The 60,019-nt window shown below is 38.8% G+C and overlaps 3 protein-coding genes and 1 pseudogene across 4 annotated transcripts; 1 reads left to right on the top strand and 3 right to left on the bottom strand.

The window, feature by feature from the left end:
- Window positions 1-16,342: 16,342 nt before the first annotated feature.
- Window positions 16,343-17,176, bottom strand: LOC149398187 (uncharacterized). The gene has a single exon (XM_089614506.1). It carries the CDS (start codon window positions 17,174-17,176, stop codon window positions 16,343-16,345), a length of 834 nt encoding a protein of 277 aa, XP_089470632.1.
- A 4,321-nt stretch (window positions 17,177-21,497) lies between these two features.
- On the top strand, window positions 21,498-26,689 carry LOC149398188 (cytochrome P450 76T24-like). The gene is made up of 2 exons (XM_089615810.1): window positions 21,498-22,502; window positions 25,875-26,689. Exons 1-2 carry the CDS (start codon window positions 22,215-22,217, stop codon window positions 26,484-26,486), a joined length of 900 nt encoding a protein of 299 aa, XP_089471936.1. The 5' UTR covers window positions 21,498-22,214; the 3' UTR covers window positions 26,487-26,689.
- Window positions 26,690-33,966: 7,277 nt separating this feature from the next.
- Window positions 33,967-36,155, bottom strand: LOC149398189 (protein DETOXIFICATION 16-like). The gene is made up of 7 exons (XM_089615005.1): window positions 35,753-36,155; window positions 35,203-35,289; window positions 35,072-35,128; window positions 34,719-34,957; window positions 34,522-34,640; window positions 34,330-34,416; window positions 33,967-34,218 (listed from the first exon to the last, which is right to left on the bottom strand). Exons 1-7 carry the CDS (start codon window positions 36,082-36,084, stop codon window positions 34,159-34,161), a joined length of 981 nt encoding a protein of 326 aa, XP_089471131.1. The 5' UTR covers window positions 36,085-36,155; the 3' UTR covers window positions 33,967-34,158.
- A 142-nt stretch (window positions 36,156-36,297) lies between these two features.
- LOC149398190 (protein DETOXIFICATION 16 pseudogene) lies at window positions 36,298-37,673 on the bottom strand (annotated as a pseudogene). Its single transcript, XR_016296976.1, has 2 exons — window positions 37,368-37,673; window positions 36,298-36,348 (listed from the first exon to the last, which is right to left on the bottom strand). The product of XR_016296976.1 is annotated as a protein DETOXIFICATION 16 pseudogene (transcript).
- Between the last annotated feature and the right edge of the window lie 22,346 nt (window positions 37,674-60,019).

Consider the following 60,019-nt stretch of genomic DNA (forward strand, 5'->3'; position numbering starts at 1 on the left):
AGACCAAGGTTTGTGAGTTGCTTAAATCCATTTATGGACTAAAGCAAGCATCTAGGTCATGGAATATTAGATTCGATGAAACTGTAAAGAGCTTCGGCTTTGAACAGTCAATAGATGAGCCTTGTGTTTACAAGTTAATACACGAAGGCAAAGTTGTGTTTCTGGTACTATATGTCGATGATATACTACTCATTGGTAATGACGTGGGTAAGTTATCTGAGGTTAAGGTCTGGCTAGCAAAGCAATTCGATATGAAGGATCTAGGAGAAGCCGCGTACATTCTGGGGATCCAAATCTTTCGAGATAGGAAAAACCGGACCCTGTCGCTCTCTCAAGCATCTTATATTGATAAGGTGATGGATCGCTTCTCGATGCAAGACTGGAAGAGGGGTCAAACACCCTTTAGGCATGGAGTTTCACTCTCTAAAGACCAGTCTCCCAAGACTGCACAAGAGATTGAAGACATGAGGAAAATTCCTTACGCCTCTGCCGTAGGAAGCCTTATGTATGCTATGCTTTGCACTAGACCTGACATCTGTTTCACCGTTGGCGTAGTTAGTCGTTTCCAATCCAACCCTGGACCCGAGCACTGGATTGCTGTTAAGCATGTTCTTAAGTATCTTCGAAGAACTAGGAACTTGATGCTTACATACTCAGGTACTGACCTGACTATGACGGGATATACCGACTCCGATTTTCAAGCGGATAAGGATTCCAGGAAATCCACTTCGGGATCTGTGTTCATCCTTAATGGTGGAGCTGTTGTGTGGAGAAGTATTAAGCAATCTTGCATTGCTGACTCCACAATGGAAGCAGAATATGTGGCTGCTTGTGAAGCATCCAAAGAGGCTGTATGGCTTAGAAAGTTCCTTAAGTATTTGGAAGTTGTTCCAAACGTCGACGAGCCCATGACCCTTTATTGTGATAATAGTGGGGCTGTCGCTAACTCAAAGGAACCTAGAAGCCATAAGCGCTCTAAAGCATATTGAGAGGAAATACCATTTGATTCGAGAGATCGCGCAACGCGGAGACGTGGAGGTGAAGTAGATCTCTGGCAGATCCATTCACCAAGGCCCTAGCGAACATGGTCTTCGACCAACATCGAGAGGGATTAGGCATAAAGGACTACTCACATCTTCTTTGAGTCAAGTGGGAGTTTGTTGTCAATGGTGCCCACAAGAAGAGTAGTAGTGTCTATTTATGTACATTTGATGTAATATAGTCTTACGAAGACTCTTGCTTGTAATTGCTTATTCATTAATAAAGTTGAAACGCTCATTCATTCTCTCTTTGTTTGAAGCTTTATGATAAAACCTTAGTCTTTTAGTCCATAAACAAACTTAACAACTTACGAAGAGACAAATGTAGATTTGCATGAACAAACTCTTCGTAGTTTGCTTAAAACGATATATTCGCAATCTAAGGGTCAAAGGACTATTGACCTCAGTATGATTGTTAGAAGAATCTATGATGTCTGGTTATGAGGCATTGAGAGTTGGGGACTCTATAGTTCTTCTAGGTATCTTCCGAAGGTACTGAATTGACCAGTGCACTTCTAGAGACAATATAAGAACAAACCATTTAACCTCTTATGTCTCGAAGTCACTATGTATGAATTGCATCATGCTTACCTTAATCCTGAAATGAGACATGCCATTTCACACCTTAGTATTCTCATTTGAGAAAGTCAGAGTTCGGACTCACTATGTCATTCCGAACAGGGCCTATTGGTGAAATACTAAGTTGTGAGTATGTCATGAGTAACTTTGTGAAGTTCTCATAGATATGGAATTCATGTACAAGATTGCTGAAATGCAATGTATGTCACCTCATGCTTTGTTCCTTGGAGTGTGAATAAACGAGCTGGCCAGTGTCCAAATTGAGTCCTGACTCTTTTGGATGAAACAATGTGACTTGTTAGCTCCTCGTCAATACATTGTTTCTAACTTATTCACAAGCGACAAATGAGTTGAGGAAATAACAGCTAGAAGGGTAAAATGGTAATTTAGTAAATCCCGACTAGCTGATGACATTCATGAAGGGTAGCATAGATAATATTCAGTGGATCCGCTCATTATAATTAGGTGAATTCTTGAGTAGAAAATAAATTCATTTGAACCGAGAGATTTTCAGTGTCAGCTCTTTAGTGGAGTCAGTTGGCATTAAGCTAAACTTGGAAAAGGTTTGTGAACTTTTGAGTCCAAGTGTTTAGCTAAAGCTTTGTTCATTTGGGTCCATGAGGTCACTGTCACGAATCACATCGATAGGAATAGTTAAACTGGAAGCTAAGTCAAAACAAGAACGAAAATAGTCAAAAGGGTATTTTTGTCTTTTGAGACAAAGGATGAAATGAATGTCAATAAATTTTTTGACAAGTTCATTTGATGACTTAATGTCACTCGGCCATGACTTGATCATTGGGCCTTGTGAATTAATTTCATTTCATAAGAATTTTATTGAAAATTCTTAATGGGCCTTTTCTTATGTTGTCATGAACAAGTGAAGAAAATTATAAAAGCCTTTTCTAGTGAATAAAGGCGCCCAAATACCCTAGAGATAGAGAGAATATTTTGTGCATAAATGTATGAAGATACTTGCCAAAAGAAAAAGAGGAAACAAATTTCCTCTAAAGGAAAGAAGAGGTAGGCGCCCAAGTAGAGAAAGAAGCAAGGCAAGGAACAAAAAAGGAAACAAATCCAAGCCTTCTAGAAGGCTGCCTTGGCCGAGTGTCTCATAGAGGAAAAGAGGAAATTGGCTCATGAATATGTGATATTCTATAGAAGAGGAAACTACCTTATTGAAGGTGAGACCTCTCCTATAAATAGGAGCCTCATTCTTCTCATTTTTCTCATCCCACACAAGTTAGAGATTGAGAGACTCTCTCTCTAGACATTGTGGCCGAAATCCTCTCTCTCTCTCTTTCTATTTTATTTTCGATTTTTCTTGTTTTGGCACCTAGGTCCTCACTCGACCTAGTGTTTAGCTCTGCGACTTTGAGACTCGTTCTTAAGTCGTAGTGTTTAAAAGTGCCCACTCACTGATTCCTTCTTTTCGAGTGATTTAGTGATAGAAACTTTCGTGGTTGCTCGAGGTGCCGAGGAAAGAAAGAGAGACGTGCTGCGAGGGGAGACGAGCGTTGCAAACTTTCCACAAGCTTCTTCAAAGTTCAAGCTTCAAGAAAGGTTAGTAAACTTCTAGCTCATATTGGTTTTTAATTACATGTGCTTGCTCTTGTCTAGGTTAGTAAAAACTGTTTTACTTGTAAAAGAAATTTTTTAAAATTCCGCCGCTTACCGAAGCGTTAATTATTTTCTCAAATCCTAGATCGATTCCAACAAATGGTATCAGAGCTATGGTCAAAGATATGCATGTACATGTTTTTAAAATTATGAGCTTGAAAATCGTTTTCGAAAGTTTACTAATTTTGTGACAAGTTAGAATTGTAATCTTAGATTTTTTTAATTTAATGCTCTTGTCTTTAAATTAAAAAGCATGTTGATTTTCTATGAGTTTGGGATGTTTTTAAAACACATTAGAATCAGTTCTAAAAGTTTTTAATTTTTTATATTGAAAAACGTGTTTTAAAGGTTTGAGAAATTTCGAGTAAAATTTTGTGACTAGTTTTGATATCTTGCTAGTTTCTTATTTTTACTTGAATCGTTTTATGCTTGTTGTTGTTTCTTTTATTCTATGTTATTACCCTGCTAATAAAACACAAATAAAAGCTTTAAACAACATCTTAAAACGTTCCGTTACACTTGATTCTCTTTCGCACCTAAGTAGGACCAAGCTTTAATTTATTTCTTTTTCTTCGAGCTGGAGTAAACCCGCATTAAAAGTGGCATAACTCTCTGCTCAGAAATCGAAATTTAATGATTCTTGAATCAAATTAAAGCTCTTTCTGTCCTCTGTCCAATGCCACTGGTTTTGGCTCAAAAGGACATCGGAGCCGCCAGATATGGCGATTTTACTCCGAGGTGCGCGGCTGTCTGAAACTCCAGTTTTTTAGAAATCCGGATTTTCAAACCCCACTACCATGAGTTATAGAACTCTAATGAGAAAATTTTCTTGAGCAAAAATGTTTTTCATATGATTATAAACATGATGTGTAAGATTAAAATGTTTTGATTTTTGAAAGTTTAATTGAAATTGAATTTTACAAAACTAGTTTGAATTTTGAAAAACCGTTTTCACTTTCAAACTTGAAAATATTTTGTCATCCAAATCAAATAAATTTTCAAAATGTTTTCAAAACTATATCTATATCACATATGTTCAAAATCTATATGCTCTTGAAAATTTGAGTGGGAGGTCTCCTTGTAGACAAGCCGAAAAATAAAAGGATGTGTAATCTCAAACTTTCAAGTGTTCGAGTGAGTTGAAATTCACACTTCCCTCACGCACTTTCCCGAAATAGAAAATAGGAAAAGATCGAGTATGTACCTTGTGCCTTTATGCACTAATACTGCTCTGAACATGTCGATCTAGGATTCTCTTCTAGTTGTCCGCTCTGTCGCTCTCTAACTAGGAAATTTGTTTCCGAACTTATAAGAGTCGATGAACCAACTCCAAAAACTAAGTGGGAGGGTTATATTCGTTGTTTGTAACCCGCGATCCCCAACACTAGTGAAAGATGCAATAACGTGGGACTAAGAGCCGCTCTTGCGACCCTCACTTAAATGTGAGTACTCCAAGGCGTTATTGCTTCGATCATTGCTCAATGAGCTACGTCCGAGAGTGATGCAATGATGGCAAGGCCTCCCCTTGGGGGATTGTTTTTCAAAGCTGATCTTTTGGACTAAGTGGTTGGTTGCACGCTTAGGCTCAATCCCTAGTATCCTCCCTTGAGGCTCTGCGAAAGGATGTGAGTGATCAAACCAATTTAAAAGGTGGCTAGTCAAAATAGATGTATTGACATCTTGGCTTAGCATTAATGATGTGTCATTTACTTATAAATGGAGATTTTTTGCGGCCTTCTCTTGAGGGAGTAAATTATCGTTTGGTTTATAACACCTTTGGATTTTACAAAAGTCTTAATGAAACTTAAATCCTAAACCAAAGACTAATCATAAACCTGTTTCAACTTTTATAGGCAATAAGTCTCTCAACCATCTCTCAATCTTTCTTTCCTCGATCAAACTCGAAAAACGAAAACTACGTAGATTCGAAACGTAACCTCGACATAATACCTACCGTTAACAAGCACAAATGGGTACTCACCACCCCGTGTCCTCCTCTGACGAATGATGATTCAATTCAAGAGGACAATGACGCCTTAGCGGCCTGGCTTCGATCCGATGAGATTGTGAGGTGCTATATCTTGGCATCTATGAACAATATGCTGAAAGAGCAACATCGTGACATCGAGACTGCCGCTGACATGCTCTACAATCTCCTTGAGATGTTTGGAGGACAAAGGCGTCAAACAAGGCAACAAGCAGTCCGACAGTTTATGAACTGTCATATGAAGGCTAGGACTCCTGTTAGAGACTTTATGATACTGATCATTAGTTTTCTGAATAGAATGGAAATCCTAGGATCTGAGATTGATGGGAAGAATGTCATAGATATGATCTTAGAAACTCTCCCCGCGTCTCTTGATACCTCCAAGATGAACTACTCCATTAACAAGCTAGAGTACACTGTTACCAAGCTTATGGAGGAACTTCACACTGCTGTAGGTCTCACAAAGAAAAAGAGGAATCAAGGAGAGGCACATGCTACTGAGCAAAAAGCCTCCGCCTCTGGAACTAAGAAGAGACTTTACAAGGCCGATAAAAAGAACTGTCCTGCCTGTCTCAAAGCAAAGGAGCATAGTATTGTACTAGTTACCGAAGCATGCTTAGTAGCTGATAATGTATCAACGTGGATTCTTGACTCCGCTGCTACTAACCATATTTGTTGTTCCTTGAATGGTTTCAAGAAAACCAAAAGCTTAGAGGAAGGCGAGTTCTGTTTCAAATGGGGTGATGGGAGCCTGGTGTCTGCGAAGGCTGTGGGATCCGTGACGCTGTCTTTTGAAGACCGGACTTTAAACTTGAATAATGTTTATTTTGTTCCTACCTTTGGGAAGAACTTAATATCCGTTGATCGTCTTCGTGAGCAAGATTATTGTTTAAAGTTCATTAAGAATGAAATTCGTATTTCGTTTCCTGATAATTCTTTTGTCACTGATGCATGTATGAAGAATGCTCTTTTTTACATCTATCCCACTCAACCTTCTCTTTTAGACACCGAAATAGATAACGATCTAATTAGGGAGCCAAAGAGGATAAAACTTTCTGAATCCTCCGATCTAACAAAATCAACATACCTCTGGCACTTAAGACTTGGTCATATCAGTCTAGATAGGATTAAGAGACTTGTGAGGGATGGTCCACTCCAAGCCTCTGCAATAGGTTCACTACCTACTTGTGAATCCTGCATAGAAGGAAAAATGACTAAGCGACCTTTCTCCGATAAGGGTCGAAGAGCCACTGAGTTGCTGGAACTAATACATTCTGATGTATGTGGTCCGCTCAACCAACAGGCACGTGGAGGATACGAATACTTCGTTACCTTCACCGATGATTACTCAAGATATGGGTTTGTCTATTTGCTTAAACGCAAATCCGAGACCTTTAACGTATTTAAGGTCTTTAGGGCTTTAGTGGAAAAGCAAACTGGCAAAGTGATCAAAACCCTTCGATCTGATCGAGGTGGTGAGTATATGTCTCACTAGTACAAAAAACAGCATTGGGTGCGACTTTTTTCGCACCTAAAGGTCGAAAGTCGCACCCAATGATACCTTTAGGTGCGACAAAGTCGCACCCGAAAGTTCGCACCTAAAGGTCATGGGTGCGACTAGTCGCACCCGATGGTTATGACTTTTAGGTGCGACTTTTAGGTGCGGATTTTCGCACCCATATTCGCACCCATAAGTCAGAAAAGATGTGCGAAAAAGTCCGCGGGAAGGCCATTAGGTGCGACTAGTCGCACCCGTTGGTCTACCCGCCAAGTTTTTGGGTGCGACTAGTCGCACCCAATGGCCTTCGCGCCAAGTCTTTGGGTGCGACTAGTCGCACCCAATGGCCTTCGCGCCAGGTCTTTGGGTGCGACTAGTCGCACCCAATAATTTTTTTAAGACTTTTTTTTTATTTTTTTTTATTCATATGAATTCTATAATTGTAAACAAATAACTAAATAGTTTATTTTTTAAGACTTTTTTTTTATTCATATGAATTCTATGATTGGAAACCGACTCTCGGTTTATCTCTAACCAACAACTCGAAGCTAACCCTAGACACTCGACGTGAATCCCGAAACTACACAACTTGTTTAACTTTGTACAATTACATTTTTTTTTCAACTAATTATACATGATTATAGTTAGACTCTAGCTAACGGTCCTAGCCTCGAGGACTCGCTGCCTCAAGTCTACGCCACGCCGAGGCTTCGCAGCTCTAAATCTCGTCGTTGCTGCACACTTTCGCAGCCTCTCGGTGCCTTCTTGAAGGAGTCCACTCCTTTGTCCTCGAGTTGAGTCCCGACGGCGGTCCAGTCGATCCCCAGCTTCTCGAGAGCACTGTAAATGCCCTCGGCCTCCGACACGTTCGAGTCTATCGTCCTCGAAACCGCTCCGTGGTCCATGAACGCCTGCAGAGCTTGGTCCGGCATCGTGGACACCTGTACGCACACCCAGCTTGCCACATTAACATCGTGTCGTGTGTTATGCTATGGAACAACGCAAAGAGACGACAATTATCGAACTCACGGTATCGGGACAATTCTTCGCGCCCTTCTTCACCAGAGCCTCCCATCTCGGCCCAGAAAACTTCTTCTGGTAAAGCTTGTACGCCAACGCCGCTTGTGCCACCGCTGCCTAATTCCATTGCAAACCAAACCAATCAGCTTCCATCCCACTAGTTTCATTATATAAAAAAGAAAAGAAAAGCATATAGTACACTACCTTTCCTCGGAGGTTGAGGGCCTCCGGGGTTCCGATCTTCTCGAGCAGGCTGTCGATGAGAGTGTCTACGCGGCTCACAAAGAAGGAAGCCACGCTGGTGACTCTCGAGAGGTCGTCGAGGCCGGAAGCCTCGAGGCCGTCCAAGTACGCGTCTATCACCTCTTCGTGGTTAAACACACACACACACACATACATACATACATACATATATTTGACGTTCAAGTATGAGGTTGTAGCTTACAGTGACGTTGACGCTTATTCCGAGGGAAATGACTCTCTGAATGGAGGGGATGCACGGAGCCGTGGCCGGAATCTTGATGTAGACGTTGGGGCGGTCCACCACTTTGTGAAGCCATTTGGCAGCCTCGACAGTGCCGTCCGTCTCATCCGCCATACACATAAACACACATACACCGGTCAGGCATACACATAAACACACATACACGGACACACACACGCAGAAATTCCAAAAGCCCCAAAACCAACCCTAGTTCATGAGATTTTCGGCCAAAACACTACCAAACCAAGGAAATTCGAGTTCAATCCACAAATTCGAGCTATAAACATCAACAATCGAGTCCAAACAACATATAATACTAACCAATTTCACTGAATTCAACTAGGATTCAAAACCCCCAAAAATTAAAACCAAGAACCCTAGATCTCAAAATCCATTTCGGGTTTGATTTTCTTACCGAGATTCTCGTGAATTTTGGACTCCTCGGCGTGTTATCTCTCCTTCCCGGCGTCTCTTTCTCGGGCGGTGGTCACGGCGAGCTCGCGGAGGTGTTGCTTCCTCGACTGGAGCGCACGCGATGGTGGAGGGGTTCGGCCAACAGCTCGCGAGGTAGAAGAGAGGAAGAAGGAGGAGATAAGAGTGTGGCGGTCGGAGTGGTGGCGGCGACGGGGGTGGGAGCAAATGCAGGAGAGAAATCGGAGAGAGAAATCGCAGGAGTTTTTTTTTTGGTCTTTGGCGAGAGAATGAAGCTGCTGCTTAATTTATACAGATTTTTGAATTTGGGTGCGACTTTGTCGCACCCAATGACACCTTTGGGTGCGACTTTGTCGCACCCAATGACATTTGTAAAAAAAAGGGGGAAGTTTTGGCCGCTGAAATTTTTTGGGCATTTAGGTGCGACTAAGTCGCACCTATTACTCTGGAGAAAGTATTGGGTGCGACTAGTCGCACCCAATAGTCTTAACACACTTTTGGGTGCGACTAGTCGCACCCAAATTCAAAAAAATTCGCGAAAATTTTCCAGCGCTTAATTGAGTTTTGGGTCCGACTAGTCGCACCTAAAAGTCTTTTTGGTGCGACTTTTAGGTGCGAATAGTCGCACCCAAAAGTGATCCGCACCGGAAAACTGTATTTGTAGTAGTGTCTGGAGAGTTCGATGACTTTCTTAAAGAAGAAGGTATCGCTTCTCAGCTTACCGCACCTGGCACACCTCAACAAAACGGAGTGTCAGAGAGAAGAAACCGAACTCTTATGGAGATGGTTAGATCAATGATGAGTTACTCATCACTCCCGCTTTCCTTTTGGGGATATGCCCTCGAAACAGCCGCTTACATTCTGAACCAAGTTCTGTCTAAAACGGCTCCTGGTACTCCTTATGAACGATGGACTGGCCGTAAAGTGAATCTTGGCCGCATCCGAATTTGGGGTTGCCCTGCACACGTGCTGAGGCAAAAGACTAGCAAGTTGGCTAGTAGGTCAGAATTATGCCTGTTTGTAGGATATCCGAAGGAAACCAAATGTTTTACTTTCTATAGTCCCGAGAACGATAAGACTTTCGTTAGCACGAATGCTCGTTTCCTCGAGGAGGACTTTATGAAGGATGCGAAACCTAGAAGCAAAATTGTGCTTGAAGAAAAGTTGGGTGAGGAAGCTTCTACCTCATCTGTAAGAATTGTTCTTACCCCAACTGAAACACAACCTAACTCATCAGAATCTCGTCAAGTAGTACTTAGACGTAGTGGGAGGGCTGTTCAACAGCCTGACAGGTACATGTCTTATGGAGACTCTCTTGTAGCCGTCTCCGACATGGATGACCCTGTTTCCTATAGCCAAGCGATGGCTTGTTCTGAATCAAACCTTTGGCTTGACGCCATGAAAGTTGAAATGCACTCGATGTATGTCAACAATGTCTGGAAACTTGTAGACCTTCCTGAAGGGATTAAACCCGTAGGGGTGTAAGTGGATATACAAGTAGAAAAGGGGTCCTGATGGGAACGTCGAGACGTTCAAAGCACGACTTGTGGCGAAGGGTTATACCCAACAAGAAGGGATTGACTATGAAGAAACCTTCTCGCCAGTCGCGATGCTTAAATCCATCCGCATACTCCTATCCATAGTTGCAGCTCTGGACTATGAGATCTGGCAAATGGATGTCAAGACAGCCTTTCTGAATGGCAATCTTGACGAGCGCATTTACATGGCTCAACCAGACGGTTTCGTGGATAAAGGTCAAGAGACCAAGGTTTGTGAGTTGCTTAAATCCATTTATGGACTAAAGCAAGCATCTAGGTCATGGAATATTAGATTCGATGAAACTGTAAAGAGCTTCGGCTTTGAACAGTCAATAGATGAGCCTTGTGTTTACAAGTTAATACACGAAGGCAAAGTTGTGTTTCTGGTACTATATGTCGATGATATACTACTCATTGGTAATGACGTGGGTAAGTTATCTGAGGTTAAGGTCTGGCTAGCAAAGCAATTCGATATGAAGGATCTAGGAGAAGCCGCGTACATTCTGGGGATCCAAATCTTTCGAGATAGGAAAAACCGGACCCTGTCGCTCTCTCAAGCATCTTATATTGATAAGGTGATGGATCGCTTCTCGATGCAAGACTGGAAGAGGGGTCAAACACCCTTTAGGCATGGAGTTTCACTCTCTAAAGACCAGTCTCCCAAGACTGCACAAGAGATTGAAGACATGAGGAAAATTCCTTACGCCTCTGCCGTAGGAAGCCTTATGTATGCTATGCTTTGCACTAGACCTGACATCTGTTTCACCGTTGGCGTAGTTAGTCGTTTCCAATCCAACCCTGGACCCGAGCACTGGATTGCTGTTAAGCATGTTCTTAAGTATCTTCGAAGAACTAGGAACTTGATGCTTACATACTCAGGTACTGACCTGACTATGACGGGATATACCGACTTCGATTTTCAAGCGGATAAGGATTCCAGGAAATCCACTTCGGGATCTGTGTTCATCCTTAATGGTGGAGCTGTTGTGTGGAGAAGTATTAAGCAATCTTGCATTGCTGACTCCACAATGGAAGCAGAATATGTGGCTGCTTGTGAAGCATCCAAAGAGGCTGTATGGCTTAGAAAGTTCCTTAAGTATTTGGAAGTTGTTCCAAACGTCGACGAGCCCATGACCCTTTATTGTGATAATAGTGGGGCTGTCGCTAACTCAAAGGAACCTAGAAGCCATAAGCGCTCTAAAGCATATTGAGAGGAAATACCATTTGATTCGAGAGATCGCGCAACGCGGAGACGTGGAGGTGAAGTAGATCTCTGGCAGATCCATTCACCAAGGCCCTAGCGAACATGGTCTTCGACCAACATCGAGAGGGATTAGGCATAAAGGACTACTCACATCTTCTTTGAGTCAAGTGGGAGTTTGTTGTCAATGGTGCCCACAAGAAGAGTAGTAGTGTCTATTTATGTACATTTGATGTAATATAGTCTTACGAAGACTCTTGCTTGTAATTGCTTATTCATTAATAAAGTTGAAACGCTCATTCATTCTCTCTTTGTTTGAAGCTTTATGATAAAACCTTAGTCTTTTAGTCCATAAACAAACTTAACAACTTACGAAGAGACAAATGTAGATTTGCATGAACAAACTCTTCGTAGTTTGCTTAAAACGATATATTCGCAATCTAAGGGTCAAAGGACTATTGACCTCAGTATGATTGTTAGAAGAATCTATGATGTCTGGTTATGAGGCATTGAGAGTTGGGGACTCTATAGTTCTTCTAGGTATCTTCCGAAGGTACTGAATTGACCAGTGCACTTCTAGAGACAATATAAGAACAAACCATTTAACCTCTTATGTCTCGAAGTCACTATGTATGAATTGCATCATGCTTACCTTAATCCTGAAATGAGACATGCCATTTCACACCTTAGTATTCTCATTTGAGAAAGTCAGAGTTCGGACTCACTATGTCATTCCGAACAGGGCCTATTGGTGAAATACTAAGTTGTGAGTATGTCATGAGTAACTTTGTGAAGTTCTCATAGATATGGAATTCATGTACAAGATTGCTGAAATGCAATGTATGTCACCTCATGCTTTGTTCCTTGGAGTGTGAATAAACGAGCTGGCCAGTGTCCAAATTGAGTCCTGACTCTTTTGGATGAAACAATGTGACTTGTTAGCTCCTCGTCAATACATTGTTTCTAACTTATTCACAAGCGACAAATGAGTTGAGGAAATAACAGCTAGAAGGGTAAAATGGTAATTTAGTAAATCCCGACTAGCTGATGACATTCATGAAGGGTAGCATAGATAATATTCAGTGGATCCGCTCATTATAATTAGGTGAATTCTTGAGTAGAAAATAAATTCATTTGAACCGAGAGATTTTCAGTGTCAGCTCTTTAGTGGAGTCAGTTGGCATTAAGCTAAACTTGGAAAAGGTTTGTGAACTTTTGAGTCCAAGTGTTTAGCTAAAGCTTTGTTCATTTGGGTCCATGAGGTCACTGTCACGAATCACATCGATAGGAATAGTTAAACTGGAAGCTAAGTCAAAACAAGAACGAAAATAGTCAAAAGGGTATTTTTGTCTTTTGAGACAAAGGATGAAATGAATGTCAATAAATTTTTTGACAAGTTCATTTGATGACTTAATGTCACTCGGCCATGACTTGATCATTGGGCCTTGTGAATTAATTTCATTTCATAAGAATTTTATTGAAAATTCTTAATGGGCCTTTTCTTATGTTGTCATGAACAAGTGAAGAAAATTATAAAAGCCTTTTCTAGTGAATAAAGGCGCCCAAATACCCTAGAGATAGAGAGAATATTTTGTGCATAAATGTATGAAGATACTTGCCAAAAGAAAAAGAGGAAACAAATTTCCTCTAAAGGAAAGAAGAGGTAGGCGCCCAAGTAGAGAAAGAAGCAAGGCAAGGAACAAAAAAGGAAACAAATCCAAGCCTTCTAGAAGGCTGCCTTGGCCGAGTGTCTCATAGAGGAAAAGAGGAAATTGGCTCATGAATATGTGATATTCTATAGAAGAGGAAACTACCTTATTGAAAGTGAGACCTCTCCTATAAATAGGAGCCTCATTCTTCTCATTTTTCTCATCCCACACAAGTTAGAGATTGAGAGACTCTCTCTCTAGACATTGTGGCCGAAATCCTCTCTCTCTCTCTTTCTATTTTATTTTTGATTTTTCTTGTTTTGGCACCTAGGTCCTCACTCGACCTAGTGTTTAGCTCTGCGACTTTGAGACTCGTTCTTAAGTCGTAGTGTTTAAAAGTGCCCACTCACTGATTCCTTCTTTTCGAGTGATTTAGTGATAGAAACTTTCGTGGTTGCTCGAGGTGCCGAGGAAAGAAAGAGAGACGTGCTGCGAGGGGAGACGAGCGTTGCAAACTTTCCACAAGCTTCTTCAAAGTTCAAGCTTCAAGAAAGGTTAGTAAACTTCTAGCTCATATTGGTTTTTAATTACATGTGCTTGCTCTTGTCTAGGTTAGTAAAAACTGTTTTACTTGTAAAAGAAAATTTTTAAAATTCCGCCGCTTACCGAAGCGTTAATTATTTTCTCAAACCCTAGATCGATTCCAACAGTGTAAACATCCATCCTGTCATAGATTTGTTATCTCCGACACTCGATATCCAACTTGCGTCAGTATATCCTTCTAGTACGGAAGGAAACTGACCGTATTGAAGTCCAAGATTTTTGGTTTTCAAAAGAAATCCAAAAATTCTCCCAATGGCCTTCCAATGCTCGACACTTGGATTGCTAGTAAATCTGCTCATTTTACTAACGGCGAATGCTATGTCTGGTCGAGTACATTGCATCAAGTACATAAGACAACCAACAACACTAGCATATTCTAATTGAGCCACAACCCTTCCATCATTCTTTTTAAGTTTTACACTTGGATCAAATGAGGGATTCACCTATTTGAACTTTAAATGTTTGAATTTATTAAGCACTTTTTCAACACAGTGTGATTGACTAAGTTCATAACCCCCACTGGTTCTACGAATCTTGATACCCAAAATAGTATCAACTTGTCCAAGATCTTTCATTTTGAAAGTGGAAGATAGAAACCTCTTCGTTTCTAATATTCATTTCATCTTATTGATAATGATCAATATATCATCAACATAGAGACATAGGAAGATCACAAGGTTACCACGCACCTTTGTGTACAAACACTTATCACAAACGTTAGGAACAAATCCATTCGAAAGTATGATATAGTCAAACTTTTGATGCCATTGTTTGGGTGCTTGTTTTAATCCATTTAAGGATTTAACAAGTTTGCAAACCTTTTGTTCATTATCCGGACAGCACATACCTTCCGGCTGCTCCATGTAAATCTCCTCATCGAGATCTCCATTTAAAAATGCCGTCTTGACATCCATTTGATGAACATTGAGGTTATAAAAGAAGCCAAGGCAAACAACACTCTAATTGTGGTTGTCCTTGCTACCGGTGCATATGTGTCAAAGTAATCAATTCCTTCCCGTTGTCGAAATCCTTTGGCTACTAATCTAGCCTTGTAAGTGTTAAGAGTACCATCACTATGGTACTTTTTTTGGAACACACACTTACACCCAATGGGTCTCGACCCTTTGGGGAGATCGACAATCTCCCAAGTGTGATTTGACATAATAGAATCCATTTCATCTTGGATAGCATCCTTCCAAAAGGCAGAGTCCCTAGAAGCCACGGCTTTATTATAAGTCTTAGGATCATCTTCAACGAGAAGAATTATAGGAATCTTTCGAGAAAAACTCTCTCTATTTCCCTCTACTAGGTAAAAGGAAATAAGTTGAGAATCTATTTCATTAGGTCCTAAATCCTTAGTCTTACGGACTCTTTTGCTAATCTGAAGTTCGGGTTGTTCTACAACTACTCTAGAAGAACTTTCCTCTCGAGGTTCTTCATTAGTGGAATTTTGAGATTCATTTTGTTTCGAGTAAGATTCTAAAAGAATTCCACATTTCGGGATTCTACTATCACATTAGATTCTAAGTTTAGAAGTCTATATGCCTTGCTATTTGTAGCATAGCCAACAAAAGCACTTCGTATCCCTCGAGGACCCAACTTGGTCCTTTTAGGATCCATGTTTTTGTAGTAGGTTAGGCACCCCTACACTTTGAAATACGCAATATTCAGTTTTCACCCTTTCCATACCTTGTACGGAGATATTTGAGTTTTTTTTTAAAGGAATACGGCTTAAAATATGACATGCAGAAAGTAAAGCTTCACCCCACAAACTAAAAGGTAATTCAGAATGCATTAACATGACATTTATTATCTCTTGAAGTGTCCTATTTTTACGTTCGGCTAAACCGTTTTGTTGTGGTGTTCTAGCTGCGGAACATTCATGAACAATACCATTTTCTTCACAAAACGCATTAAAATCAGTAGGAAAAAATTCACCACCCCTATCACTTCTAAGGACTTTAATATTAATTCCTAATTGATTTTCTACTTCAGTCTTATACACTTTAAAGGCATTAAAAGCTTCATCTTTCTGTTTCAACAATTAAACATATGTAAATCTAGAGCAATCATCAATAAAGGTTATAGAATACCTATTTCCCCACCGGTTAACATGCCATTAAATTCACATATGTCGGAATGTATAAGATCTTAGAATTTATAAAAAGATTTCTTTATCATTTTAGATTTCACACATATTTCATATTTATCTAATTTATCAGATTTGCACGAAATTAAACCACATTTAATTAATATTTTCATAGTGCTAAATCCTATATGTGCTAATCTACTATGCCATAAAGAAACAGAATCAAACATATAAGCAGAAAGAGAAATTTCATTAATAACATTGTCAATAATACATAGTTTGACCATCCCTTCACTGGAATAGCCATTTCCAACAAATAGACCACTACGGGTCAAAATAAGCTTGCCCGACTCGTACACAGATTTGATCCCCGGTTTGCATAGGAGATCACCACTAACAAGGTTCCTACACATTTCCGGAACATGGAGAACATTGGTCAAAGTGACCGTCTTCCCGGAGGTGAAGTTGAGATCCACGTTTCCGATGCCGACAACTTGAGAGCGATGCTCATTTCCCATTTGAACTGCTTGTCCATCGTTGACTTCAGAATAGGTTTTGAAGGCAGCCCTATCATAGGTGACGTGAATGGTAGCACAAGTGTCTTACCACCACCCTTGAACCTTGTCATTGACCGCCATGAGTTCGCTCAACGTAGCGACTATGTTTCCATCGGTCATAGTGGCGTCAACTTCTTTCTCACCCGTCTTGCGGTGTCGACAATCTTGAGCATAGTGACCGGGTTTGCCACACACATAGCAATCCCCTTTGGACCCCTTGGACACAGGCTTGTTACCGAATGTAGATTTGCCAGAATGCTTGAGTTTCTTCGAGTCCTTTTTGGAACCCGAAGATCCTTCCTTGTCATTCCTCTTCCTCTTGCCTTTAGCGCTCACCGCATTGGCCTTGGAACTTCCGGCATCCGTGGTCTTCTCTCTCATCCTCGATTCCTCCTCGATTCGAAGATGTTTCTGGATTTGCTCCAAAGAGAAGTCCTCGGTGTTGTGAAGAAGTTTCTTCCGATAGCCTTTCCAGGAATTGGGAAACTTCGCAATAATCGCACCAATTTGGAAAGTCTCCGGAACATCTATCTTCACGGTCCTCAATTTGTTGACAATAACTTGCAATTCATGCACTTGAGCAAGTATGAGCTTGACATCATACATCTTGAAATCAAAGTAACTCGAGACAAGGAACTTTTTGGTACCTTCTTCTTCCGCCTTGAACTTGTACTCGAGAGCTTTCCATATCTCTGTACCCGATGGATTGTCGGTGTAGAGATCGTAGAGTCGGTCCGACAGTGTGTTCATGATGTGTCCATGGCACAGCAACTCGTCCTCTTGACGCTTCTTCCGGTCCGCCTTGAGTTCTTCATCATCATTTTCCGTTGGCTCCAGGATGAGCTCCAACGTCGGGTCCAACACGTAGAAGATCTTCATGGCGGTGAGGAAGAACCGCATCTTGTCCTGTCAGCGGGTGAAGTTGGTGCCTTCGAAGCGATCCAACTTGACGAAATCCTGGCTCATCACTTTCAGACTCGAAACGGACGCCTCGGTAGCCATAGCACAAGATACTATAAATATTGTTAGAAAATTCTTCGAAGTTGAAGACGTCGAGGCTTGAATCGCGCATGAGAACGCTTTCCTTATAGTATTTTTGTACCCCAAAAGTGTCTTAAGGTTCAGAACAAGAATACCGCAGGATACGACAAGTCTTATTCCGGACTGCACCAAGACAAAGTGCAATCCGAAAATAGGCAAGAACAATTTTCTGGGAAAAGTGTTTCAGGGAAGAGAGAGCAGGTTCGAAAACCCTGTAACAATTTCTGAAACCGAACTCGGTTTATAAAGAAATCGTACATGTTCGTGAAAAGGTTCGACGAACAGAAGCACAATTTCGTTCAAATGACAGGAACAGACGCAAACGACACGACCGTTGGCCAAACGACCGTTCGTTTCCGAAACGACGTGACTATCCATTCGAACGGTACCGCGAGAAGTCTGAGCCCGAGCCCGACGCCACCGGCGAGGGCGGATGTGAGTGTGAAAGGTAGCATAGATACGCCACCTCACATCCACATGTCATATTCCATTTCTACCACTTTTTTATTCATGGTTATTAAATGCAACTTATATAAGGTGCTCAACACTTTTGTGTTTATTCCATGTGAGACTCTTTTCCACTCACAAACACACTCTCTCAACAACAATACACTATTTCGTCTTTTAATGAACAATTTAAAATAAACCGTTAAATAATTAAATCACTTTATTTAATATAAGCTTTTTCCAACATCTTTTGCACTTGAAACTTGGATCAACTGAAACAGCCAAACCAAGGCCAAGCAAAAAAGAAGAGCCAAGTGGCTTATGACTCTCATCTTTGGAAATGTGTTGCAAAAACTCAATGTTTGGGTTCCCTAAAACAGTAGGTGATTCTCTTACATATATGCATGGGTTTCTTTCCTTGGCATTTCTTGCACTATTTGTTTTTTTTACATATTATGCTGGAAAATCATTAAGTACTGATGAAAGGTGCTAGTGACAATTGACACTTGATAACATAGGAAAAGCTATGTAGTGAAAAATAGCCTAAATAATCGTTACATATATTTGTCACTGATAAGTAATAACCACGTTGAATCCAGTCCCCACTTCATAGTTGACTTGAAAGTCTACGCTTGTGTGAAACCCGTGTGGACCATACTGACTTGAATGTCTACGCAAGTTGCAAAATTAATACTTCCCAATCTTGTTAGGGGATTTTTTTATTATTATTATTGTTTACTAATAATATGGCTCCTGGAGAGTAATATATTGGTAAACATCAAAACAACTTTAATTACAAAACACACTCAAAGAAAAATAAGTTACTCATTTTAACCAGTAGGTGCGTCCGTGAATGCCGAGCCAAAATTAGTTACTCAGGAAGCAACATTTTAATGCAAAAAAAAAAAAAAAATCCTAATTCGTCAAGTGCGAAGTTAGGATCAAGCATTTTGTTTAGAGCATTGAAAGAGAGCCTGTCTTAAAAATCAAAGGTCTGCATTTTCAAATTTTGGGCCACCAAGTCCTCAAAGCTTTTGTAGTACTTGTATTTCAATTTGAAAATGAAATATTAAATATGGGTTGATAATACCCCTCCTTGGCTGTATCTTGATATTTTGGCCGATAGGCCTATTTAATAAAAGTCAGGTTTTGATAAAAAAAAAATGGTGGAAATAATTAAAGTCTATTTCTTTTTTCTCCAAGCTTTAAATTGAATGAGGAAATCGTATCCTTCATCTTGGATATTTAAATTCAAATGCTGGACCTACTAACTTTGACGAGTTGGATGTTGACTAAATGATCCAACTTCTAACGACTTAATTGTTCACCCAGGTGAGCTTATACAGGCTCTTTTAAAGGATTTGAACAAAAAAAATATAATGTTCCTATCTTCATGTTTGAGAGCTTTGTATTTCAACTGTACAGCTTCAAAAGAGAAAGCAAAGTAAAAGATCTTCTATAGACGATTCAGGTATTTTTCCAAATATAGACCATGGAGAATAACTTACTTTATCTTTTGACAACGGTTTGTTTTGTTTTGTTTTGTTTTGCAGGCATCCAAACCATAAGGCGATGAGGTTGGAGCTTATAAGGTGATACGATCTTCTAGCACAAACCAGGCTTTTAGATACAACAAATATCACATCTAAAAGTCAAATATCTTGCCAAATAATTTAGACAGCTCGGTCATAAAGTGACATCAATGACTTTATAATCTTGATCTAGGAGCAATTATAAATGTTGTTTAATGAATGAGCGATGTTAAGTCTTCAATTACTAATAAAAAAATAGGGTTCTGAAACTAATTAGCATATATAAACTCAAATTTTGATAAATAGCCAACGTTTGTTTAATTTTGCAATAGCCATTAATAGAAATTTACAATATACAAATATTCAAAATATAACAAAAATTAATAGAAAATAACTTGCTACATTAAATTTGTGGTTATATTTGAAACATATTTGAAACGTTAGCTAAATTGTAATTTTGACGTTTGTAGTGGCTTAATTGTGCAATTACGCATTTCTTAATAATAAAAACAATTGAATAAGAAAGCAAATAAATAGCATTTATCAACCTTGAAATCCTATTGATGGCACCATATCCAAAAAAGTAGATACGAAGCCCCACAACATCTAATTAATTTGGTCACTCAAAACATTTAGAGATTGCAGAGTAGTCAATATTTCACATATATGTTTTTAAAATAGCCATTTAGTATGCCCTGGACACTGTAATATATTGTGTAATTACATATTTAACCTTTTAAAAAATTGTTTAAAAATTTTAAATAGCCAAAGTTTAGCAAATTTTGAATCACACATCTTAGCAACGATTGTGATTTATTGAGTTAACTCAATACAATTGTTTAATTTTTCATTATTAAATATGACTTTTTCACATCAGAAGCGACTTGTCATTTTAGAGTCGCTTCTAAAGCTCAAATATATATATGCGATTTTTTTAGTTTTATAAGCAGCTTATTTGTAGTAGTGTTAAAAAATAAAGTAGACCACTTAAAATGTAATCTAGCCAACGATTTAAGCATGTATAAAATTTAGTCACATTTGGTAATGTGACCTCTAATCAGATAGTATTTTATATGATTGTCTTTAGCATTTTTATCGTCAATTTATGTAAATATACATTAACTTTGATAAATAGCTAATTCACCAAACTAAACGAAACATTGACTAGTTCTTAAAATCAAGTTTAAAATTAAATAGTTACGGTATGCTTAAAAATATTTTGATGTGTAGTTATTAATGTTTTATAGTCGGTCGCATTTAGGAATTAGTTTTTTTTTTTTAATTGTGTCAAAATTTTATATGGTTGTAGTAGGCACCTTTTTTTTTTTTTAGAAGCGATATTATTCGCTAAAATTATATGATATATTAACATTGTAAAGCACACGTGATATTATTGTTCAAAATTACAAAATTTAAGATAAATCCTAAAAAGAGCATGCATTTATTTATGTAGTAGTACACTTTTTATCCAATCTGTTATTAGGAAACCTTTATGCCAAACCTTGGCTACTTAAATTATCAGCAATTGATATTGAAATTCCATCAATCAGTACATATGTACGTTTTGTCAATTTTGTAAACTAGCATGGATAATTATAAACCCGTTATCAATAAGAAACTAAGTTACAAAATCTAAGTTATTTTAAATATGATGAGAGAGAGAGAGAGAGAGAGAGAGAGAGAGAGAGAGAGAGAGAGAGAGAGAGAGAGAGAGAGAGAGAGCTAAAATAAAGGAATTAAAAATTGCATGCATCCCGTGATGTAATTCATTTTTATTTATTATTACTAATTAACTGATTGATTCAGATAAATAATTTTTCTTTTCTTTTTTAGAATTCGTTTTTTTTTTTTCAACTTTATTATTTTGAAAGCATGGGATATTGTGGTATTTATTGATTCATTTTTCTTTCCATTAATGATGAAATTATAAAATTAATTGGCTAATTTATAAAATTAATATTTGCTAATTATAACTTTTATACGATGCCTAAATTTTAAAAAATAGGCTCCCCCAAACTTCGTCCTTGACTACGAATATTTACTATGGAAATCTAATACCCTTGCACCAAATTTCTTGTCTAAACCTCAAGCCACATGTATACGTACGGATATGATTAATGAATCATTCATATTATAAAATCATACAAGTATGTATAGAAATGAAAATCCTGCTTCATTAGAACATATATATATATATATATATATATATATATATATATATATAGAGAGAGAGAGAGAGAGAGAGAGAGAGAGAGAGAGAGAGCCATGATTATGTCATATTTTCTGTATCCTCTTCTTCTTATTCTTCTCCTTCATTTCATTTATTTCTTTGTAATTAAAACCACGGCGAGAAGAGGCGAAAAGATTCCTCCTGGACCAAAGCCTTTTCCGATCATCGGAAACCTGTTGGAGATCGGCGACAAACAGCCCCACAAATCTCTCGCCGATCTCTCCAAGAGGTACGGCCCGATCATGAGTCTGAAGCTCGGCCGAGTCACGACGATCGTGGTCTCTTCTCCGGCCATGGCCAAAGAAATTCTCCAGACCACGACCAGTCCTTGTCAGAGCGCACAGTCCCCGATGCCGCTCGTTGCCTCGACCATTCCCAGTACGGAATTATTTGGCCGCCTCCGACCGGAGCTTGGAGAACACTCCGGAAGATCTGCAACCTCCACGTGTTCTCCAAGAAAGCCCTGGACTCCAGCAGTAACTTGCGGCACAAGAAAGTGGAAGAGCTGCTAGACGAGGTTCGGGAGAAGACTAGCAGTTGTGGTGTAGTCGAGATCGGGAGAGCGGCTTTCAAGGCTTCTCTGAACTTGCTGTCCACCACTTTCTTCTCCGTGGATTTGGTGGGAAATTCAGGGTCCGGTGGTAGTCGCGGTGATGATGATGTGGCGATGGGAATCAGGGACACGGTCCGGAAGATCGCCGAGGTGCTGGGTGAACCTAACGTCACGGATTTCTTCCCGTTGCTGAGGAAGCTTGACCCGCAAGGCATCAGGAGACGGGCAACGGATCATTTTCGGAAGTTTTTGGACTTGTTCGATAGGATCATAATTGAGAGGTTGAGGATTAGAGGAGAGAGAAACTTTCAATCGGAAGAGAAAGATGTTTTAGATATTCTCATTGGCATGATTGGAAAAGAAGATCAGCTTGACAGAAACTCAATAAAACACTTGTTATCGGTATGGCTTATTATTATTATTATTATTATTATTATTATCATTATTATTATTATTATTATTATTATTATTATTATTATTATTATTATTATTATTATTATTATTATCATTATTATTATTATCATTATTATTATTATTATTATTATTATTATCATTATTATTATTATTATTATTATTATTATTATTATTATCATTATTATCATCATCATTATTATTATTATTATTATTATTATTATCATTATTATCATCATTATCATTATTATTATTATTATTATTATTATTATTATTATTATCATTATTATCATCATTATTATTATTATTATTATCATTATTATTATTATCATTATTATTATTATTATTATTATTATTATTATTATTATTATTATTATTATTATTATTATTATCATTATCATTATTATTATTATTATTATCATTATTATTATTATTATCATTATTATCATTATTATTATTATTATTATTATTATTATTATTATTATTATTATTATTATTATTATCATTTTCATCATCATCATTATTATTATTATTATTATTATTATTATTATTATTAGTGTTTCTCCTTATATTTAAAATATCTGCCCTAATTCATATGATGGAAATATCCACATATTTTCACAGAAGTTTAGTACTATATATATATATATATATATATATATATATATATATATATATATATAATAGATAAAAACACTATACATTTCTTGATTAAGAAAAAATAAATATACTTGGATTTTTTTAAAACAAAACGAACTATTTAATTTTTAGTTTAATTAGTTATTATTGTCTGAACTCGGAATGTTTGTAAAATATCACTCTTTTACCTCAAGAAGTTAATAAATAAAAGATCTCCAAATATATATATATATATATATATATATATATATATATATATAAATATATATATATATATATATATATATAAATATATATATTGGCAATGCTAGTCACTCAATAAACTTTAGGGAGGGCTAAATATATGACGTATTTGAATTTTTTATGTTAGAATTTTAGTTTGATTATCTAATTATTCAGATAATAAGTCAGCTACCACAACACGTATACGTAAAAGTCATATTACGAATGACTTAGGACTGTCCTTCAATAATTTCTTAGGCTAAAAATTTCACTTAATAATGAATTCTAAACTTCCTCTTGTCCTTCAATAAATTTTTAGGCTAAAAATCTCTCCCTTAATAATAAATTTTAACAACGTTAGTTAATGATCCGTATAGAATCCTAATAAATTATAAAGACAAAGAGAAAGAGAAACTTTGACATTGTTTTTACCTAGAATAGCTGCTTTTCTGCTCCTCTTTTTTTCTTTTTCTTTTTTCCATTTGACTTTCAAAATATTATACGCATATTAAAGTTAAACTACAGGTATGTTTTTGCTATACGATCAAAATTTGGAAAAAGGTGCCATATTATTTTTAGATCTAGGATGTAATTTACTCAATTAGATTTAGAGAGGAGAAAATAACAGCACAAATACTTAATGTTTTCATAAACATACATTTAAATACTTATTATTTTTTTTCGATGAAAAATACTTAATGTTGAGTTTTAGCTGCACCGTTAAATAAAGTCAATAAAATTTGACAGAAAAAAAATGTTTCAATATAAAAATGTTTACAAAAATGTTTAATAAAATTGATATTATTAATGCCTGATTAATATTAAGAAATAAATATTAAAATATTTTTACAATATCATCAATGCTTGATCATAATATAAAAGTCGTTTTAAAAAAATTATTATAAAAATGATATTTTTAATTTTATTATAATATATTTAATCGTGTTTAATTTGAGGCTGCCACGTGTATTTCCGTCAAATTTAACTAACTTTATTATTATTTTTTCTTGCAAGGGTTATTCTGAGACTAATGACCATGAAAATTTATATTAAAAAATGTACCAAATTGTTCTATGGTTCTTAAATTTTATGGATTTGACAAATTTATTCCTATTTTTAGACGTAATCTCATGTGTGTGACCCTCTTGATAGCTTGCATTTAGACTTCAATTCATCATTTTTCACTATGTATAGCGGTCCGCTACATTCATCAACCAATTGAGGTCATAATACTAACTACTGTAAATTTGACAAAGTTTAAGGACTTTTGGTGCAAAAAAAGATTATAAGCTAATTAATCTGCCACAATTCCTAATGTTATAGGACCATGAGTGCAAACTAACCTATAAAAACTATCGAGAGACTAACACTGCAAAAATATTATTATTGAGAAACTAAAATGTAATAGACATTAATCATAATCCAAAGTCTGCATATGCCAAACCCCAATTTAAAATTTTGATTACTCTAAAAATATGTTGTAAAGAAACTGTTAATGTGTATATGTAATTGAATGTATCACTCCGCTAAGTCCAAAAATATTCCAAGGATTTTAAAAATTTCTTGATTCCTTGATTATTACACTCACTCAATTAAGGATAAAGTAATGTAGGGCGGACCGACGTGGACCATGGGAGTGGCCCAGGCCACCCCTAACTCTTTGAGAAAAAATAATTAATTATGTGTTTTTATATTTTTTTTTGGTGTTTCTTTGTTGATATCTCTGTGTTGGACGCTGGTTTCTCGGCTCTTAAAAAATATTATAACATTATATATTATGTTAAAAGACCAAAAAGTCTGAAAAAGCCTTACTTTAACGCCTTATATTGTACTTTGGCTTTAATACCTTATTTTCTTGTAATTTGGTATTTTCTTTTTTTTATTATTATTATTCTTGGCTTCTCTACTGTTCTATCCTAGTCTGCCGTGACTTTTGCGGATTAGGCTTCAGATTGAGAAGTTTATTTTTTGCTTTTTACTTGAGTCAGAACACCAACATCATGAAATAGGAGTAGTAACTTGCTGTGAGAGGTATCAATTTTCTTCTAAAAAAATAGTGGAATATTGTATCCAACTATATTTTAAAAAAAAGAGGAATTTTTTAACTCCAAAACAAACTGTTTATATAACAGTGTAGTAGTGACATGTATAGTTGAAAATTAAGATTATTTTTATTTCTTAGGGCATTTGTTAAAAAATTATTTTAGAGATTTGTTTAGGGATTGATAATTTGTTAATTTAAACATTAGAAATTAGTTATATATTATTTTAATAAAAAATTTGTGTAAGATATTTAAATATTGTATATGTACAACTTTTTTTCTTAATGAAAACATCAATAATTGATTAATATTTTAAAATAAAAAGTATTAAAAATTAACTACCGATAATTATTTATTATGTATATATTTTCGGCCACCCTCGACTTTAATTTCTGGGTCCGCTCTTAATGAATTAATTAGATATAGATCATTAATTTTAGTGTCTTCGTGATGTACCAAGGATCTATTTGGTGCTGGAACCGAGACGACATCATCGACGTTGGAGTGGTCGATGGCTGAGCTTCTCAGAGCCCCAAAAGTGATGTCAAAAGTCAAAGAAGAAGTCAACCAAGTCATCGGAAAAGGAAACCAAGTCAAAGAATCGGACATCGATCGCCTTCCTTACTTACAAGCCATTGTCAAAGAGACCTACCGTTTACACCCGGCAGCTCCCTTATTAATTCCCCGGAGAGCGATCGTCGACGTGGAAATCAACGGTCGTTACACGATCCCTAAAGGCTCGCAAATCTTGGTCAACGTGTGGGCTATTTCCAGAGACCCGAGTGTTTGGGAAGACCCTAGCGAGTTCATTCCCGAGAGGTTTTTGGGGTCGAGTGTTGACTTCAAAGGTCGGGATTTTGAGCTAGTTCCGTTTGGCGGGGGTCGAAGAATATGCCCCGGATTACTGTTGGCGACGCGGATGATTCAACTGATGTTGGGTTCACTTATTCACAACTTTGAATGGAAGCTTGAAAATGATGTCACGCCCGAGACGATGAACATGGACGAGAAGTTTGGCATTACCTTGCAAATGGCCGAGCCTTTGAGGGTCATTCCTGTGCTTATTATATGATTGCGTTGTTTATATTTGCGTGAAGAAGATAATATGTTTGAGTGAAAGTTTTATGTGCAATGTGTCAAGTTTATATGACTTAATTTGGCAATATGAAAAGTAAATTGTTATTATGTTAGAAAGACATGCTTTAGTCTTGGCAAGACTTGTGTTGTTATTAAGTGGTATTCATGTTTATGTTTATTTATACACGTTCATGAGTTTGATAATATATTTTTTTATTATATAATAGTGACAGTACTATTGGCCTACATGATATTTTAAGAAGCGGAAACGCATGTGACACAATCGACCAATATTACATAATTTAAGACAAATTTTAAAGGGATGTGCATTTCTGTAGCCCATGAAACTTGAACTCAGGACCTCTTCGTTGATGTATGTGTGAGATTATCACTAGACCAAATTAGTTACCACGATAATGTTATTTGTTATTGTTGCACTACGTAAAAAGCCATACCGTTGTCGGCGAACTTCATTGTTTTTTGTTGATAAATGAAGGGCCTCGTTAAAATCCCTACGCTTCGACTGGTACAACATAGAGGAAAGAGTACTCTATATGCTTCATTAACTTAATGAAATATCACATTTGTTCCGCACAAAGGATGGAACATTTCCATAATTACATTTTCCGCCAATATTGCATTCAGGTCCCATTTTACATTTTTCACCAATATTAGTGCATTCAGGTCCCCTCATCTAAAGATGGACATTTTTTTTACCAAATAAAACTAATCGATCAATTTATTCTAGAAAAATTACATGGAGTAAATATGTAAAATTTATAACTGCTAAATAGTCAACATTTAGATATATTTTTTTGTTTAAATAGCCAATTCTGATGATATGACAATTAAATAAAATATTTGCTCCAGATTTCTTCTTTTTTGTTTTAAGTTTATTTGAATAATTATATATATTTTCGAAATAAAAATAATAATTTATTATTATATGTGTAGATCTTATTCCGGTTATATAGAAAAATAATAAACGGGAGACAAAAATAAATGGTAATTTTTAAATAGATATTAATGAAAAAACAAAAAATTAGCAAAATAGCCAACATAAACGTTGGGATTTGCTGTATAGCCAATGTTTTGTAAATATTAAGTAAATAGCCACTCGGATGACGTGGCCTAATTTTATTTTTTTTTTCATTTCCGAAATTTGTCCTTATTGAGTTTTGAATTATGAAATTATTTGAAATTTGAATTATTTAGCCAACCCGAAAATTTGAATTTGAATTTCCAGATTTTAAGCGTGAACAGGACTATACCGAAGTTAATTATTTCCTTATATGTAGGAATTGTTTTTACATGGCTTTGTACTATTATTTTGTTTCGTTTTATATTTGATTTTTATTCCTTATTTACTATTTTGATTATGTCTTGACTTTTTAGTTTTATCTTTCTTAATTTTCGTTATTTTCAAGCGCTCATATATTATTCAAACGTCTGATTTATCACTGATCCACAAGATGTCTGAGTTTTCTCTGAATGAATCAGGTGGTGTAATATTTTATTTTTTGAAATCTTAGGCTGTGTTCGCACAGGTGTACTAATGTATTTACGTATATTTACTGTTGTTTTTTTTTTGTAGTTAAGCTTTTTGAACGTCAATTGCCGGAGAACCATAATCCATTGTCAGATGGTGTAAATACATAATGTAATCAAAATTATTTACAAACTGTTATTTACGATGATCTTGATTTGAAAAACTTCCCCATGAATTTTGATGTTAATGTCAACAATGTTTTTATGCGAAAGGATGTTCTTGTGTCGGCTATGAGCACGATTGCACTTCGTGGTAACTTTGAATTCAGGGTTCAGACATCTAACAAAATTCGATATAGTATAGTTCGTTTGAATGTTGGATGTTGTTGGACGATGAGAGCGTCTGTATGTTCTAGATCAAATTTGTGGGTCATTGGGACGTTTGTAAAAGAACATTATTGTTACTGATCATCCATTGTTCATAAACATAAGCAAGCGTCATCGTCGTTGATTAGCAAGTGTATTAAAGATGATTTCAGGGGCTCAATGGCCGATAAGATATCAGCTGTGGGTGATGTTGAAATTATGAAGACTCGGTATAAAGTTGATACTAGTTATTTCAAGGCATGGAAGGGACGTGCAGAGGCGCTAAAAGAGTTGCGTGGTGATTACGAAAAATCATACGGTCATTTACCTATTATTGGTGACTTGGTTTCTGAGAAAAACCCAGGTAATTTCGATATTTACATATTTATTCCCTGTTTTGGAGATATTTTTGGAAATATTTATTTCAACATCTAACAGTGAATTATTATTTACATTGATTTACATGAAACGCTGTAAATATTTTACTGTATTGATTTACTTTTTGTTTATATTTACACAGGTTCATACTCTATTACCATAGTAAATGCGGATAACTCATTCAAGTATTTTTTCTTGTCACTTGAGGCGTAGGTCCATGGATTCCAGTATTGTAAGCCTGTCATTTCGGTGGATGGCACGTTCCTGAAAGGGAAATCACATGGTACGTTACTCTTGGTGATTGCTTAGGATGGGGACAATCACTTGTTCCCATTAGCTTTCAGTATTGTTGATTCTGAAAATGAAAAATCTTGGAATTGGTTCATGGTGCAATTGAGACATGTTTATGGGGTTAAAGAAGACTAGGTCTAAGGCTGTTCATGATGTATTTTCTGAATCCAAATTTGCTATATGCATGCAACACTTATGGGGGAACGTGAAAACTAAATTTGGAAAGTCTTTCATTCAGCCTTTGTTTTATCGGTGTGCCAAGGCTTACACTCCAAAATAGTTTGATTTCTATTTGAACATTATCTCGTGCTCTAATAAGAAAATCAAAAAGTATTTGCTACGAGCCAATCTAGAATTGTGGTCACGAAGTCATTTTCCTGGAAAGAGGTTTAATGTGACGACAACCAATATTTCGGAGTGGTTGAACGCTGTTTTGAGAGAAGCAAGAGGTTGGCCTGTGGTAATGTTGGTTTTGTGTTTTCGTAGTCTTATTCTAGACTGGTTCAACAAGAAGAGGCTACTTATTCCCAAAATGCAATCAGGCCTTACAAATACCGGCTTTAAGATGCTATTTGAGTCCCAAGAAGCTGCACGGACTATGAACGTAAGTGAATACATTAGTTTATTTTTGTAAATACGTGTAAGTATATATTGTATTTACTTATAGATAGCTATTTACTGGTACATGCTATTAACGAGTCTCAATTTGAAGTTGTTGATGGTGCTAGACGCTTAATTGTTGACACCAACACCAGATATTGCAGTTGCAATTTTTGGCAACTAGAAGATTTTCCCTGTGCTCATGTCGTAGCTGCTTTATACCGGAGGAATTTGAGGCCCATTGACTATGTACCGGCATATTACACTCAACAAAATTATTATGCAACGTATGCCATAGATGTTGTTCCCGTTTGTCATGATGGGATTTGGGAGCTGCCACTAGATGCTGTAACAATACCACCACCGGTCCATAAACGTTCAGCTGGGAGACCTAGAGAAAAAGGTTTCAATCCAAGTCGAAAAGAGTTCAGTCATATCGACAAAGATGTAGCAAATCTGGACAGCAATGGCACAATAAAAGAGGATGCGCGTAGTTTTGTTTTTATGTTTTTATCGATGCTTGTTTTTTTTATTGAAGCTGATGAAGGAGTTTTTTGGTTGTCATTAGTGTTATAAGGCTTTCCTTGTTTTACAAGTTATTTGCGTTTTAGTTGTTTATAGTTGTCGTTTTTATTTTCTCTATTGGCTGTCGTTTTTCCCAAAACCCAGCTGACTTTTGTATTTAAAAACTCAGAATCTTTTCTGTCATTTCAATTGATTTCAATCATAGAATTCTTTTCATTCTCTTCGTATCTTCTTCCCTTTCTCTTTTTCTCGGATTCTCGAAATCAATATGGTATCAGAGCAATTCCGCATCTGAGAATTCCGATCTTTCTTCTCCTTTTCCGATCTTTAGATTTCAGTAACTATCCGCTTCCATAGGAGAACCTGAATCAAGATTGACGGAGCTTCCAATTACCGGTGTTCCCGGAACTATTCGACCTAGATCGACAATCGAAGATCAATCTTCACCGTACTACCTTCATCACTCTGATTCTTCAGGAGGAAGTCTCGTTTCCAACGTCTTGACAGGAACGAACTATATGCCTTGGAGTCGATCGATGCTCATCGTTCTTGAAGCCAAGAACAAACTCGGATTCATTGATGGATCCATACCGAAACCCTCGCCTGAAGATCCAGAGCTCCTACGTCTATGGAGTCGCAACAATAGCACTATCATCGCTTGGATCGTTAATTCTGTCTCGAAGGAGATCGCATCGAGCATACTCTTTGGAGGAACCGCTATGGACATCTGGAATGATTTGAAGGATCGCTTTCAACAGAGCAATGGACCAAGAATCTTCCAGCTGAGACGAGAATTCATCAATCTTTCTCAAGATCAACAGACGATTGGAGTGTACTTCACAAGACTCAAGTCTGTTCATCAAGATTTGTGCGATTTCAAGCCAGAATGTACTTGTGTTTGTACATGTGGAGGTAAGGCAAAATTGGCTGAATATGCTGAATCGGAGTATGTCATGCAGTTTCTCATGGGATTGAACGAGAATTACACGCACGCTCGAGGACAAGTTCTCCTTATGGAGCCTATGCCTCCTATTTGCAAGATCTTTACTTTTCCAATCTCATTTCCCCTTAAAGGTTCTGGGGTGATTGTGTTCTAACTGCCACATATATCATAAATAGGATTCCTTCTCCTATTTTGTTGAACAAGAGTCCTTATGAGATTTTGTACAAAAAGGAACCTATATATAGTCATATGCGTGTGTTTGGCTGTTTATGTTTTGCTTCCACTTTGAAAGCTCACAGGACCAAGTTTGATCCCAGGGCCAGAAGATGTGCCTTGATAGGGTATCCACAAGGTGTCAAAGGATACAAGCTCCTTGATATGAACACCATGGAAGTGTTTGTTTCAAGAGATGTTGTTTTCCATGAAAAATATTTCCCTTTTCATAATATCAGCAATCCTGATACTAGAACTGATCCTTTTGAAGACAGTCCTATCCCTATCCTTGTGCCTAATGTGATCCCTGCTCCTCATGCTGAAGTTGGGGACAATAAGAATTCTGAGGAAACTACTCCAGGATATAATGGATTGGAGAATCATACTCACAATGACAAGGTCATTTCTGACATTGGAGAAGCTGACACCTTTGTTCATGAACCTCAAGACTTGGCAGTGAGAAGGTCTTCTAGAACTCATACACAACCGAGTTACTTGAAAGACTATCATTGTAATCTCATTAAGAGAGGTGAATCTTTTCTTTCCAAGCATAGTCTTGATAAGGTCTTGAATTATGAGAATTTGTCTATGCCCTTCAAAAATTTTGTACTTTCTGTTTCAGCATATAGCGTGCCACAACATTACCACATTGCAGTCAAAGAGAAAGTATGGAGAAATGCCATGCAGGAGGAGATTGATGCCATGCATAACAACAAAACATGGTCCATAGTTCCCCTTCCTAAAGGCAAGACTCCTATTGGATGCAGGTGGATTTTCACCAACAAGATGAACTCAGATGGAACCCTGGCTAGAAGAAAAGCAAGATTAGTAGCTAAAGGCTATACTAAAAAAGAGGGAGTTGATTTTCTTGACACATTCTCACCTGTTGCTAAATTAGTTTCAGTTAAATTTCTGCTTAGTTTAGCTGCTTCACAAGGATGGTTTCTTTCTCAGTTAGATATTAGCAATGCTTTTCTAAATGGGAATTTATATGAGGAAGTCTACATGGACTTACCTATGGGTTATATGAAACAGGAGGAGCACAAAGACTCGAATGTGAAACTTGTTTGCAGGTTACATAAGTCCATTTATGGACTTAAACAGGCTTCAAGGCAATGGAATTTAAAGTTCACTGAATCAGTGGTTCAAGCTGGTTTCACTCAATCCAGGTGTGATTATTCCATTTACACTCGAGGTTCTGGTAGCACTTTCATTGTCATTCTCCTCTATGTTGATGACATCATTATAGCCAGTCCTAATGCTTCTCTTATCTCTGATGTTAAAATCATGCTGAGTAACAATTTCAAACTGAAGGATTTGGGTGATCTGAGATATTTTTTGGGCCTTGAAATTGCAAGATCCAAAGCAGGGATTGTTATTTATCAAAGACAATATGCTTTGCAAATTTTGCAGGATGCAGGATTCATTGAATCCAAACCAGTGAAGACTCCTATGAATCCAAAAATTTCTTTATCCTTGGATGATGGAGATTTACTTCCTGAATCTACTTTGTATAGAAGACTGATTGGTCGTCTATTGTATTTAACTATTACTCGCCCTGATATTTCCTATGATGTGCATTGTTTGAGTCAATTTGTTCATTCTCCTAGAACTGCTCATTTACAGGCTGTTCATCATTTGCTTAGATATATTAAAGCCACTCCTGGTCTTGCTTTATTGTATCCTTCTAATTCTTCTACTCAACTAAGAGCTTTTTCTGATGCTGATTGGGCAACTTGCTCTGACACTAGAAGATCAGTTACTGGCTATTGTGTCTTTGTAGGTGACTCTCTTGTTGCTTGGAAGTCTAAGAAGCAAACCACGGTTTCCAGGAGTTCTGCTGAAGCTGAGTACAGATCATTAGCAGCTGCGATGAGTGAGGTGCTATGGCTGCAGCAATTGATGAAGGAGTTTCAGGTCAAAACAGGTGCTACCTCAGTGATTTATTGTGACAATCAGGCTGCTCTCCACATAGCCTCGAATCCAATATTTCATGAGCGTACTAAGCACATTGAGATCGACTTACACTTTGTTCGTGATCATCTCCAACAAGGCTCTATAAAGCTGCTCCCTATCAGGACTCAGCATCAAGTAGCTGATATTTTCACTAAGCCATTGGCTTCTCCAGCTCTACTTCATCTGACATCCAAGATGAACTTGAAGAACATCTTCAGTTCAACTTGAGGAGGAGTATTGAAGCTGATGAAGGAGTTTTTTGGTTGTCATTAGTGTTATAAGGCTTTCCTTGTTTTACAAGTTATTTGCGTTTTAGTTGTTTATAGTTGTCGTTTTTATTTTCTTTATTGGCTGTCGTTTTTCCCAAAACCCAGCTGACTTTTGTATTTAAAAACTCAGAATCTTTTCTGTCATTTCAATTAATTTCAATCATAGAATTCTTTTCATTCTCTTCGTATCTTCTTCCCTTTCTCTTTTTCTCGGATTCTCGAAATCAATATTTTTTTTATGAATTGACTATTGATGTTTGAATTTTTTTTTTTTTCAATTAAAAGTGTTGAAATTCTTCTGTTTTGTAGTATTTTGTTATTTAAATTAACTTAGAATCCATATTTCTTAACTGAATTCATAGTTACTCGGGCCACATGAAAACTTTGTACTTTGATTTTCAAGTCTTAAATATCATTTTGAAACCTGATATATCAGGGATGTTAATTCGCTAAATATCACATTTTAAATTACTTTATCAGATTTTAAATCATATTTTTTTTTATTACAAAACCTACCAGATTTAGTATATAACAGAGCATGTAAAATGATTATTTTGTTGATTTTGAAGCTAATTTGCATGTTAACTTCGAAAAAATCCCCACCAAGTAATCTCTGTACTTCAGTCTCTTCAAGTTTCTCACGACACTGCGTTTACTGGAACGATCGAATCGTATACTCTGTCTGTAGCTTTTTTCGCCTGCACAAAATTAATAACCACATTGGCAAAATAATGCAGATTAAAATTTGAGAAAATGTTTTTGTAAAAAAAAAAAAAAAATGAAGAGGATATATAGAACAGAAAAGTTACTTCTTGTTCCCAATTTGTTCTAATTGTGATTGTGAGAAGTGACAACACTTGTACCAGGAGTGCACAAATTAAACCAAACCAGAGACCCTATACTCGAGAAATATAAACAAAGGAGAAGAGTCAAACGACAAAACATTAACAATAATAATAAAAAAAATCGAATAGTGATGTTAAAAAGCGCAACAAGACTACCTTTCCACCGATGTGCAAGACAAAAGCAAAGACAACAGATAACGGAATTCCGACAAAATAGTAGGCACCGAGATTCACGCACGCCCCGATCTTCTGCCATCCACACCCTCTAGCATTGCCTGATACCGAAAAGAGTTTAAAAGTGAAATCGAATAATTTTTTTTTGTTTTGTTTTGTTTTAAGAAACTTTTTGAGACCTGAGAGAACGCATTGTAGCCCATCGAGAAAGTTGGAAACTGCGATAATCGGCATCATGGTTGCCACGTATTTGACCACTTCGGTGTCGCTGCTATAAGCTAAGCCAATGAGGTTTCGCAGGAGGACGAGAGCAAGGCCGACCAACGCCCCCTCGGAAACTGCCATGACCACAACCACGCAAACCGCCAGCCTGGCAGCCTCTGGACGGCCTGCCCCGAGCTCGTTCGACACCCGAGTACTGTCCAATCGCAACCACAACCACCACAAACAAGTCACAGTTCAGTGATTTCGTCTGTTTGTATGTAAAAGAAAAAAAAAAATGTGTCGGGGTTTAGTTATTGCTCTCTCACACCTCACAGCAGAGCCTAGCCCGACTGGGATCATCCAAACTGTCAAGGTAGTGTTCAACCTTTGGCCGAGAACAAGAAGAGCGTGAGTGGTGAAGCACAGAGGGAGAGCGTACAGAGGTCTTCGAACACGAACGTTATGGAGAGCACAGAGGTCTCAAGCTCTGGGTTCGGTAGAAGCCCGGACAGAAGGACCATCATCTCGAAGGACCACAACTCCAAGCTGTCCACAAAAGTTAGCCGGTGTGTCAAGTGCTTCCGTGATATGCACCGGATATTTTCTAGTATTGATTGGAATGTGAATGAAAGAAACACAAAAGGTATCGGACATTCAAGAGGTGCTATTGATATTCTAGTATTGAAAACTTCTAGATATTCTATATAAACCCCTAACTTCAACCAGCTGCGAGAGAACCTACCAGACCATGACGGAGAAGGGAACGGCGAGTCTGAGAAACGTGAGTGGTTTTTGAGATTCGGGGTGGCGTGTAGGTTTAGCGTTTTGCTCCAGACTCTTTCACTTTCTTAACAGTTTGGTTTTATATCTTTATTAATAAAATATGCTGGTAACCACGGTTTTCCTCCGCCACAAATGAGGGCTTATCAATAAAATTACTTCTGATAACCGAGGTCCTAACACGCCGTCCCAAAAAAAAATAAAATTCCCGGCGGCGAGAGAATCTCACCAGACCATAATGGCGGAGGGAACGGCGAGCCTGAGAAACGCGAGAGCACCGGCGAACGCCTGAGCGGAGAAGCCGGTCCACGTATGGGCGCACGAGGGAGAGAGCACGACGTAGAGAAAAACGAGAAGGACATTGACCCAGAACGAGACGGCGTTAGCGAGGGCAGCTCCGGCGGCACCGAGGCCGGACTTGACAACGAGTCCCCAGCAGAGGAGGACGTGGAGTAGCGCGGTGGCGGCGGAGGAGAGCACCATCGGAAACACGATGCTCTGCGTCTGGAGGAACCTGACGAGGCACTGGAGGAGGCCGTACGCGAAGAGGCTCGGGAGCATGAGCCTAACGTAACGCCCCGCCTCCGCCGCTATTTCCGGGTCCTGCCCCACTCCGGCCAGGATCGCCTCCGTGCTGGCCCCACACCGCCGCCAGAGGGACGCTCGCCGCCGTCAGCACCCACATCGCCCGCTGTGTGTGGACCCCCAACATATGGTGCTGACCCGCTCCGTACGATTGCCCCGTATCAAGGATAGTCCCACATCGACTGGGTATTACGATCCTTGATACCCCGCCAGCGTCTCCAACGCGCTCGCCATTCCCATCTAAACCCAATACTAAATGCATTAATACTAGATCATTGTAAACTAATAAGTTGCCGGCTTCTATGACAAAAAAATTTGTTAAATTGATGATTTACCAACAATTTTAAATGGGACCTTTAAAATCGCTCTCCGACGCTCCATATCATAATAATACATGCACAAAAATAATTTTAGATGGGAACTTTCGCGAACAGTTGGCGTGCATTACTAAATGGCTTACAAGAAGAAAGCTGTTGAAATGGGTTGGTTAAGGCATGAAACGAATAGTTTTGGGCGGTAAACGCTCTGAATGCCGTCTGATTTATGTCGAGGTTGTTCATGGTTTCTACATTGTTGATATCGAGCTCTCAAAGAAGAAGAAAAATATTTTGCAAAAGAATTATTCAAATTGTTGTTTATTGGTACCATTTTTAGAGAAGGAATAAAATAGCCAGACTGAGGTTTGGCACAAACCATGTGGGGATTGATAAAAAAATGTTAGGAAATTGACCTAATTCCTTCTCAAGCAAATCGTCGAACAGATAAAAAGACGAGAAATAAACAAATGAGAAATGTTGACGAGGTTCGGCCAAGAAATGTAGAAATAAACAATTGTCGAACAGTTACAAACACTTCGAAGAACTCACAACCCGAGTCTCCGATACACACAGATTAAGTGCGTTCTAAGCTACCCGAGAAAAAAAAAGTGTTTCCCCAATTCTCAACCGCTCAAGAACTCTCTCCCGATTTCTCTAATTCCTTTGTGATGTCACAACTGAACAAATTAACTCTTAGCCTAGACTTGAAAGGGAAATCGGTGCTTCTTATCTCTTAAATCAAAATTCTTTATTCGTATGACATATTATTTACGGTACAGCAACATGAAGATATATAGGATTTATGATATCTCGATTTTCTATCGTTGATAACTTGACATAATAGTATCAAAATTATAATACTGTAACTCGTCGTTCCTTCCGACTTCGTTCCTACACCCCGTGATTTTTTCAGGCGGAAAGTATATATGTGGGGCTTATTACCAGGACGGTGAAGCCGGTGACGGAGGCGAAGGAGGTGCCCATGGAAGCGCCGGCGAGAGGGAGCTTGCCGAGGTGGCCGACGAACATGACGGAGATGACTTGGAGGCAGTACTGCAACAGGCTCACCAACACCATCGGACCCGCAAGCCATAGCTGCTTCTTTACTTCTTTCACTATTTCGCTCTGACCATCGATTGCTTCTCCGAGCGCTCTTTCCCGGCCATTGTCTTCAGAGGAGGCTTGTGTCGGGCATGGTTTCGGCTCGGCTCTCTCCATTAATTACTCTCTGTATTTTTGTTTTTCTGGGCTGGGATTTTAACTCTATATATGGAGGAGAAAAACACAAGTGTCAATGCGTTCATTAAAAAAAAAAAACAAAAAAAAAAACAGGACTTTAACACATTAGTTTACTATTAGAATTTTTAATAAAACTAGGTCATATCAAACGTCACTTTTTCAATATAACAAAACTTAATAATAAAAAAAAATTTGTCAAACTGATGAATTGTCACGTGAATCAATTGAATAAAATTTCAATTGTGTCCTTTAGCATACTGTGCGGTTACAAAATTCTTTTATTTTGTAGTAGTTATAATTTACCAATTAATTGAGTAATGTTTTGTTGGCCACGTACTGTCCCTAGGAAGTAGTAGTCGGTTACCATTTTTTCTTTTCTATTCGTTGACTCAAATAATAATTTACATATGTTCAGAGTATATTATTAACACCATAAATTCCAAATACCATCAAAAAGGAAAATGAGTATGAAATGGCCAATTCAAACTAATTGTTTAGCAAAATAGTCATAATTTCATTAGTTTGGTAAAACAGCCCTAGTCCCAACCTCGCTCAGCTCTCGGTCCTCAGTCCCGTCCCCGATCTGAGGAGCCCCAGCCTCGACGAGATCGACAACTCCGACCTCTGCCAGCGCATTGCCATCATCTGCCGGAGCCACCACATTAATATCGTCAATCTCTTCGGCGCCTCCGTCTCCGACTTTCTCGCCGGAGTCAGCCTCGTCGATTGCCTCCAAAACCCTAGAAACCCTAACTTCACCGTCCTCGACACCTGGATCTCGCGGATCCAGATAGCCGCCGACCTTACGCACGGGATCGGGCGGAACCGGAGCTCCGACGGAGGAGGTCTCGCGTCAGGCGGCGATGGTGGATTTCAGAGCTAGGTTTGGGATCACGGAGGTGAAATCCGCGTTGGAGGAGTCGGACATGGTCGGAGAGAAGCTCAGGGCTCTGCAAGCATTGGCGGAGGCTCGCTCGAACGTGTGGCCTGAGAAGACGTCGCTGGCTCCGCCATTAACGCGTCGGTGTTCATTTTGTTCACGAATTGGATTTCCATATTGACATTAAATTTAATCCTGCCTTCATTAATTTTAATCCTACCTTCATTAAATTTAATCTTGCCTTTATTAATTTTAGTCCTGTCTTCATTGGCAATTTTGCATGTACTTTACAAACTTGTGCTATTTTGCAAATCTTTAAGTTTTATTTGGCCATTTAGCCGCTGGATCCATAACTAGCTTTGATGAATCTCTTTAAAACATATTATTTCCAAATATTTTCAGAATTGAAATCGTTCATAACAACTAAACTTAACAATCAATTTTTCATTTCGAATTTTCATTTGAGTATCCAAAATAAATAAATAAAAATCCCTAAAACTTTAACTACACAGCACATGCAGAAACTTTTTACTGTCTTACAAAAAATTACATTTTTCGAAATAGCACATACAACAGTGTTAATAATCAAAATAGGTTCATTCACAACAGCTTTGGATCCTTATAATTAGCTATTATTTCCAATTTTTTCCATATTCGAAATCTAAAACCCAAGAACCCCAATAAACCTAAAACCCTAAATAAACCTAAAACCCTATATACGCAAATTACTTGCAGAATTGTGTAATGAACTATTATTTCCATTTTTTTCCCAGATTCAAAATCGAATATATGCAATTTAGTTCGTGGTATACTTTGCCAAAATATTATTGTTAAACCGAGTCGAATCCAGGAAAAATAAAATAAAAAATTAACTTACCTGCGAGTAGAGTGTTTTTAACGCTGAAGATAAATAATAGGAAGGAAATAGATAAAAGTGTTTATCAGTAGGGATAACAATTTGACCCGTTACTCGCGTTCCGGCCCGTTACCCGATTTATTCGGGTCGGATAATATCCGTTCTTTTTTTGGAAAACGGGTAATACCCGTTAAGGTTTTAACGGGTCCGGGTACGGGTAACGGAATAGTCATCCCGTACCCGGTTACCCGGGACCCGACCCGTTAACTTTTAAATATTTTAAAAGATAATAAATTTTTCGATAAATGGCATGAACTAGCCAATTCAAACTATGGCTTTTGCAAAATAGCCATAGTTTTATTAGGTTAGACAAAATAGCCATAGTTTCATTAGGTTAGACAAAATAGCCATAGTCTCCCAGATCAGGCACTACACACTCAGCCAAAGTCACGAACTTGGAAACAGGCATGTTCACATCCATGGCCACCACCTGAAGATACCGATCAACGAGCCTCCCGACCTTCCTCACCGCCGCCTGCCTCCGGCACGTCGTCACCGACCTTCCTCACCAGATCCTCCACCGCTGCGCCGCGCACTTCCGCAGCAGCTCCGACCTGGTGGCCCTCCTCATCGCCGTAGCGTGACGGAGAGTTCCGAATCTCCGTCGATCTCTTCGCCTTCGCCGCCGTGACGGAGAGTCCGACGGGAGGTAAGATCTGTGCGATTGCGGTGACTGGAAGGAGGTTGGAGAAGAAGGAGGTCGAAGAAGGTCGAGGATTAAATTTTAGGGCTGAATAAAATCCCTGAATTAAATTAATCCTGCCTGGATTAAATTTAATCCAGAAATCCAGTCTGGATTAAATTTAATCCTGCCTGGATTAATCGCAGCTTGGCTATTTTGCTTATACTTGATAAACTTTGGCTATTTTGCAAATCCTTAAGTTCTATTTGGCTATTTAGCCGCTTGATCCTAAATTTTTATATGTTGCAATGAAGATGATCAAATTTACAATGAAGATGATCACTTTGCAATGAAAACTTCTTTTGTATTTTTTATTTATTTATTTTGAATTTTATTGTTCTTTATATTGTAGTAGCACTTTAATATTTTTCACCTAAATTTTATTATTTTTAAACTTTATATTGTTGATGGATTTTTATTTTATAAACGGGTAAACGGGTAAGCGGGCTTACCCGACCCGCTACGTTTTTTTTAAATCGGGTAAACGGGTAACGGGTCCAATATTTTTAACCCGCTTACCCGGCGGGTATCCCCGCTACCCGGCCCGTCTCAAAATCCGATTAAACGGGTCCGTGTAACGGGTAAAAAATTATAGCGGGTACGGGTAACAGAATAGATGTACTCGGCTTTACCCGTACCCGTGACCATCCCTATTTATCAAAATTCAAAATGGTATGATTTTGTGTTTGTTGGTAATTGTTCTAGATAATCGGAAACCTTTACACTTGTCATTAATGGCATATTATTATAAATTATTTATGATTTTATTTTGTACTCATTAAAGAGGGAGTAGTTAAGGGTATTTAAGCCAGATAAATCAGTCTGTTTATTTCGTTTGGTTATTTTCCAAAACGTTGGATACATCACAATTTCTAAAAATTGTGAGAATAAATATCGCAGTATTTCGATTAAATACAAAGAATACATAATGATATTTTCCCAATATATAATTTTTTTCTATCATGTTCCGAACAGTTACTATATGAAATTTCCTTGAAATTTTTGGTACAAGTATCCGAATTTATTTCTTAATCGATTCCATCTAATTTGGTTATTGCCTGATAGATTTGTGTATAGAAGAGATTTAGAGAGAATTCATGAAAAGAATGAAATGAGAGAATGCAAAGAATATTCTCATTACTGAAAACTGTTTTACAGATAACATCTTATATTACATTGTTCAGCTAACTAACTCCTGACACCCTTGTGCCATGTGGCAATACACAATTGGATGTCATCTAACAGAACAACTAACTTAGGATTCCCTTACAGGCACAGCAAGCCAATTCCTTCCTGTACACGTAATTGCCTTGTTGTGCACGTCAGTGCTGCTATACTCTAATACTCCCCTTCAATTTCAGCGCGGATAGATCTTCGACTCTAAGTTTGTCTCGCCAAGACAAGAACAGAGTACTGGAGATTGGCTTGGTAAACACATCTGCAACTTGAGCGGAAGCTGGAATGTGACACACTTCAATCTCCTTGCGCATGACTTTCTCACGAACAAAGAAGAGGTCGAGTTCAACATGTTTCGTTCGCGCATGTAACACGGGATTTGCCGAGAGCAGCATAGTGCTGAGGTTGTCACACCAGACTATGAGAGCTCGTGGTTGATGAACACGCAATTCAGAGAGCAAGGACTTGATCCAGGATAGTTCAGCACTCGACCGAGACACTGTATGTTGCTTCTTTGACTGCCACGTGATCAGATTATCCCCAAGGTAGACACACCATCCAGTAGTTGACCGTCTATCATCTAGGTCGCTACCCCAATCAGCATCACAAAACGCTGTTAGATTGAGTGTGGGGCTTCGTCGGAGATGAATGCCAAGTTTTGGTGTTCCCTTGAGGTACCTGAGAATTCGTTTCACTGCTTTCCAGTGAATTTCAGTTGGAGCTTGCATAAACTGACAAACTCTATTAACAGAGTAAGCCAGCTCAGGTCGTGTGATCGTGACATATTGAAGCGCTCCCACTATGCTTCTGTAGTGATGTGGATCATCAAGCAGTTTTCCTCCATGCTTGGATAGTGTCTGGTTGCTCATCATAGGTGTATTCATACCTTTTGCTGACAGCATGTTTGTTCTTCTCAGCAAATCATTGATGTACTTCGTTTGCGTGAGTAACAAGCCTTCTGCTGTTGTTGTGGTTTGAATACCCTAAAAGAAGTCTAACTCCCCGAGGTCTTTGAGAGCAAACATATCATTGAGCTTGGAGATGATTGTTTTGATTTGAGACTCTTGACTTCCGGTGACCAAAATGTCATCTACATAAACCAGGATATACATTGTGTCTGATCTTGTTTGCTTGATGAACAAGGACTTGTCAGACTTGGCACTCTCAAATCCAAGTGTCCGAAGTGCTACATGAAGAGTCTCAAACCACGCTCTAGGGGCTTGTTTGAGGCCATAGATGGCACACTTTGTTTTCAGTACCAGAGACTTCGAATCCCTGAGGCTGCATCATATAGACTTCCTCCGTGAGTTCACCGTTCAGGAATGCGTTGTTAACGTCAAGCTGAGCAATACGCCAGCCTTGTGCAAGGGCAAGAGTGAGTATAATCCTGACTGTAGTTGGCTTGACGACTGGACTAAAAGTCTCGGAGAAGTCAAAGCCCGGAGTTTGGTGAAACCCCTTCGTAACCAGCCGAGCCTTGAGTTTGTTGAGAGTGCCATCAGCATTTTCCTTCACTCGAAAAACCCACTTACAGCCAATTGCACGCCTGTCCCTGGTAAGATCAACTAGAGACCATGTCTGATTTCGAAGCAGTGCCTCATACTCTGCTCTCATAGCCATGGTCCAATCCGGGTCTGCTAATGCATCAGTGACAGACTCAGGTTCCTCCATGGTCACTAGGAAGGCTTTGTGCTTGTGAATGCCAGCCTTGGATGTGGTTCTCATTGGATGAACATTAGAGAGGGTGAGTGTGTGGTCAATTTGTGGGTTAGTGTGAGGAGTGGCTGTGGCTTGAGTTGGTTGTGGAGAAGCAGTTTGAGGTACATGTTGAGGAAGTGGAAGAACAGGAAGAACAACTTGTAGGTTAAGGCCAGGCTGAGGTGAGTGACTAGAAGTTGGAGGTGCTTGACGTGAGGGTGAAGATACAACTGGAGCAATATGAGTTGGGGCTGTAGGTGATTTCTGCAAGGCTGAGAGAGGGGTTGGAATGACTGCTGATGTTGGGACATAGGGGATGGTGGTTTCAGTGGTTGATTTTTGGAATAGAGTTTTATAGGGAAAGGTATGTTCATCAAACAAGACATTTCTTGATATCACAATTTTACCATCCGAACCAAGGCATTTGTAACCTTTGTGATTTATACTGTACCCCAGAAACACACATAGCTTGGACCGAAAGTCTAGTTTGTACCTGTTGAATGGCCTCATGTTTGGGAAGCACGCGCAACCAAAGCTTCAGAGTGTTGTGTAGTCCGGTGTGGCTTTGTACATCACTTGCATAGGGCATTTGCCATGAAGAACCGGTGTTGGTAGCCTGTTGATCAAGTACACTGCAGTACAGAAGGCTTCATCCCATAGTTCAATAGACATGGATGTACGAGCTAGCAGTGTGAGGCCTGTCTCCACAACGTGCCTGTGCTTACGTTCAGCAAGCCCATTTTGCTGATGAGCATGTGGACATGAGACTCTATGATCAATGCCATGCTCAGCAAGATAGCTTGTGAATGCCCTGTATTCTCCTCCCCAGTCTGTTTGCAATGCCTTTATCTTATGACCTATTTGCAGCTCAACCTTAGTTTTGAAGTGTAGGAATGAAGAGAGGCCTCAGACTTGGCACGGAGTAAGTACACCCAGGTGAACCGTGAGTAGTGATCAATGAAATGGATGTAGTAGCGATATCCATTCAGTGATTCTGTGGGAGCCGGTCCCCATAGATCTGAGTGCATCAACTCAAGAGGCATAGTGTAAACTGAGGTAGAGTGTGGATAAGGTAAATTATGAATTTTCCCTTGTGCACAAGCAGTACAGAAAAACTTGTCATCTTTATTAACCTTCTGAGTGAGTTTATTACAGCTAGACAATACAGATTTTACAACTGAAATGGCTGGATGTCCAAGCCTATCATGCCACACAGTCAGAGAGTTGTTCTCACTAGTAGCTTGTTGACCATCTGTATATACTTTAGAGGTAGCTGACTCAGGATAAGCACAATGTGCATGTAGAGGAGATGACTGAACTTGCAGAGAGTTTGATGCACCAAAAGGAAGTATATAGAGCCCATTCTTCAACTTGCCTTCAAGAAGAACTTGCTTGGTGACTCGATCCTTGACATAGCAAACAGTTGCATGAAATTCAAAGAAAACAGAATTGTCATTTGTGAACCAAGAAACACTTAGTAAGTTCTTTTTAATCAACGGCACATGTAGTATGTTCTCTAGCTTTAACACTTTATCTGACTTTAGAGATAGCAAGTGTTTATTTCCAGTCACAGAGATGGGAAGAGCAGTACCATTACCCACAATCACTTTGTCAGAGCCTGTGTACGCCATGTGGTTGCCAATGTTTGACGCATCAGGAGTGATGTGAGCTGTGGCACCTGAGTCTGGATACCACATTGGGTCATAGACCATCTCCGGCGTAGCATGTGCAAGGTAAGATTGATACATCTGTGGTGTGTGAGACGACGTTACAGCATCTCCAGGAGTAGTGGACAGTTGGACATGGCTGAAGAAAGCTTGTGGAGTGTGTCCTCGTCCAGCTGCTGATGGGACACCAGGTGTTTGTGAAAACGCCGAAGAGACTCCATTGAAGCTTTGATCGAATCGATGCCAGCACTGTGGTGCGAGATGTCCTGTGCTACCACATAGTTGACATTGGGGGCGATTGTTGGAGTTCCAACCACGACCGCGTCCACGGCCATTGCGACCACCACGACCACCTCTGCTGTTGCCGGAAAAACTCTGCGTTGGGCGAGAGTTTTGTGCTTTATGCTGAGACTGATGTACACTATAAATAGTGTATGTATTAATCATAAAATATCGATAACTCAAAATCAAAACGTTTATTCCAAATGTATAAAACGCGTATAACACGCGCCTATCAGTTGGATCTTTATAAGCCCGAAGATAGACAATAATACATATAAAACGTGCCTATAAGTCTGATCTTTTTCGAGGTCACCATTCCAACCCTCATGTCGGCTTCGTGGTCATCGTTCAGTCTTCGTTGAGGTACCAACCAAGGACGAAGCTACAGTAGGCTCATGGAAGGCTCAAACCCCCCTTAAAAAAATTGTTTTACAATTTTCGCCCATTTTAAATAAAGTTATATTTTCTTAACCTGAAAATTTTCACTTTTGGTCCATTTTTAAAAATATTTACATTTTTTTATCCTAAAAATGTACAAATTAACCCCTTATACATTTTTTTTTTCAAATTAGCCCCCAGGTGAGTTTCTCTCTCTCTTTCCCTGGTCCCAACAGAACGTTTAAATCCTCACGGCGGCTTTACGATTACTGTCAGCTAGTCGTGAGGCCATTCGTGTCCTCGCGGCTACTTCATGGTTTTGTTGTGGTCCCGCGACACCATGTGGTCTTTGTTTCTCTTCGCCCTTGATCCTCTTCTCTTTGCCGAGATTGTCTTTGAAATTTGGGTGATTACTACTTCGGTATTACCCAAAAGTCATTGCCAAACTACAATACTAATGGTATTTTTCTTCTTACAACAACAGCAAATTGAACTAAGTGGAGATAGCAAAGGAATATTGAAATCAGAAACAGAACTTGGTAAACAAAATATATATAAAATGACATAATCATGAATTGTTCGGCTATTCAACCAAAAAAAAAAAAAAATTATCCAACGGAACTAGCTCAAACAACTGTATAACTTTGATGATATCGTACAAGTGTTGAACAACTACGAGCAAAAGCAGTGTATGTGACCAATTCCCATATAGTCATATCAACGGTGGAATCAGAGTGCTAACGAGCGTATGTGTTCGAAATTGTGACATTGTTTACAGATGGGGAGCCAAAACTCTGTGGATGATCTGTTTGGAGAGAAGAGATCAAGTTTGTTTGTCTCGGTTTCGGAAGAATTCCGTCGTTGCTGCCGATAAGCATAGACACTACATGTGACATGTTTGGCCTATCCACTGCATTCTCTTGGGTGCATAATAATGCTATTTGAACACATCTTTCGAATTCAAATGTCGAGCAGTACGTTTCAGCCAATGTTGGATCCATAAGCTCGCAGCTCCTTTCTTCTCTCCACAAATTCCATGCCTTCATTTACAAGGTTTATTATGTTAATTGGTATTTAAAAAACCTGAGATATTGAAGAAGGAATTTGAGGATTATGTATCGTCACTTACATGTCTTGTTAAGTTTAGAGACTGATTTGTGTTATAGAAACCCGTGTTTCTCTTGCCGCTTATGATTTCGAGCATCATGACTCCGAAGCTAAACACGTCAGATTTCACGGAAAAGAGACCGTCCATGGCATACTCGGGAGACATATAACCACTGTTTTCAACGTTCAACCAAAATCTAGTTAGTGTGTAGTCCCTAAATATTATATAGAATTTTGTTGGAGGTTCACAAGTGAAATGGTAATAAACTTACTAAGTTCCAACGATCCGGTTGGTGTTTGCACGTGATTCGTTCTCTCCAAAGATTTTTGCTGTTCCAAAATCTGATATTTTTGGATTCATGTTGTTGTCTAACAAGATATTGCTTGTTTTGAGATCTCTATGGATAATCTTCAATCTCGAGAACTTGTGAAGGTATAGAAGCCCTTGAGAAATTCCTTCGATGATATTCATCAGCAATTTCCAATCGAGTACCACTCTCTTTGTTTCATCTGCCACATAATATTTTCCACTTTACACCAAGCTTTTAAACCTAAAAAAAGAAGGAACTGAAAAATAAATCATAAAAGGTGTGTGACAAACCAAAAAGGAAAGTGTCTAAGCTTTTATTTGGAAGATACTCATAAACTAGCAGCTTCTCTTCCCCTTTGATGCAACAACCGTATAGCCGAACAAGATTTCTATGTTGCACTTTCGATATCAACACCACTTCGTTTTTGAACTCCTCGGTTCCTTGAGAAGATCTTTCGGACAGTCTTTTAACTGCAATCTCTTTCCCATCGACCAACTTTCCCTGCATGGATAGCCATAAAATAAACCAATTTCAAATACAATGCAACAACATTTGAATTATTCTCGTGGAGTGTAATCCTACCTTAAAGACAGGCCCAAAACCTCCCTGGCCAAGTTTATTTTCCTCAGAGAAGTGCTCTGTGGCAGTCTCTATGGTAGAAAACCCGAACAAAGGTAGTTCATTATCCGCGTTTCCTTTAATCATTAAACTGTGTGATCCACTTTCATCCATGGCTGCTAAACTAGTCCCTATTTCTGCTATAAATTTCTGTGTCTCTCGACCTATTTGGTTTTGACTGCCTCCTGATTTCCCTGTGAATTTAATTTCACAGCCAGATAATACCATTAAGCACATGCTCTGCCATAGATCTTCAACTAGTTTTGAAAAGTGTAATACCTTTAGAAAAGCAGTATATCCATAGGATGTAGTATAATGAGCAAGCTAAACCAAGAAGACCCCAAGAAGTAAATACACCAATAAAAATCACTCGTTCTTGGTGGTTCTTCTTCCTTGGAGTTTTTTACGGTTGAGCTTCGGAGAAAAGATTGAACAAGAAGAACAAAGAAGCGAGAGAAAACGAAAACAATCTTTCTTTTATTGATTGATTGATTGAGATTCAAAATAAACCTCAATAACGTATTTATACAAAGCAGATAAAAGAATAAAGAGTTAAACGACTGCAGTAGTGTCGTATAACTAAAAACGACATAAAGTCTAAAAACAATGACTTAAGCTAAAAGAAAGAATAAATGCAGACTAATATAACTAACTCAAAACCATCTACCTCATTACTCCCCCTCAAGATGGACAGTGAATATCATGAAGGTTCATCTTGGACATCAACAGACGTAGACGTGGAGCTGGTAGAGGCTTCGTGAAAGCATCTGCAAGCTGATCATTAGTCCTCACTGGCAACAACTTCAATGAGCCAGACTTCACGTGATCACGAACAAAATGTAAATCGACTTCGATATGCTTGGTTCGTTCATGAAACGTCGGATTTGTTGCTATATGCATAGCTGCCTGGTTGTCACAAAACAGTACAGCTGACGACTCAGAATGAACTCCAAAGTCTCGAAGTAATTGCTGAATCCATAACACTTCAGCAGTGGTAGCAGCCATCGCTCTATACTCTGCCTCAGCAGAGGATCTGGACACCGTGGACTGCTTCTTTGCACGCCACGACACCAAGGATTCACCCAGGAACACACAATAACCAGTGACGGACCGTCTAGTATCCAAACAAGTACTCCAGTCTGCATCAGAGAAGGCTCGCAAACAAGGCCTGGACGTTGAATGAAACCTCAATCCTAATCCAGGTTGACCTTTGATATACCGAAGCAGATGATGAACAACCTTGAGATGAGACACTCGTGGTGCTTGTAAAAACTGACTCAACGCATGAACAGAAAAGGTAATATCTGGTCTTGTGATCGTGAGATACAACAGTCGACCAATCAACCGTCTGTAGTGCGTGGCATCATCCAATAACGCTCATTCATCATCAGACAAAGTGTGACGTGGATTCATCGGAGTAGTCACCGGCTTGGAATCCAGGAATCCAAAATCTTCAAGCAACTGTAAGGCATAGTGTCTTTGACTCACAGAGATCCCATGCTTAGAATGAGCAATCTCTAATCCAAGGAAGTATTTGAGAGAGCCTAAATCTCTGAGTTTAAACTGAGAACTCTGAAATTTCTTCACTCCTTCTATTATAGTTGCACAAGGACCAGCAACTATAATGTCGTCCACGTAGAGAAGTATGGCTACAAACTCATTTCCTGAACCTCTAGTGAAGAGACTGTAATCTGACTTGGACTTCTTGAACCCGCCACGTAGAATAGAGTCAGTAAACTTCAAGTTCCACTGCCTCGATGCTTGCTTAAGTCCGTAGATGGACTTATGCAATTTGCACACCATCTTTTGTTGCCCTTTGGTTACTTGCTTCCCCTGAATGTTATATCCGAGAGGAATGTCCATGAAGACTTCTTCAAAAAGCTCACCATTCAAAAAGGCATTTTGAATATCTAGCTGAGCAAGAGTCCATCGATGTGATGCAGATAGGGCCAGCAAGATCTTGACAGTTACTAATTTCGCCACTGGGGAAAAAGTGTCGATGTAGTCTACCCCTTCCTTTTGATTATAGCCCTTGGCTACTAATCGTGCTTTGTGACGCGCCAAAGACCCATCAGCATTCATTTTGTTGGTGAAGATCCATCGGCAGCCAATTGGTTTGACATGGTCTGGTAAAGGTACAACAGACCAAGTTTTATTGTTGATCATGGCCTGCAATTCTTCATCCATGGCTTGTCTCCACTCTTTGTACTTGACAGCTTGGTGATAATAGCTTGGCAGTGGGGTAGCTGAGACAGACACCAGAAAAGCACGATATGAAGGAGAAATATGATCATAGCCAATAACTGAATCTAATGTATGCTTAGACGTATAGCATGAACCTGATGTGTTGTTGAGTAAATTGCAATGATAATCACGCAAATAAGATGGTGTGACCACAGTTCTTGTTGACTTGCGCAAGGGATGTGTAGTGGCAACATCAAGTTCTGTCATATGTTCAGTGGAGGCTTGTGCTGGTTGTTCTGTACTTGATGCAGGCATTTCTGGAATTCCCTCTGTAATATGTGAAGATGAGCTAGGCGTGTCCACATGTGCAGGAATAGGATTGTATACCTTTGGCAAGACAAGTTCACTAAAAGGATTTGCAGTTATTTCAGTTAGACAATGATCTGAGAAAGGAAAATAATTCTCATGGAAGACTACATTTCTAGACATGAAAACTTCTCTGGAATTAATGTCAAATAATTTATATCCTTTGACACCAGGAGAATATCCAATGAACACACAATGTCTTGCCCTTGGTTGAAACTTTGTTCGATGAGCCTTGAGTGTTGAAGCAAAAGCCAAACATCCAAATACCCTTAAAAAACCATAATCTGGTTCTTTATTATAAAGAAGGGTATAAGGGGTTTTGTGGTTAAGGACATGAGTAGGAGTCCTGTTTATGAGGTGTGTTGCAGTGAGTACACAGTCACTCCAAAAGGTGATTGGGACACGTGACTGGAAATATAAAGCACGAGCAACGTTCAGCAAATGTTGGTGCTTTCTTTCAACCACCGAATTCTGTTCCGGTGTCTCAACACAACTATACTGATGAAGAATGCCCTGCTTTGAAAAAAAATCTGTAAATGCAAGTTCTTTTGCATTATCAGATCGAAACTGCTTAATAGACTCACCAAACTGGTTAACAATAAGAGAGCAAAAACGTGGAATTAATTGATGAACTTCAGATTTGCTTTTCATTAGAAAAATCCAGCAATATCTAGTACAATCATCCACTAAGGTAAGAAAATATCTATGACCTGTCCTAGCAACAACAGAGTAAGGACCCCATATATCACAATGTACAAGATCAAACGGCTTAGGAGACAGTTTATTAAAAGAGGTAAAAGGTAAACGTTTTTGCTTAGCTAAAGGACAGATTTGACAAGGTCTTCTGTCAGAGGATGACATATAGGCCAGTTGTCCCTTTAGTAGCTCCAATCGTTTGAAAGAAAGGTGTCCAAGTCGATCATGCCAGACTTGGGAAGAAATTTTGTTGATAACAGCATGTGATGATGAGGCTGATGAAGGATGTGGAAGAACGTAGAGGTCATTGTGAACATCACCCTTCCCAATCGTCTTCAAAGTGATCATGTCCTGTATCTCAAAACCAGTTGGTGTTAGTAGAACATTGACATTCAATTCTTTGGTTAGAGTACTCACAGACAAGAGATTAAACTTGAATCCTGGAACAAGCAAGGCATTCTTGATAATTCTATTATTCAAAAGACATATATCTCCACAGCAAGAAACAGGTATCCTCAGATGATTAGGTAAAGTCACACTAGAATTATGAAGAGGCTTAACATTCATCAACTGTTCTGAACTAGAGCAAATATGTCTAGATGCACCAGAATCTAAAATCCATAGTGTATTATTATTATTATTATGACTTTTGCTATTAATCATAGAGTTAGATAAACCTGCTTCAAATGACGCTGTGTTGATGTCATTTGAATTGCCTTGTGTGTTTGTGGATGCAAGCTGATTTGACAGGGACTGGATGATCTGATGGATTTGTTGCGCTGTGAGGTTGTTAGACAGCACACGTTCCTCTCCACCGTCTCCAGATCCTTCTGATGCATTCACCACTCCTTTTGCCTTTGGTTTGAATCCCGGCGGGTAACCATGGAGTTTATAGCACTTGTCGACGGTATGGCCCAACATTTTGCAGTGTGTGCAAAGAGGCTTCTCCTTCTTCGTGTTACGTCATTGATCCTCCTTGATTGCCATTGCCATGGTAGTTGATTGGTCAGCGGTTCCAAGAACGTCAACACCAATGGATCTTTGTTTCTCTTCTTGAGAAACCATGGAGAAAACTTTGTTTATCGGTGGAATCGGATCCATTAGGAGAACCTGACCACGAGCCTGAGTGAATATCTCATTGAGTCCCATAAGGAATTGCATCACATACTCATTATGAATGAAAGAATTGAGATCTTTCACTCCTCCACAAGTGCATTTCCCACACGAATAATTAGGCCTGAAACTCGAGAGCTCCTCCCAAATTGCCTTCAGTCTTGTGAAATACATGCTCACTGGCTTCTGATCTTGGACCAGGTTCATCAATTCTCGCCGCAATTGGAAGATTCTTGGTGCGTTGGATTGACAATAACGCTCTTCAAGATCTTTCCACACTTCATAGGCTGAATCACCGTAGAGGATGCTCGACGAAATCTCTTTGGAAACAGAGTTCAAGATCCATGAGAGAACGATATTGTTACTTCGATTCCAGGCGTTACAGAGAATTGGATCCGAAATCGCCGGCTTCGCGACAGTTCCGTCAATGAACCCTAGCTTATTCTTGACTGAGAGCGCAATTTTCATCGAGCGAGACCAGGACATGTAATTGTCGCCATTGAGCAGCTGAGACACTAATACTACTCCTGGTGAATCTGAATGATGAATGTAATACGCTCCAGTCGGATCATCAACTTCCGATCTCTGTCGCGATTCTCCGGATGTGTTCGTCCCCAATCTTGCCGCCGAATCTTCAGTCAATCCTTCCATTGAAGTTTTAAAGAGAGCGAAGAAGATTTCTCTGTAGTAAGGCTTAAACGAAGCTCAATCACAACTAATTTCGCGGAATTGCTCTGATACCATTTTACGGTTGAGCTTCGGAGAAAAGATTGAACAAGAAGAACAAAGAAGCGAGAGAAAACGAAAACAATCTTTCTTTTATTGATTGATTGATTGAGATTCAAAATAAACCTCAATAACGTATTTATACAAAGCAGATAAAAGAATAAAGAGTTAAATGACTGCAGTAGTGTCGTATAACTAAAAACGATATAAAGTCTAAAAACAATGACTTAAGCTAAAAGAAAGAATAAATGCAGACTAAAATAACTAACTCAAAACCATCTAACTCATTAGAGTTCCTTCAACAACCGGGGCTAGAGTAACTGCATAATATACAGAACAGTTTGATTTGAAACTTGTTGATTATATCTGATTGAACCGAACAAAAATACATATAATTTTTTTTATACTAAAACCTTTACCCTCTTTTGCTGTAAGCTTTACTGGACTTTTCATTTCATATTTGGATGTAATATCTCCATCCAAATTATAAATGGACATATAACAAAAAAGAAATAAAATATAGGGTAATTTAGCAAAATAGCCAAATCAAACCTTTAACATTGCTAAATAGCCAAGGTTTTGTAAATACTAAGTAAATAGCCGGATATCATTTAAGACACTTCTACATTTACTAAAAAGTCCAGGAATTTCCCGCCCATAAGCTCACGGTTTACTTAAAAAAAAGGAGGTAACGTGTAAACGAGAATCGAGGAAGTAATAACTGCTATTAATTACCGATTATCTCTCCACCAATATTCAATCTGCCATTAGAAAAAATCTCTCCCAAATATATTTTCAAAACATCTCCTCTCTCCGACGAACAGGAACTCCATTGGCGACAACCGACGAACTGGAACGATTTTTCAGACAACCGACGAACCATTTACTGGAACGACGAACAGTAAATGTGTGTAAATATTAAGTACTATTATATTTGGATATCTAGTAGAGTTTATTTACGCATATTTACTGCAGAATTTTTCGTAGCCTTAACTTATTTACATATATAAAATGTAAGTATGTATTAACAAATATGCACTAATTTCAGGGCATAACCACTCAACTCACCATGGCAAGAACAAAAACTTCAGCTGTCAAAAGTAACGTACCATGTGATTTCTCTTTAAAAAATGTGCCATCCACCGAAATAACAGGCCTACAATACTGGAATCCATGGACCGAAGCCCCAAGAGCCAAGAAAAAATATTTGAATGACTTATCAGGATAAACTCTGTAACACAGTATGAACCTGTGTAAATATAGAAACAGTAAATCAGTTATGATATATTAACTGCCAAAGATGTAAATCAATGTAAATACAAATACAATGCTACATACATTTCCAGAAAAAATCAAAGTCAGAGAGTGATACTTAAAAATCGAAAATACCTGGATTCTATATTTCTGGCCGAAAATAACAGATATAATATATAAAAAGAAACAAATAAATTACAACTTCCACGTCCATTTAGTTCCTAAAATAAAGGGAATCATAAATTGACTAAATCATGTTCACACCTATATCAGGAAAACAATTCAAAAATTTTCGGGAAAAAATTTAATCCGAAAATTCAAATATGTAATTCAAAATTCAAACGCACATGGGCAATTTTCGGAAATAAAAAAACCTATTATTGGGCCACGTCATCAGCATGGCTATTTACTTAGTATTTACAAAACCTTGGCTATTTAGCAATGTTAAAGGTTTGATTTGGCTATTTTGCTAATTTTTTTTGTAAAATATATGACGAATAACCTTGCTTTTTTTTTCTTTATATATATAAAACTCGGGTTACCTTTAGGGGGAGGCGGAGTGAGAGGATTATCTAGTCCGTCGTTTCCCTCTTTTTCCGCTGTGTTACGGACGTAAATGTGCTCCGAGAAATTTTCATATGGATCATCTGTTCTATTTCCATCGGAGAATTTACAGCCGGATCCATCGGTAAAAGCAGAAGCATAAGTCGTACAAGAGCAGTCATTCCGACATTCCTGTTCGCAGTCACTCAGACTCATATTGAAGTTTACTGCAAAAGACCATGAATTCATTGATCCGAATACCGCCACGAATTTATCTCCGGCGCTACATGTCGACGCTTTCTGCTCTATACAGCCTTCAGAGTTATCTTCCTTTTGTTCATCACAGACCACATAAGGACCGCGTACACCAGTGCCGTCGTTCTTTCGGAAAAATAAGAATATATTCCCGCTCGAATTGATCTATATCCATGAATACTTGTAACGAATACTAGGACTGTAGGAAAAGTAACTTTCGTTTTCGTTTGAGGTGTAACTGAAGTTTATTCTTTGAAAGTAATCCTCCCAAGGGAAGTTATAAATCTGATTGCTTACATTCCAGGTCGGGCTGCGCCAATAAGGAGTCCCTCTTCGCCGTACTTCGAGTTGTTTCGCGTTTTTCGGGTTGATTCCGAGCGTGAACGCTACGGTATATGGAACTCCAGAGCTCAGCCACGATGTGAGGAACCGTTTTCGAGGCTGACTTTGACTGGAAAAGTCGAACAAGCCGATCTTCATCCCTGGCAGGAGCGTGTCCGTTGGATGATCGAAACTCTGCCACACGATCTGCTGACCGGCTTTTAGGACCAGATTTCCAGAGTCGAGAAGTGTTAGACTCGTATTTGGATGCATCGCAGGTTCTCTGGAGTTGATGGTGAGAGAGGGTCCTTTTTCATGGCTGATCACCAAGTAGCCATCCCGGGTGAGATTCAGATATCCCGAGGTGTCAATCAATGGATTCTCTCTGTTCGCCACCCAAACCATCTTCTGTTGAATCCAGTCCATGCTTCGAATTGCCAGATATCGGTTGCTCGAGTAAACAGGATTGAAGAATCCTAATTGGAAGAGTTGTTTTGGAGACTCCAAGACCTGCCAATCCTTGCGGATTTGACCGGCATTTAGAGTGTCTGTTGCACTTGAAACTTGGATCAACTGAACCAAGGCCAAGCAAAAAAGAAGAGCCAATTGGCTTATGACTCTCATCTTTGGAAATGTGTTGCAAAAACTCAACGTTTGGGTTCCCTAAAACAGTAGGTGATTCTCTTACATATATGCATGGGTTTCTTTGTTAGGATTTTAAATCCCAAAAAGAAAAATAATCCTAATTCAATTCAAGAGAAACCAAACCATAGATCTTAATAGCGGAAGCGTACCTGAATTGTTAGGGTTTTAAATCCCTAAAAGAAATCCTAATTCAATTCAAGAGAAACCAAACCATAGATCTTAATAGCGGAAGCGTACCTGAATCCATAGATTGCAAACACCAAGAGTTGGGATGATCTTCTGATTGCAGTTTGCCTGAGTCTAGAGAATTTTTGTTGATGGGGATACAAGAAAATAATCGTACGTACTGCAATCAGGGACCTACCCTGTTATTAATAACTGCCAGGCAGTTATTAATAACTATTGCTTATTTCTAATTTGGCCCCTCATCAAATTAGATTAGCACTTATGGTAGCCACATAATAACTTCATGACAAATATGTCCTTAAGTCACAAACTTTATTCTAAATTAGACCACATCAATTTTGACTTAATTAATAATGACCCAACACATTTATTTAATGACATTAGTAGTCCCAAAATTATTCTAACAATCTCCCACTGGACTACGCATGTATAAAATAAATGTGTCAACCTTAGCGCGCAAAAAAAATTGTCATTATTATGATGTGACATATTACAATCTCGTCCATCAATTACATCAATGTAGGATCAAAGTTGTTTTCGTTGCATCAATCACAACTAAACACGTCAATGGTCACATACATCAATATAATCAAATGACATAGATCAATCATGAATATGTGGTAGATAAAATTATATGCAAGGTGATATATTCATATCAATTTTATCTGATCCTACTTTAAAGAGATCAAACTTTATCCTGAATGTGCAAAATGTAATAAACTAATACCATAAATCTGATCAGAAACAACACAAGCAAACATAAAGCACATAACATAAATAAAACAAATAAACAAACTCCCACCGAATCTAGATATCCTAACACTACTACAAAATTGATTTTCTGATGCGCAAGACTATCCGATGCGACTAGTCGCACCTAAAAGTCGCATCTAAATGACTTTCAGGTGCGACTAGTCGCATCTGATAGTCTTTCAGAAGCCGAAAAAATTCGCTCAAATTGTCTTTTGATTTTGACAATCCGATGCGACTAGTCGCACCTGAAAATATGTTGAAACTTTCAGGTGCGACTATGTCGCATCAGATAGTTTGAAAATTTTGAGCGGGCCTCATCTCCCCCTCTTTTATTTCATTAGTCTGACGTGGCGAATGAAATTTTTATTTTTTATTTTTATAATCAGGTGCGACTAGTCGCACCTGATAACTCATCAGATGCGACCAGTCGCATCTGATAGTATTATCAGGTGCGATTCTGTCGCACCTGATTATTAGGGTTTTGTTTAAAAACCCAGGTCGCGAACCTTTCTTCTCCAGCCGCTCAAACTCTGTAAAAAAAAACGCTCTCTCTCCTTGCGAACTTCTCTTCTTCTCCGGTTGTAAACTCATTAGCCCACATCCATCTCCTCCGTCCCTCTCTTCTCCGACTAATCCTTCGCCTAAGAACACTTCGCCGACCACCACCGGACCACCACACCGAGCTCTGCCGAGTCCCAGCCACACCGAGCTGCGCCGCCGAGTCTCAAGTTCCGCTGCCTCCGAGTCCCAGCCACACCGAGCTCCGCCGCTGTCGCTGCTCCATCTCCTCCGTCCCTCTCTTCTCGGCCTCTTCCTTCGCCGACCACCACGCCACGTACCCGTACCCGGCCACCGGACCTCCGCCTCATCCGGCCACCGGACCTCGCCAGTCACCACTGCCTCTCTCTCTCACTCGGTATTTCTCTCTCTCACTCCCTCTCTGCCTCGCTCCCTCTCTGCCTCGCTCTCTCACAGCTCGGTTTAAACTCACAGCCGTACGTCGTCTCGTGCCTCCGGACCTCGCCGTGCGCTCAGCCCCGGCCCCGCTGCCTCCGAGTCACCACCGACTCTCTCTCTCACTCGGTATTTCTCTCTCTCACTCCATCTCTGCCTCGCTCCCTCTCTGCCTCGCTCTCTCTAACTCGGTTTAAACTCACAGCCGTCGTCTCGTGCCTCCGGACCTCACCGTGCCCTCAGCCCCGACCCCGCTGCCTCCGAGTCCCAGCCACACCGAGCCTCTGTCCCCGAGTCCCAGCCTCCGAGCCGCTGTCCCCGAGTCCCCGGCCGGCCGTCCTAGGTTAGTGTATATATATATATTAGTGTATATATTAGTAAGTTAGGTTAGTGTATATATATAATATGTTAGGTTAGTGTATATATATAATATGTTAGGTTAGTTAATTAATGTGAAATATGTAAGTTAATAATAATGTGTAACTTAATTAGTATTAATTTGATAATTAATTTAACATGTTTAGTAATTTGATAATTAATTTTGATAATTGATTGTAAATTAGTTAGTATTAATATGATATATGGTTAAAATAAGTTTGATTTTGATAATTAAGTTTAATAATGTGATTAGTTTATATTAGGTTAAAATTAAGTTTTAGTTGTTTTTTGACATGTTTTGAAATATAGTTTGTGACATTTTTAAATTTTTTGCTTTTAATTAATTTATATTAATTGTAAGTAAATTATTACCTAGAAATTGTAATTAGTTTAATAATTACATTTATGTTGCTTAGTTTATAAGTAGTTAATTAATTTGTGATAAGTTTGCGTAGTTGATTTAACATGTAATTAAATTGTAATTTAAATAAGAAAAATAATTTTGTGACATGCTTTGATAGTTTGTGACATGTTTGATAGTTTGTGATATTTTGTTTATTTCGATTTTTCATTTATAAATGTTGTGATCGAACCACGGAGGTTCGGTTTAGGGCTGAGCTAATTTATAGGATAGTTCTGGATGGTTTGTGTATGTTTTTAAATAATTTTGCAGGTTTTTGGTTTGTCAGTATAATAGGGGAAACTCTGCCGAAATTTCGGTAGAGTTTCGAATTAATTAGTTTAAAACCTCCCAACTTATTCAATCCGAGCTCAAAATAACATAGAATTCATAATCTCTCTTTCATTTTGATCTCCGTCGTCCTTTATCAATAACTCTTCCAAACTTTCATTTCTCGCTCTCATTCAGCGAAATGTCCAATCCAAGTAGAGATTGGATCACGGAGAATAATCGGGTGACATTGCAGTACAAAACCGGTGTTAACGAGTTTATTCGCGCTGCAAGAAGATTCCCGAACGAAATTGGAAAATATCGGTGTCCTTGCAAACCTTGCAACAACGTGAGATGGCACGACATCGGGGTTGTCAGGAATCATTTGCTGAAAAAGGGGTTTACCCCAGGCTACACAAAATGGTATCATCACGGCGAGCTCGAGCGTGTCGTACTTCCTCATGAAGAAGATTCCATCGGAGGAACAGATCAGAGAGGAATATGAGGATTGCACGGTGCTGTGGAGGATATCAGGGATCACGAGGATTTCGACGATGCTACGGAGCCGACCCAGAGCGAGGTGCGTGCAGAGGAGCAAGTGGAAGACCTCTTCGCCGAGTTGGAAGCAGAATTGTATCCTGGATGCAAAGAGTTTTCTTCTTTGTCGTTCTTGGTTTCGTTGATGCACCTCAAAGTCACGAACCATTGGACGAACAAGTCTTTTACAGAACTCTTGCAGCTCTTGAAGAAGTCTCATCCAGCTGGTAATCGAATTCCGGAGAAGCATTACGAGGCAAAGGCGAAGCTGAAGCGTTTTGGCATGGGATACGAGATGATCGATGCGTGTATTAACGATTGTGTCCTATTTCGAAAAGATCTCGCGGAAGTCGACGTGTGCCCAGTATGCAACGAGAGCAGATGGAAGCCAACTGGGAAAATGATACCGCAAAAGATTTTGCGATATTTTCCCCTGAAAGATCGATTGAAGCGGTTGTACGCGTCTCGACACACGTCGCTTTTGATGCAGTGGCACGAAAGAGATCGCGTCAGGGAAGTTGGTGTTCTACGACATCCTGCAGATGGTACGACGTGGAAAAACCTGGACGAGAGATACCCAGGCTTTGCTGCAGAGCCTCGAAACGTGCGGCTTGGACTAGCTGCGGATGGATTCAATCCGTTCGGAGAAATTAGTTTATCGTACAGCTTGTGGCCTGTGGTACTAACTGCGTACAACTTGCCGCATTGGTTATGCATGAAGAAAGAGTACTTGATGCTGACGCTTTTGATCCCGGGGCCTCACTCACCAGGAAAGGACATGGACGTGTTTTTGCAGCCAATTGTCGAAGAGTTGAAAGAACTGTGGGAGACCGGATTCCGCGTTCGAGATGGCGCCAACGATGAAGTGTTTCGATTGCGTGCCGCGCTACTTTGGACGATTAACGATTTTCCAGCTCGATCCTATTTATCGGGATGGAGTGGCCAAGGGTATCTCGCTTGCCCGACGTGCAACCTTGACACGCCGTCTTTGAAAGTCAGAAACAGGATCGTCTACTACGACCATCGTCGATTCTTGCGTATGCGTCACCGATTGAGAAA

The sequence above is a fragment of the Urtica dioica genome, chromosome 5 (assembly GCF_054948205.1).
Source record: "Urtica dioica subsp. dioica isolate 48M chromosome 5, U.dioica_male_clone48M_v1_H2, whole genome shotgun sequence".
NCBI lineage: Eukaryota > Viridiplantae > Streptophyta > Magnoliopsida > Rosales > Urticaceae > Urtica > Urtica dioica.

Coding starts and splice junctions, on each gene's coding strand:
- LOC149398189 (XM_089615005.1), bottom strand. CDS start 36,084: ATGCTCCCGAGCCTCTTCGCGTACGGCCTCCTCCAGTGCCTCGTCAGG. Junction 34,417..34,521: donor TCTTGCACATCGGTGGAAAG/GTAGTCTTGTTG, acceptor TCTCGAGTATAG/GGTCTCTGGTTTGGTTTAAT. Junction 34,219..34,329: donor GAACAAATTGGGAACAAGAA/GTAACTTTTCTG, acceptor AATTTTGTGCAG/GCGAAAAAAGCTACAGACAG.
- LOC149398187 (XM_089614506.1), bottom strand. CDS start 17,176: ATGAAGATCTTCTACGTGTTGGACCCGACGTTGGAGCTCATCCTGGAG.
- LOC149398188 (XM_089615810.1), top strand. CDS start 22,215: ATGGGAATCAGGGACACGGTCCGGAAGATCGCCGAGGTGCTGGGTGAA. Junction 22,503..25,874: donor CAATAAAACACTTGTTATCG/GTATGGCTTATT, acceptor TGATGTACCAAG/GATCTATTTGGTGCTGGAAC.